This window comes from Lepidochelys kempii, chromosome 1 (assembly GCF_965140265.1).
Source record: "Lepidochelys kempii isolate rLepKem1 chromosome 1, rLepKem1.hap2, whole genome shotgun sequence".
NCBI classification, from domain to species: domain Eukaryota; kingdom Metazoa; phylum Chordata; order Testudines; family Cheloniidae; genus Lepidochelys; species Lepidochelys kempii.
Genome location: NC_133256.1, coordinates 91,803,269 through 91,875,357, shown reverse-complemented (window position 1 = coordinate 91,875,357; position 72,089 = coordinate 91,803,269).

The window sequence follows — 72,089 nt, the reverse complement described above, 5'->3', positions numbered from 1 at the left end:
CTAATGTGAACAGCAAGTGGGCAACTCTTCATAACATGGTATATCAAGTTGCTCTTGACACCTTGGATACAGCAAAATGATGTCATTAAGACGGGTTTAGTAAGAATGATCTAGAAATTCAACAGCTACTCACTAAAAAACATGAGATGCGTTGTCAAATACTTGTATCCCATGCCCCTGTTGGCACAGTTATAACATACAGGAATCTGTAACGATATCCTGTCTATGGTTGGAGACATGCAGGATCAATGGTGGAAAGCAAAAGCAGGTGAAGTCCAGGGCTATGCTGACCATCATGAAACCAAACATTTCTGTGCTGCTTTGAAAAACATATATTGTCCTACACATACCACTACAGTGCCTTTGAAGGATACTGGCAGCCTAAAGCTGATAACAGACAAGCAAGCAATGCTTCAGAGGTGGCGACATTTCAATGATCTTTTGAACACACTACCCAGCATCACAGAAAAGGCAGTAATAAAAGTAGTGAATCAGCCAATATGTTATGACAACATGGATGCAGCCCCTTTCCTTGACAAAGGTCAGAACTGCAATAAGTGCCAGGAAGAACTTCAGGGCACGCAGGTTTAATGGTTTTCCTGCAGAACAATTCAAGTATAGACCTGTTTATGTTTCTGATCCTCTGGAAAATTATTTAACTTGAATAGGCTGTGATCTTCCAAGAAGGATTTTTGAAGCAATTGTGCATGAACTGTTTTATGCTGATGACTGTTCTGTAGAGTCACATACTCTAGAAGTCATACAATTGATTATAGACAGATTTGCAGAGTCTACAGAAAAATATGGGCTGGCAATCAATCTGAAAAAGACAGATTTCCCTGTGTCAGGGAAACCCTACACAAAACCAAAAGTCACCATCAGCAACACATAGCTGAATGCTGTTACAGACTTCTGCTGCCTTGGCAGTATATTATCAAATGATGTTACCATAAATAAGGAGCTGACAAGTTGTATCAACCAAGCCAGTTTATCATTTGGCAGACTATCAGGCAGAGTCTGGCAGCAACATGATATTAAACGTCAAACCAAGTCTTGCCTATAAAAGTCTATAAAGCAGTTGTTCTGTCCAACCTGTATGTGTGTGAGAGCAGGACCTGCTACAAGCATCACATTAAGCTTCTAGAAAAGGTCCATTTATGACATATGCATGACATACTCTCTATCAAATGGCAGGATAAATGCCAGAATGCCAAAGCAGTTGCTCTATGGTGAACTGAAAGTGGGCAACTGCATATGAGGCAGCCAGAAGAAATGCTTCAAAGACACACTGAAGCAGAAGTAGAAACAATGTAACATTGACATTGACTGCTGGGAGTTGTCAGCTACAGGTAGACCATGCTGGCAAGCAGTAGACAATATTGGGGTTACCCAGTTCAAGATTAACTGTTATGTGGATCTTGAGGCACAAAGGCTGAGCCATCAAACAGTGGCACAGTCAGCAGGCACAGACTGTAATCCCTTCCATGGCTTCAAGCCACCTATGCACTTCATGAAGGAAGGACTGCCACTCATGCCAGGGTCTTTTTGGTCACAACTGTACTCACAAGATGAAAAACCATCATCAGTCTCATCTTCAGTCACAGGGGACAACAACCACCATTAGCACAAAGGGGTCTTCCTAGTAGCATGGGCCCTAGAATGACTTTATACCATTACCAAGCCCCTGTGAATCTAGCAAAAGTGCTACAGTATGCTATAGGGAGGAAGTGATATATCTGGTGAGTGAGGGGCAGGAGGGTACAGAGTGCTATAGTGCAGGTTGCCAAACAGTCCCCTTAGGACTGTTGTAGCCATGATGTACATTAGCACAGCTCTTTTGGCTGTTCTTATTTATGTAATGGGGCAATTCAACCTTGAAATCCCCAGCATCAAGAAGGTCAGTGAAACTCAATAAGGTTGCAGTCCAGAATCAAGGCCAAACAGTAGAAATAGCTGACCTGGAATAACTCAGTTGTCTCTCTGAAGCAAACAATTGCTTTTGCTTAACTAGCTAATTAGAATTGTATTTCTCCCAGTCACGTTCCTTGGGACAGATGCAGGTAGTTAATTTTAAGCAGATTGGACATTCTCCCTTATTTAATGTTGATTAATTGGCACTAATTCCTTAATTCTTGTAAGGAGATTGAAAAGGGTAAGGGAATTCAACAAACAGGTAAGGGTAATTTTGGATAATGGTTAAAGTAAAAGGGCTGAATATTTCAATCTGTAATTTTCAATTTCGTAAGTCTAAGTGGAAGTATACAACATTTCCATTCCGAAATAGTGTATTGATAAAATATTTTGATGTATTGCTATTCATATGATCAGGTACTAATTACCCTGAGGTTTTTCTCGTGGCCCAATAAAAATGGGCAAGTGCAAACACCTTGGTGGCATAGCTATAAAATTATTTGAATGAATGAATTTATTATTGTTGTTTATTATGAATCTTGCTATGTAGGGTGCTGCAGAAACACATTTACTTTCACTAAAACATTAGCCCATTAGGAAAATGCTCTCTTTAAGATTGTTATATCTTATTTTTAAAACAAAAAATCAAGCCTTGAAATGTATAGTGTTATGGACTTACTACATGAAGGAACAGATTGTGTCTGTTCAGCACAACCCTTGTTTTGGGGGAGGGGGGGACTGCAGCACGCACACACACACACACGGAGACCCCCAGGGAGAGCACTGGCGCCTTCTACCTGAGAGATACAGAATGCATATTGGAATATACTGTGGGCAGCCCAGGCTTTAAGTGGTACAGACATGTCCCCTTTCTGCCCTTGATGGAATACACCTCTGTATTCACACCCAACACACTATTGTAATAACCTTTGTACAAGGTATGCCTTGTGAGGTATCATTTGAAAACTCATAATTTGCTGGTCATTGTTGTCCTGATAAAATATGTGTGGCAACATTGTTGGTGAAGTTACAAGATTTCCCTGTAGGATGTTATTAACACGTGCCAAACCCCACAGCCCTGTCCAAACAGAAGTTGGCAACCATGTCTGACCTAAATACAGGAATGTGTGCTTGACTTAATTTGCATTTAAGCAGTAAACAGAGACATCAAGTAGGAAAGGAAACAAAGAAAGCTCAAAGAGATATAGGACATACATTTCTGGGAGAAAATCTGGGACTGGGGTGTATTGGGACATCCTGCAGTATAAACAAAGCTGTTGAGAGCTAGGGTGTAACTGGCAGGCTGCAGTTTCACTCAGAGTGTGCCTTCATGCTGGAAGGCTGTTTTTGAGTGGCCCAGGTGGGAGCTACTTCAGCAAGGCATTGTAAGGCACCCACGTGTGCAGGGCAAGGGTGACACAGCCCCCTCCTCCTCCCCCCCCACACACACAGGTCTGAATTGTACCCCAGTATGTCACACCCATGCTGCTTCATCTGGCCATCTCTGCTAGCCTATACATAAAGGAGGAAAATCCATGCTTCTTCTTATGCCCCACTCACTTCAGGACACCATATGACCTCAGAAAAAAGTCCCAGTAGAAACACTGCTCTCCTGGAAGTACAAGGGCTAGAGTTCTGCCAAGCCCTTATGTGGGCTGTGTAAGTGGGGAAGAGCTCCTTCCTTGCTCCTTCCCACATTCCTATGGCCCCAGTGGCCTAATGGACAAGCCAGAGATTGTGGGTTCAAGTCTCACCTGGAGTGAAGAACTATACCCACTATTTGCACATCTATGTAAAGGGCAGTAGAATTCATTCCATGATGAACAACGACACTAACCATCAAACCACACCTTTTGTGGCATAAGGGAGTCATCATCATAGGGCTGGCCACAACTACACGCAATTTAGAGGCAGAAATTGATTAAAAGTATTTTCTTGAATAAAAGCTACTGAGACTGAAAGCAATCCATATTAGAATTTAAGGCGGACACTGGAGTAACTGCTATTACTTTTGTGAAAAGTGACAGTTTGATTGCTAATGATAAAGAGATTTAAATGTGACTACCAAAGTGTGCTCCTTTAATGTGCCTACTGTGGCCCTGAGACTTCTCACTGTGCATCACTTTAATTTTACAGTATAATAGTCAAGCACACCGTCACCTGCTTCCATTTACTCCTATTGTGGCAAGGGGTTAAAAATTGGATCAGAGGCAGGATCGGACCTGGCAAATAAGGAACAACATAAGGACAGATTTTAATGGTGTTTTAGATGCAGATAGTATCCTGTATGGATTTGTGGAAAAAAAAATCTGTTCCATTTTGTATAAACTGTTTTTGGAACAGGAGCTTGAACTTTGGCCTCCTAACTCCCAGGTGAGTTCCCTAACTGCTAGGGTTGAGAGTCATTCCTCTCACTTTTGCGCACTCTCTCTTGCTTACTCTCTTGCTCTCTCGCTCTCTCAGCAAATATTTTAAAATTTCATACAGCGTGGAACAACTTCAACAGGAGCAACTGAAAAAGACCCACTCCAGAATATCCCACAGCCCAGTAGTTAAAGCACTCACATAAGACATTGGAGACCTGGTTTACATCCATCCTCCACATCAGGCAGAGAGGGGGATTTGAATGTGGTTGTGATGGGTTGTAATCACAGAAACCCCCTGGGAGCTGCCACCTGATGTGCCAAGACTACTTCTGTCCCTGCTTTTGTGCCCAGTCAGCTTAGGACTTCAGTGCTCTGCCTGGTTTGAGCCAGACCCACTAGCCTGCTGCAAACCCAGACCCAGGTCTGAACCATGTCCCCTAACAGCGATAGGCTTACCTGAAAGAAGCTGACAGAAGTGTGCCTGTCTTTATCACTCAGATTCCCAACTCCCAATGGGGTTCAAACCTCAAATACATTCATTTTATCCTGTATAAAGCTTACATAGGGTTACAAAGCTTACAAAAGCTTACAAGCTTACAAAATTCTTTGCCCTCTATAACACTGATAGAGAGATATGCACAGCTGTCACCCACTCCCACAAGTATTAATACATACTCTGGGTTAATTAATAAGTAAAAAGTGATTTTATTAAATACATAAAGTAGGATTTAAGTAGTTCCAAGTAATGACAGACAGAACAAAGTGAATTACCAAGCAAAATAAAATAAAACATGCAAGTCTATGTCTAATCAAACTGAATACAGACAAAAACCTTACCAGTTCCAGTAAGCTCTCTTTTACAGACTAGCCTCCTTCTAGTCTGGTCCAGCAAGCACTCACTCCCTGTAGTTACTGTCCTTTGTTCCAGTTTCTTTCAGGTATCCTTGGGGGTAGAGAGGCTATCTTCTTAGCCAGCTGAAGACAAAATGGAGGGGTCCTCCATGGCCTTAAATAGACTTTCTCTTGTGGGTGAAGACCCCCTCCTCACTCCTATGCAAAGTCCAGCTCCAAGATGGAGTTCTGGAGTCACCTGAGCAAGTCACATGTCCATGCATGTCTCACAGTTTTTACAGGCAGAAGCCATTGCCCACATGGTATCTTGAATGTCTCCAGGAAGACTTCTTATGTGGACTGGAGCCTTCCAACATCCATTGTTCCTTAAGTGCTTCTTGATTGGGCACTTAACTTTGTGAATTCCTTTCTCCAGGAACTGACCAAATGCTCTACTAAGGTTATTTAGAAATCAAGCCAGTACATGGACAATATTCATAACTTTGAATACAAAAATGATACATGCATACAAATAGGATTAATAAGTTCAGTAGATCATAACCTTTACATAGCTATGTTACATGGCATATGTAGCATAGAACATATTCCAGTTATGTCATACATATTCATAAGCATATTTCTATAAAGCCTTATGGGGGGCACCATCACAGTAGTCTCCTCTAACTTCTGGGCTAATGGTTGTAAGGGCTATGCCTCGTGTCCCCCTGCCCCCAAAATGGCTTATGTGCTATAATGGGGTGTATTTGGCCTTTGCAGCTCTTTGTGAGTTGGGCCCGTGGCCCTACTGAATCCTTCACAAAGAAGCAGCAAGCTGAAAGGAAAAGAAGCAGCAAAGTTTGGTCCTCCAAGCTTCCCTAGAGAGGACTCTCAAGAGCAGCTATTTTGGAAACCATGGACATGCTTCTCCAGTGGCAATAGGGGTCAGTGACAGACAATCAGGGTCCAACAGACTCAGATAAAAGGAGCTGGAGAGGATGACCAAGTCTAGAACTGGAGAAGGGTGTTCTTCTCTGGCCAAAGGAGCCTGACAAGTAGCTACAGTTTAAGGCTGGCTGAACTTATATAGCTGGGATTGCAGAGGGTGAAGGACCTGAGGATGTTGGACTTGAGATAGGGCTGGTGATAAAAGGCACTGGTAGAAAGAGTCCTGGGGAAATAGCAGCAGAGGACTGGAGTTGAGCAGTATGTGGCTGCTGTTTATAAGGTCCTGGGGTTAGAACTTGGAGTAGGGGGCAGGCCCAAGTTCCCTACTGGCCACAGGTAAAATGGTGTAAATCGCAAAATGGAGCCTGAACAAAGGGCTGAATTTAAAGGGCCCAGAGCTGGACTGAAGACCCTAAGAAGGGTAAAGAGACAGTTTTATTTGCTGGACTCCATAATACCTTGGAAATGGTTCATTTGGATTTTGTGACTTGGCAGGATGGCCAAACTGCTGAAGATCCATGGAGGATGGCTGGCCTTCAGGGGGAGCTGGGGACAAGAAAAGGACTGCAGTACCATACCCAGCCACTAGGAGGTGCTTTATGGGTGCCTAGAAGAGTATTCACAGTTGTGAATACTGAGTGGAGGGAGGTGCTTCTTTCTGTCACAGAGTTAGGTGCCTAATTCCCTTTGAGGGGAAGGGTTTAGGTCTCCCCTCTCCTCAGCATTTCCTGCTGGCTAGCTTGGCAGCTTCTCACTAAGCCCGGTAGTTTTTGTGGCTCCCATTCTTAGGCACCTAACTTCTCCCATGCATTGAATAAGGAACCTGGGCACCTAACTGCAGACTATGGATTCCACTAGGTGGCAGAGTGCCTAAACATTAGGTATTGCAATGTTGAAAATTAATCCCCATTGTTGACCTACCCCCTCATTAGGTCCTTTTGAAAATCCCACTAGATACATATCTCTATCTTTAGGTGCCTACGTATCTTTAAAAATCTGGCCCATAGTGCCTAGGCCCTTTAGAAACAATCCAGAGAAAACATGAGCCCATGCAATAAGTCACTACATGCTGCAGCCCTCAAACATTTGTGGTGCCAAATAATTATGTATCAAAGACTGCATCCTTCCAGGCTACCCTAGTCCAGGGGTTCTTTGTTCAGTGCAATGTATTCTAGTTATACACCCAAGCCCAGCTTCCCTGAAGGACTCCAAAAGACATAACATTTCCATTTTAGATTATAATAGCTTGTCTCTTAAGAAATATATTTCCAGTGGAGTTTGCATGGCAAAATTGCATGAAAATAATAGATCCTCTAAACTGCCCATGGAAAATGAATGAAAAATGTGAGAGTTCCAACAACTGCCTACTACTTTTCATTGGCAGCCCTGTACAGGTGGATGTATTTCCTAATAATTCCTGACATTTTGCATATACTGTGTTTCAAAAACATAAGACACCTTGTCTTCCGGAAAGGGATCATTATGCTGGGTAAAACCCACCTATTTTATTAAGTTCAGGACAGCTGGTGAACTTCAGAAAGTTCCATACTAAGTCATCATTTTTATTGTATCTAAACATGTATTTTAAGTGGCATACATTTGTTGTTTTTTCTCCTTACTTAATCTGAACAAGAAACGCTTGAATGGATATTTACCAAAGCAAAAATCAGATGTAAGTGAAATGCAGTTCTATGCATATAAGATATTACCTCAATCAATCATCTATTCTTGACTTTTTTAAAACAGTGGGGTTCTTTTTGTACATTAATGTGCTCATTGTACTGGATGAAGGAACTAGAAAATTACTATGATATGTGGTACAAAGTGTACAGAGCACTGGAAATTGAACTATGTATTAGATTACCTACTCATCATTTATTGACAGGTATAATAACATTACTTTTTCTGTCACTTTAGCCAACCTGCCAGATTATTTTTTTAATGTATTAAATGCAAATCATTTCAAGAGGGGCATCCAAAAGTTTGGCATCAAAATTCACTAATGATACTTAAATATCTTGGCAAGTTTTACATCTCAAGAGAGCCCATTCTTTTTCCCACCACCTGTCCTGTTCTCCTCTGTCTCTTTATGTTTCATATGTCTGGTGCCATACTTTCTAGCTGCCTCCCAGCACCGGTATACTCTTCAGGTTCCATAAAGACTGGCATTAAGTAAAGGTGTGACCTATGTTTAATGAAGATAATAGCAATTCCTCAACTGGCACAATGCCATTCAGCAAGTCTGCATTGCTTGAAGTAATGGAATACTAGGGCTGTGCAGAACTTCCTTAAGAAGAGTATACTGATACTACAAGTGCAACTATCATTCCACTGACAGAAGTTAGTAGTTTGGCCTCTATACATACACAGAGAGATAGTATCTAAACGTATTTTAAAAGTGCTTCTGTGATTCATGTCACTAGTGACAATCTAGCATAACTCTTCCCCAATTAATCCACTGTCACATTGTCTGCAGCAATCAGTGAATAAATTATAACATTATGGATATAAATAAACTTTACAGCAAAGTGTTAAAGCAACTCTTGTAAAACAAATCTCTGCGGCTTTTTTAGCGGAGGTGTCACAACCTCAGGGGTTCTCCTGGGGAAGGCACATCGGCACTGCATGTTGCTAACTCTCTTGCAAGCATCGCAAAGCATTTTGGGGAGGGTCAAAGGTGTGAGGGAAGAGTGAAAGATTATTTTTCAGGCTGCAAGAGGGGTTAACTCAACACTGCAGCTAGCAAGCTCAGTCCAATGATAAGATGCTGGCTCCAGTCCAAGCTCACGGTGCTAGGCGAGAAGTTTATCTCTCACCCATCCACAGCCAGCCATGAAAAAACCAGGGCTGCAGAGATGAAAAAACACAGGTGAAATGATGGGGGAGTGCGGGAAGCAGAGCTTCACGTCCCTGGAGCCATTGTGTTTTGGAAAAGCGAAGAAGACCACAGAAAGCCGCTTTGGACAGGCACAAAGAGCACCAGGAACAGAGGTCGCAGAATGGAACACCCCCAGAGGAACCCAGGACTGATAGCTGGAGTAATTCGGAGATCACAGAGGACCCCGGACAACCTGGGCCAACGACAGAACTCCCGTCCATCCTTCCCCCTCTTCTGTTTACGTTACACCCAGGCTTGGCCAGCCTCAGGCAGAGCGTGTGTGAGTATGAAAGTGGGTTAGGGCTTGAGGCACTAATGCTTTCTTCCTTCCTCTGAGTGACTTGGGGAGCACCCATCACTCTCCACTGTTATTTTATTATTTTATCAATAAAGCTTTAAAACTCAGTTTCGTGGTGTGTTCCGTCATCTCCTCCCTAAAGATCCTGCAGCCTCATCCTGATCACCTGACGCCCCAGGTAGATTGGTAACATAAATCTGTCACAGTTTTGGTGGGGTCCGCTGTGATCTCCAAATTACTCCAGCTTTCAGGAGGGTTTTAAATCCTGGGTTCCTTTGGGGGTGTTCCATTCTGCTACCTCTGTTCCTGGTGCTCTTTGTGCCAGTCAAAAGCAGCTTTCTGTGGTCTTCTTTGCTTTTCCAAAGTACAATGGCTCTGGGGTGGGGGGGTGGGGGAAGCAGAGCTTCCATCCCCCATCCTCTCACCTGTGTTTTTCATCTCTGCAGCCCTGGTTTTTTCATGGCTGGCTGTGGATGGGTGAGAGATAAACTTCTCGTCTAGCGCCGTGACCTTGGACTGGGGCCAGGTCTTATCATTGGACTGAGCTTGCTAGCTGCAGTGTTGAGTTAACCTGTTTTCTGCTCTGTTTCTCCTTCCCCCTTTGGCCTCTTGCAGCCTGCAAAAGAATCTTTCACTCTTCACTCATACCTTTGACCCTCCCCAAAATGCTTTGCAATGCTTGCAACAGCGTTAGCAACATGCAGTGCCGATCTGCCTTCCCCAGGGGAACCCCTGAGGTTGTGACACCACAGCTAAAAAAGCTGCAGAGTTTTGTTTTACAAGAGTTGCTTTAACACTTTGCTGTAAAGTTTATTTATATCCATAATGTTATAATTTATTCACTGATTGCTGCAGACTAACATAACATCCCTAAATACATAGCAAAATTCAGCATAGCTATATTTAAATCTGATTAGCTACTTCATTTACACTGTAGTATTGCATCAAAGGTTTTCTTTATTGCTCAAACTCAGCTTCATTTACACTCTCTGTGGAAGGTGACAAATCTGGTGCAACCCTAATCAGCAAGATGGAAATCAACTTTGTTTTTGATTAAAAATAATGGAAGCAATAGGAACCCATAAACCCCTCATTAATGGCCTGATCCAAATGGAAAGACTCCCCTGACTTCAGTGGGAATTGGACCAGGCCCTGTATGTTAGAAAGAGGTCCAAAACTGAGATTGTGATTCATGTGGAAAAACTGGTCTGATAATAGAGCCCAGGCACCTGTGAGAGGGCATAAGGCAGAGCTATCATAACTAGCAACAGGAAATATGAGAGTTAAAGGCATTAGAGGCTGTTTGCTTACTATGGCTTGGACTTGTATCAGACACAAACAGATGATAGTGATAGTGACATAACTATTTCGCTCCTCTTACTAAACTTTATTGCTTCCCATGGTGAGAGCCCAGGAAGCATTTAATGATCTGACACTAGTAGCAAGCCACAGGAGACTGAGCTGATTTTCAAAAGCCCCATACCCGTTCTATAAAGAATGGAAGGAAAACTAAGTAATTGAAATGAAATTGCTGCTGCAGTTGCTTTTATTTAGCTTTTCTTTGTCTGAAAGCGGCCTGGAGAATCTGGAGGGCCTGTTTAAGGATCTTTCTGCAAGTTAACATGTTTCCTGAACTGTGTAAAGGACATAAGTACTGAAAAGATAAACAGCAGCAGGTTTTCAGAGTTTAGTTTGCAAATAGCCTTGGTGATCAGCTCAAAAGGGGTGAAAGAATTTAGCACAGAGTTACCTAGAGACAAAAAAAAACTTCCCAGAATGCCTTGCCTTTTCACACTTTACTGGGGAAAGTCTTTTTGGCTCTTTTTCTCTTTGCGAAAGACATCTCAGTTGTTAATGAATCGCTATTTACTAGCATGACAGCAACCCTAGGAACAGCGATCAGTGTGGCATGATAGCTGCTAGCAAATCAACGGGGGATGGATATACAATCACAGGTAGCAAAGTGCACTCTGGGTAAGTTACTCCCACAGTACATTGTTTGGATTGTCACATAAATGTTGTGATCTTGAATATTAAGCTGTAGTTTTCTCTTATATCTTCATCTTTTCCTGCCTCTTCCTGAAATTATAAAGCTGGTTTCTCTTTCTCCTTCGGTTTGGGGATTTTTGGTGTAATATATTCAGACAGTGTCTCACCATGGGGGCTGGAAATACTAAAGAGCAAGCTGAGTTATAGTGTGAAGATAGTGTTATTACTGATGTCCATACAGCTCCAGTTAGAAGCCCATGAAGCTATTCAAGTGAGCCCAGCCAATATAGGAGCTATAGAGCCTGCAGGGGAAAGATTCCATAGGCAGCTAAGGTTAGAGTGTGGGCAAGAAAAGATAATTACTGTAGTAAGTGTGTTTCTTCTTTGATCATTGCCTGTCTGATTAATGAAAGCTAGACACATAGAACATCAACAATGGTTGTGTACTTCCCACTCAGAAAAGTCATAAGTGTGCTCATCTGTTGTAGGGATGACACCATCGCAGGAGAGACATGTGGTCTCAGCCATTGTCAAAAATTCCCATATTGGAAACAGAGCTCCAAAAATATCAAAGGTGCAATAGGGACAGAAAACTGACAAATAACTGCTCACTAGCTACACTAATGAACACACAGAATGCTGTCCATAAATTACATAAATCATTTGGAGGGGGGAGTCCTTATCGTTGTATGTTTGTTTCAGTTTTACAAGGGGGTGGGTGGGGCTTGAATAATCACAAAAATGCATTATGTAATTTATGGACAGCCCCTAAGTGTTCTCTAGACTTTGGTCACCGTTCTTCCTGGGGTCCAAATCTCCCCTTTGGAGTGCGCTCCTCTAGCTTGTGTTCATCTTCCAGCTCTGGTCGGTGAGACAGCTGCTTCAAGCAGATCTGGTCATTTTATCACCTTGAGTCTCTCTTTGCCAGTGACTCTCTGGTCATCCTCAAACCCCCTGTTGGGTGATCAGTTGACAGATTACCATGCCCTGGGAGACCAAATTGAAAAACTGGTTTGCCTGGTGCAGTTGCAAACTCATTGTCCAAGGTGCTTTCCTGTGAATCAGAGCACCATCAAGGTTTAACCACCCTCCATTGCAAGCTCTGTGTCACAACCCCTTGCAATTGCACTCCAAGATGGTGATAAAAAAGAAAGCTGGCAGGCGAAGGTTAGCCTTACATTCAACATGGAGGATTGCAGCTTGAGAAAGATACATATAGACTAAGGTTTATAATCTCAAATAGTTTGAGCATAAGCTTTCGTGAGCTACAGCTCACTTCATCGGATGCATCCGATGAAGTGAGCTGTAGCTCACTGTCATAAATATAAAGGGAAGGGTAAACCCCTTTAAAATCCCTCCTGGCCAGAGGAAATCTCCTCTCACCTGTAAAGGGTTAAGAAGCTAAAGGTAACCTCGCTGGCACCTGACCAAAATGACCAATGAGGAGACAAGATACTTTCAAAAGCTGGGAGGAGGAAGAGAAACAAAGGGTCTGTTTGTCTGTCTATATGCTGGGTTTCTGCCGGCGATAGACCAGGAATGGAGTCTTAGAACTTTTAGTAAGTAATCTAGCTAGGTATGTGTTTAGATTATGATTTCTTTAAATGGCTGAGAAAAGAATTGTGCTGAATAGAATAACTATTTCTGTCTGTGTATCTTTTTTGTAACTTAAGGTTTTGCCTAGAGGGGTTCTCTGTGTTTTTGAATCTAATTACCCTGTAAGATATCTACCATCCTGATTTTACAGGGGGGATTTCTTTATTTCTATTTACTTCTATTTTTATTAAAAGTCTTCTTGTAAGAAAACTGAATGCTTTTTCATTGTTCTCAGATCCAAGGGTTTGGGTCTGTGGTCACCTATGCAAATTGGTGAGGCTTTTTATCCAACATTTCCCAGGAAAGGGGGGGTGCAAGTGTTGGGAGGATTGTTCATTGTTCTTAAAATCCAAGGGTCTGGGTCTGTAGTCACCTAGGCAAATTGGTGAGGCTTTTTACCAAACCTTGTCCAGGAAGTGGGGTGCAAGGTTTTGGGAAGTATTTTTGGGGGAAAGACGCGTCCAAACAGCTCTTCCCCAGTAACCAGTATTAGTTTGGTGGTGGTAGCGGCCAATCCAAGGACAACGGGTGGAATATTTTGTACCTTGGGGAAGTTTTGACCTAAGTTGGTAAAGATAAGCTTAGGAGGTTTTTCATGCAGGTCCCCACATCTGTACCCTAGAGTTCAGAGTGGGGGAGGAACCTTGACACTCACGAAAGCTTATGCTCAAATAAATTGGTTAGTCTCTAAGGTGCCACCAGTACTCGTTTTCTTTTTGTTAATCTCAAATAGAATTAATAAATTGTATATAGACTTCCCAATATAATCGCTTGCAATGATGCTACCATTACAAAGGCCACAGTAACCTGGGGAGTTGTTCCTAAAAACTGATGGCACAATATAACCACAGTTACAGTGAAGTTATACACAGAATTTGTTTTGTTTGATGTGCAACTGAGTTAAGGAAGAGGGTTACAGAAGCTGTCAAATCATCCCTATGTCTGAGAATTACTTTAACTTTTAAAAGGTTTTCTTTTTTACATCTTTTATTTGAAATAATTTTAGATGCTAGTTTTGATATCAGATATACAAATGAATCATGCATCTTGTAAAATCTGGTATGAATTCAGTCAGGCATAACATCCAGAAACATCCTTTAAGAACCGAATCTTGAACACAGTACTGAGGTATGTGGTACACTGATGTCAATGGGCCTACTCACATCACTAACTGCTGCACGATGGGGCCCTAAATCTTAGTATTCCTCCAATACATACTTCAGCAATTGCATCCAACATGTTAAGTATGTCTTGCGTTCAAAGTGGAGGATTTTGTGCTTCAAATTGGTCTGTGACAAACCTGTGAAATGATAAAGCATTCAAAATAAGCTGAACAGTCTGAGAAAGGTCAGAACAACACTCATTTCATCTGAAGCATTTTAATACACTATAGTATTATTGTGTGTGTGTATATATATATATATATATATATATATTTACACATGACAGCAAAAAGATCATATAGAAATCAGCTAGGCACATTTCCCTCCCCCCCTTATTTTTCACATCATTCTGCACTATGATAATGCTGTCTCTCCCATCAAGCTAAAAAATCCTGAAAAATAAATGGTTTCTCAGGTTCTAAAGTTTAAAGAACAGTGAATCCAATAAATCTTGTTTGTCAGTATGTACTGCATGAATAGAACCTATTTGCCAATGCATCAGATAAGATAATCCTAGTCTTTCGTACAAATATGAGGTTGGGAAATGGTAAAGATAAAAAGAAGTAATATGGTACACAAATGTCCAGTGTCCTATTTATTTAATGAAACTTACCAATGCAACATGACAAAGATGTCTGTATCTAGCGTCTGACTTGATTTCGAATTCCCACACAGTGTGCAATGTAAATGTAAATTCTTGCAACAACTATCAGAAGAGGATAATGAAAAGAGGTGGAAAGGAGAGGCTTGCTTGCCAATTGCCTATCATATTTGTAACTGTGAGTGGTGTATGTCCAAGACAAGCCATTGTTCTTTAGGTGAGAAAAAATCAGCAGCTCTTTTGGAAAGATGGGAATTGGTAACTGATGGGTCTGTTTTTTTTCCTCTTCCTAGCTTCGTTAACCTACAAATAAAGACAAAGGTATGAACAAGTGTCCCAGATACCTAACATTTTTATAAGATCCAATAAGATATCTGAATAGAAACAAGCAATTAATGCATGATTAAGTGTTTATGTACACTAGTAAATGTTGGGATATTTTAGGGTTAAGTATAACAATAAGCTGCTAATGTGCTGACATAGTATTAGGGGACAAAGGCATATGTAGGCAATATTTTTGTTTCTAAATATATAAATTACAAATTATTCAGTATTTCTTTGTCTAAAATGTAAGTTGCCAGATTCTTCCCTTCTCTGTTGCTCATAAAGATTAATAAGGATGCAGCTGCAGGAGAAATGCCCTTTGTGTAAAAGAAGTTAAAAGGAATGTTTTCTTCCCCTCCCACCCTCTCCCAGCTACATAAACCAGCCCTGGCTTAGGGCCCCTTTCCCCCATTCCCCTGAGAGCTGTTCACGGCCCCTTCCTCCCTCCCCAGAGAGCTGCTAATGAGGGACATTTCTTTGCAACAATTTGTTGCCATAAATCTATCTTCAAGGTAACGTGTAATGCTATGAGTAATGGGTAGCGGTGGGTTTACTAACGGTGAGTGTTTCTATTACTTAATAAGGGTTTTTGGGGTGTTGTAATTTGGCCAAAGAGTGTGTGTTGGAATCACTTTGGTGCTTACTGGACAATCGGGTCCAGGGGAACAAGTATTGCAATAAAAAAGCCTGTACTCATATCCAGCTCTGGGTCAACCCACTCCTTTATCTTCCAACAGTAAAGATTCTTAATTAACTATATACTGTATACATTGTTTACTTTAGGGCAGGTGTCTTTTAACTTTAAAGCTTTAATGTAATGTTTTAAAAATCCAGGGTTTTTCCCCTCATCTTTGCATTCACTGCACCATCCAAGATATTGTCTTGTGTGACATGGGTAGATGTCATTTAAAATTGATTTTACAGCGTATGCTTCTTCCACCCTTGTGTATGTTGAGAGTGCTTACCCACAGAGTCATTGAAGTTAATGAAAGTACTTGCATGAATAAGTACTACTTATCATATGTAAGGTCTGCAGAATTAGGTTCACAGTTCACAGTTCTTCTGTGTGTGTACATGATTAATAACTCCAGTTCACTCAAAATGTATAACTACTGAGCCTTTCAGTGGATTGGAATTGCACATTTTCCATTATATGATTCATTTCAGATACCTTCTCCACTTTATACTTCAAGTGTCAGTCACCACGTCTCTTAGTTACAAAAAATGAATTATCCTCTTTTTCAGGATAGCAAGCTGTAAAATGGTGAAGTTTGGGTAGCCAAAGTTGTCTTGAAAATGATAGCACTTCTCATAGCAGGTGTGACACTAAGCCCCATATTCTTCATATAAATATTATTATAATATGATTATCGCATATCTAAGATGTATTTTATGCAAGATGGGTCATGTGATGTATCATTGGAAAGGTTATGATTTACTGAATATGATTACCCTGTTTGTATGCATGTATCATTTCTGTATCTGAAGTTAGGAGTATTGACTATGTGTCAATTACAAGTGGGTTTACACCTGGGGAATGCTCACTAGACAGAATACAATCAGTCTGGATGTGCCATTAGGAAGAATAGGTCTCTGAAGACGCTAATCTCCCACTTTCCTTGAGAAGTTTCCTGGAATCCTACAAATGGCCTTTGACTCATGGCTGCTTTGACTCTGCAGGGTCATGTGATCATGTCACCTGGTATTGTACTCCATGAAAGAATACCAGCATTTTCCCAGTGAGAGTGGAATCGCACTGAATCACACTGAAAAGCAAAGAATTCCCACCATATGTATATCCAATTTAAGGTAGGGAAGTGAGTTAATTGGGATTCTTTCTTCCTTGAATCCCCACCCAGGATGACTGCTGGAAACATCTAAGAAACAAAGACAAGGGCAGGGGAGAAGGGGGGAGGAGAGAAGGACTGAGCCTAGGCTAGAAAAGGGGTCTGGCCTGTGAAAGAAATACCTGGGGTTGTAAGCTGCAAGCAAGAGCAGCTTGTCGTCAATAACCTTTGCAATCTGCCATAAAACAACACTTAGGGTGAGCAATTACTACTTGTAATCAGTTTCTTTAGTGTATTCAGCTTAGTTTGCATATTTGATTTATTTGCTCAGTAATCTGCTTTGATCTGTTCGCTTTCCCTTATAATCTATCTTTTGTAATTAATAAACTTGTTTTTGATTTCTCTAAACCCAATTTGTGGAATTCATAACTGCCGGGGGTGGTGGTTTGTCAGGGCGGGTGGGGGGGAAGATGTGCATATCTTCCTCCACTTTGAGGGAGGAGGCAAAATTCAATAAGCTTTTACTGTACAGTTCTCTGTGCAGTGCAAGATGATACAATTTTGGGTTTGCACACCAGACGGGGACTGTACTTGAGTGCTGGGTAATTCCCTAGCTGAGTCTTCCCATACAGTGATTTCAGTGTCTCTGTCTTTCTGCAGCTGGGTGAGTCCCTACCTCAGTGTGTGCTGGAGGAGGCTTGAGGGCCTGACTCAGTAGGACAGTGTAAGGGAGCCCAGGCTGGTGGAACAAGTGGGCTCAGTGGTATCCCAGGACATCAGTGGCACCCCGGGGTTTGGGGGGTGGGGGGAACCTGTCACAGCAGGAAATTATGAAGAAGCTTTTTGAAGTAAGGCTCTCTCATCACAAATACAATTCTGCAACCCAATATACTTTGAAGTGTAGCAGTACATACTATAGATATAAATGCCACCCTTCTTTTTCCAGAACAAAAATTTACTTTTCTCTGAGATTTCACACCTGAGAAAAAAAACTTGAAAACAAAATAGTGCTTCAGCTGATCAAGATGTCAATTGACCTAAATCCCAGAAACCAGGCAGGCTGGAAAGTCCACACGCTGGTGAATTATTGTCAGATGTATTGCTTTTCTGGCACACCCAACTGTTTCACTAAGGGCTTGTGTGCAGCATATGGGATGTAAATCCAGTGCACAGCAGCATGTCATGCACTATCTGGCATTATGAACCCTGCTGGTACGCACCAAAAGTTCCCCTGTGCATTTTAATGTAGTCTGGTTTCAAACAGCTCTATTATGATTGGTGAGGATCTGAACTACGAGAGGAGAGAATGGATATTTTCTTTCAGAAGGCTAAATTACAAGAAGTATGTGGGGATATTGAGTTTTTCTTTGACCTGGTGGCTCAGCCGGATCCAAAAGAGCAGAACCTGCTCCCACTAAAGTTCCTAATGACCTATCCTTAGCCAAATCTCTGTACCAGGACTCCATCCTAATCTTCTTTGACATGTCAGTCACCTTTGGTGCAGTTGGCCATGCTCTTTTTGTAATGTTGTCATCCTTTGGCTCTGTGAGTCTGTCTTTTCCTAGTTCTCCTCCTACTTCCCTAATCTCTTCTGTAGCCTGTCCTCTTCCAGTCTCCATCTTTTGGTGGGAGTTCCACACATTTATTTTTGATCCCCTTATCTTCTCCCTCTACATCATATCCACAAACACAAATTAAATTACTATATGTTAACAACTTTGAGGTCTATCTTTCTACTCCTGTCCTGTCTCCTTCTGTCCAGACTAAAATCTCAGCCTGTCTTTCTGACCTCTCCCTGTGAATATCTTGCTGTCAACACAAGCTCAACGTGGCTAAAAACAGTTCTTAATCTTTCTCCCCAAGCCTTCCACGCAACCTCCTTTCTCATTCTTGGTAGACAACATCACCATCCTGTCTGTCACGATGGCCCATAACCTGGGTATCATCTTAGCCGGAATATGAGGTCCAAGTTGATGTCCAAGTCTTTAAGACTCTTTCTGCATGACACCTCTCCAATGCAGTCTTTCCAATTCATCCACACAGTGAAAACTCTTGTCCGGTCATCTCACATCTCAGTTACTGCAACATCCTTTTCTCTGACCTCTGCAGTCTTCTCCAGCTTGTATCTATTCAGAAGGCTGCTGCAAAGATTTGCCTACCCTGTTGTTTTGACAATATCACTCTCTCTTTCAATCCCTCTACTGGCTCCCTCTTCTGTATCATAGCAAACAAGTTGCTGGTCTTCATTTTCAATGCCCCTCATGGCCTACCTTTCATTAACCCTATCCTCTCTCATTCAGTATTAAAGGGTCAGTTCCACCTCCAATTAGCCCATGATGACAACCTCAGTCTTCCACTTGTTAAATTTTCAAGCAAGCATCTTTGTGCTTTCTCCTATACTTACACTCATGCTTGGGAGGTACTCCTCATAAACATCTATGAAACCAATTGATTTTCCTCCTTCAAGTGTCACCTTAAAAGTCTGCATCCCCATGATGCCTACAAAAAACCTTGACAATGGCTAAGCTATTGATGGGCGGTCATCTCAGCACACCATGTTGACCAATACTGCTTCCTTGTACTCCCTCAGCTATCTGTATCTGTCTGTTACCTCCTGTCTTATACTTAAGCTGTAAGCTTTATGGGAAAAGGACTCTAATTTTGCTCTGTTTTACAGTGCCTGACACAATGAGGTCCTGGTCTTTGATTGGGATACCCAAGCCTTACAATAATAGAAATAATAAATAGGGGCCCCATGCAGTCACTTTATGCTTCTGCCTGAGGTCAGCCTTGTGTTGTTCAGTGCTAAAGGCTGTAATGTTGTTCCCATGCTAACACTATCCACGGACTGCTTTGAATTGTTACACCTGTTTAGTGTTTCTATTCCTTCAACTCCTTAGGTATTAACACAAGAGTAGAATGTGGTTTGCTAATTCAGCAGACCTCGATGTTTATCATCAAGAATGACCACAGGTACAGTTCAGTAACAAAGGCACACAGCCATGTTTATTGCACTCAAGTCACAGTATAAGTGCCCTGGACCCATGGTTACAGGTGCACAAACACAGGAGTGCTCAGTGGCAAGGAGTGGCTCAGTCAGCAGCAGGAGTCTCTGCTGTCCCCTACGCCAGTGGTTCTCAAGGCTGGTCTGCTGCTTGTTCAGGGAAAGACCCTGGTGCGCCAGACTGGTTTATTTATTGGCCTCGTCCACAGGTTCAGCCAGTTGCGGCTCCTACTAGCCGCAGTTCACCACTCCAGGCCAATGGGGGTTGCAGGAGGTGGTGCAGGCCAAGGGATGTGCTGGCCCCCCTCCCCGCAGCCCCCATTGGCCTGGAGCAGCGAACTGCAGCCAGTGGGAGCCGCGATCGGCTGAACCTGTGGATGAGGCAGGTAAACAAACTGGTCCAGTGCACCAGGGGCTTTCCCTGAATTAGCAGAGGACCGGCTTTAAGAACCACTGCCCTAGGCCACACAAAGGATTAAGGTGAGTTACCCCAACATTTATAGGCTGAGACAAACAATTTACATACCACCTTATGTGTTTCATGACCTCTGGTTATTACCTCCCCTTGTACCTTGCTCCAGGTGTCTCAAGCAAAACATCCCTATTCATTACTTCTGTCAAACCCTCTTATCTTGTATTAGGTCAGGAGGTACCATGCTAATCTTTTGGAGTGTGCTCATACACATATCCTGTATCTACTGCTTCATAGGAATGCCTGTGTTCCAGCAACACTAGCAATACCTTTGCCAAGGTCATGTATCTGACAGTAAACTTGTAAGCATCTGCTTTAATACATGGCCTGACTTTGGTTCATGGCCTATATCAAGGTTCCTTTCCCACTCTGAATTCTAGGTCACAGATGTGGGGACCTGCATGAAAAACCCGCTAAGCTTATTTTTACCAGCTTAGGTTAGAACTTCCCCAAGGTACAAACTGTTTTACCTTTTGCCCCTGGACTTTATTGCTGCCACCACCAAGTGCCTAGCAAATATATAACAGGGAAAGAGCCCGCTTGGAAACATCTTTCCCCCAAAAATCCTCACAAACCCTACACCCCCTTTCCTGGGAAAGGCTTGATAAAAATCCTTGATAAAAATCACCAATTTGCATAGGTGAACACAGACCCAAACCCTTGGATCTTAAGAACAAGGAAAAAAGCAATCAGGTTCTTAAAAGAAGAATTTTAATTGAAGAAAAAGTAAAAGAATCACCTCTATAAAATCAGGATGGTAAATACCTTAGAGGGTAATCAGATTCAAAACATAGAGAATCCCTCTAGACAAAACCTTAAGTTACAAAAAGACACAAAAACAGGAATATACATTCCATTCAGCACAACTTATTTTATCAGCCATTTAAACAAAACAGAATCTAACTCATATCTAACTAGATTGCTTATTAAGCCTTTACAGGAGTTCTTACCTGCATTTCTGCTTTGGTCCCGGCAGAAGCAACACACAGACAGAGAGAACACTTTGTTCCACCCCCGCAGCTTTGAAAGTACCTTGTTCCCTCATTGGTCATTTTGGTCAGGTGCCAGGGAGGTTATCTTAGCTTCTTAACACTTTACAGGTGAAAGGGTTTTTCCTCTGGCCAGGAGGGATTTAAAGGTGGTTAGCCTTCCCCTTATATTTATGACAGCCTAACTTTACTGACTATGGTTCAGACCTCAGATCTTACAGCAGGCCCAATGGTCCAGGCTCTCTTTCTCCGCCACTTCGAAATGCCTTGTCCCATTCAGATCAATGCTTCTTAGCTACAGCTCTGCTGTTTAAGTAATTCTCTGTGTTGATGACCATCTCTTCCTGTAGAAAATAAAATCAAGTGTTCCTGTTTCCAAGCATGTATTCTTTGTTAGCTATAATACAGTATGTGATAAGAATCTTGTGTTATTATAAAACAAGATTGCTTGTATACCGATTCATACTTAGAAGTTTTGGCATCAGACAGATTTGTGTACAGTGAAACTTTCATTATGTTTAGGCCTTTTTCATCCACAGGTTCCTTACAGTGCTGTTACCTTTTGTTGTGTTCTCTTTAAAGTCCACCGAAGACATACTGGATCGAAAAAGGCCTGTTGACTTTGATATAAGATCAAAGATTTCTTTAATACATTAATTTTTGTGGGGAGTGGCACTGAAGTAAAAACTGAAAGCAAGAAATAATGAGCATCTTATGGTATTCTGAATTATATAAGAAAATAAAAGCTGCCATATTTTTCAATAGGATAAAGTATTATTCAAAGACCAACAAAAGCATTTATTGTTAAGACTCCAACTGCAAAGGAGGAGATCAAAGCATTGTTTCATACACAGTTATTGAATTCACATAATAGGCTGAATACTCAAAGGGGCCTCCACCTATTTGTAACTGTGCAAACTTTTCATCCCATAATCCTGGAAGCGCAAATTTGAGCAGCCCTAAGGCTGCTCTATCTATGCCAGCAGTAGAAAACCCTTCTACTGTTCTGACTATCCAGCCAAGTCTGCAGAACAGGCTGTACACCAAGGGTTGGCAGGAGCAGGTGGAATATAGGTGACTATGCTGGTTTTATACCCATAGGAGCTTTCCCTATAGAAGGGGAATTCACAGCTGTTTAAGACAACTATTCATCCCCTTGTTCTGCAAAAAACAAATCACATGGAGTGGAGCAGAGGGTTTAGATATTTATATACATAGCACATTCATGTTTGATTTTCACACAATTTGCATGTAAATAGAGCTTATATGTGTGAAAATTATGTGCGCAAAAATCTGTGCACACATGGTTGTATACACAAAGGTGCAAGGGAACAAACAGCAACCAGAATTTGCAGATGTGGACAATATATTTTATAATTCCCTTCTGCAAGGAAAACATGCACAAATTCATATATGTGATTTCACATACAAATTTTCATCTACAAAAATAAAGAACATGGAAACCTTGGCCCTGTTCCACCTATAAACAAATGCTACTTCAAACTCCCCTCCCCTTCTGATTATTTTTATTTATATTACAATAACACCTAATAATGGCATCAACCAGTTCACAATCCTGTACAAACATATACTAAATGACAGTCCTTGCCTAAAAGAGCTTATACTATAAAAGAGATGAATGGACATTTCTGAATTTTGTAATTAAAATGCAAAACTCTACATGGGAGGACACAAAGTTGGAAAATATGTCAATGAATATTTGTGTAAAGCAAAATTAGAAAAGGATTGGAACAAGATGTGATGAGTTTTATAACTACAGCTCCAAACTATTGTTTTGAAGTGGTTTGTAACATTCTGACACAGATTGTAGCATGCTGAAGAGGATTGTAGCATACATCTTTTTAGTGTCCTTATTGAGCTAGAATTTCAGATGCTATAAATCAGTGTAGATCCAAGAAATAATTGGATCCATACTGATTCACACCATCTAGTGTAATCTGGACCATTTTCTTCATTTATGTAGGTTTGAATTTTCAAAGGAACCTCAGGGAGATGAGTGCTCAGCTCCTGTTGAAATTGTATAGGATTTAAGTACCTAATTTTCTTAGGCTCCTTTAAAAATTCCAGCCATAATCACTCCAGCTATAAAAACGTCTCAATGTCCTTATCACAAGGAACTGTATGAGTTGTTTCTGAAGGGTACAGCATCTGAGACGTGTAATTAAAATTATTAAAACATTTCAGGAAGATCTATATATTGACTAGTCAGTGCTCGGAAAACTTGTAAATTAATTTTTCACTATGATCTATATTTATTTGAAGCTTTTCATTTTTAATTCCAGCAAAATGTCTTCAACATAATATAATCAATATTCTCTTTGCTGCTGTTTTTTTCAAATGTAACAACATGTGGGCCAGTCTTTACCAAACATTTTAGAAGTCATTGATTAACTCTTTACTTGATAAATTCAAAGAAACAAAGCACATCAAAAAGAAATGTAAACAATTCTCAATCAACCATGTTTTTTTCACACCCCAATGATAGCGATGAAATGAAATTTCTGTTACATCTTTCAGTTAAGAACTGGGTTGTATATTGAGGAAGCCCAACAGACTGAAGCAAGCACATGCTTTACATTGTATGCATGATAAGCATTATGCCTCCAGGATATGCCATTTGACTGCAAAACATACTAGACTTACATTCTGAATAAGTAATTTCAGAATCAGTTTATTTCCATATTTCATACACTAAGAAAATACTTGGTCATACATAAAAAAAAAAAACCTAAAGGAAAACAAAATCTATAGACACTTTTTCCCCTAAAAGACCTTCTTCAGTGAGTGTGTAGCAGTATCTCTCATTAGCCTTGGATCAAATGTAAAATTGAAGTTCTGACCACTGTGAAAATTAAAGTTTCTACCAAATTTTTCACAAGAAAAGTCACATTAATCCTATGTCCTAACTAAATTTCAATCTGCATAATTACATTCTGCCTGTCTGACTTCTCCTAGGCTGTTCACTTCCTTTACTTTCTACTGACCATTCACTTCCTGTTCTAATGTACTGGTTAGTGTTGAGCTCTAAACAGCATTTGCATTCTATCCCAGCAGTAACTGTGTTTCAGTGATGGACTACATGATTCCTGAATATTTGTAAGACACTTTGGAATGCTTTGATGTGCCACCTCCTTGCTAAAAAGGGAAAACATAACAGCGATACTTAAGAGCAGGAAGGAAGCAAGATACTGCAAGCTGCAGTATGGCCATTGTTCTTCTGCCAGTTTAAAAGAATTAGCTGTCATAAAAGCATGCTGGAGAAGGATCCGAGAAAAGGATTCCCTACATTAAGGAGTTTCAGTAGCCCCTGAGAAACTGTAAAGAAAGATATTTTTAGAGAAAAGTCTGAATTACCACTTCTTTTGAAAGCAAGACATTTGTTTGAAAGATAGCCTGAGATTTTCCAGATTGGAGTCAGGAATTTGAAAAAAGCTTTTAATTCCCCTCCCCCCCATAATAAGGAGGGCAATGCAATTCTGGCAGCTTGCTGCATTTAGTCCACCACCTTCAGTTTCCATTATAGGGATGAAAGGCCCTATAGAAATAAATTCCAGATTTTATTTATAATTGATAACAAAATGGTTTGGTGAGATGGTTTAGATTGCATTCCTTCAGCAATGAAATCCCTGACACATTATCCTAGTACAGATGAAAAGGTATGGCACAACAGAAAGTGGGCAATGCAAGATGACACAGTAAAGGAGAGAATGGGAATTAATTATAAAAGCATGTAAAATACTGAAAATTTCCTCAGGATCTGGAGGAACTACGTTTAGAAGTGAAGCCAACTGGAGTGGAGGGCAGTTAGCACCTTACCAGATGACCTATAACGACCAGCAATTTCACCTCTTGACCTAGGCTCCAATCTTACAATGAATTGTGCAGAGACAGACGTGTGCATGCACACAGAGCTCCTCTAACTTCAGTGAAGGCTCTGAGTGGGTGCAAGGGTCTGCCTGCCTCTACATAGTATGTGGCAGGATCAGGACTCTAGAGATGAAGGACTTTATAGTCAATTACCTATTCCATGATCCATCTAGTTCCACCTTCACTATTTAAGTGAATTTACATTAAAAAGGGTATCTTACCCCAGTAAAAATTTCACTTTCTTGTAACCGTGATTCCCACAACATCCATATGTGATATGAAATGAGTCTTCAACTATTGCAAAATACTGAAGGTCAACCTCAGGCTCCAATATGAGCCTAAAACTAATATATTTTGTTATTGTAGGGGATTCATTCTTAAACAATTCTTCGCAAAATGATGTCTTGCTGGCTTTCTCAGGAACCACTGAAGTGGTGAGAAAAGAAATTCATCATTCAGTAATTCTTTACAATGGATTATATATTTTATTAGCTTCATAATATTTCTTAAGGTATGTTTATCAGGGTATGTCTACACTACGAAATTAGGTCGAATTTATAGAAGTCGTTTTTTTAGAAATCAGTTTTATATATTCGAGTGTGTGTGTCCCCACAGAAAATGCTCTAAGTGCATTAAGTGCATTAACTCGGCGGAGCGCTTCCACAGTACCAAGGCAAGCGTCGACTTCCGGAGCGTTGCACTGTGGGTAGCTATCCCACAGTTCCCGCAGTCTCCGCTGCCCATTGGAATTCTGGGTTGAGATCCCAATGCCTGATGGGGCTAAAACATTGTCGCGGGTGGTTCTGGGTACGTGTCGTCAGGCACCCGTTCCCTCCCTCTCTCCGTGAAAGCAAGGGCAGACAATCATTTCGCGCCTTTTTTCATGAGTTACCTGTGCAGACGCCATACCACGGCAAGCATGGAGCCCGCTCAGGTAACCGTCACCCTATGTGTCCTGGGTGCTGGCAGACGCGGTATGGCATTGCTGCACAGTAGCAGCAACCCATTGCCTTCTGGCAGCAGACGGTGCAATACGACTGGTAGTCGTCCTCGTCATGTCCGAGGTGCTCCTGGCCACGTCGGCTGGGAGCGCCTGGGCAGACATGGGCGCAGGGACTAAATTTGGAGTGACTTGACCAGGTCATTCTCTTTAGTCCTGCAGTAATATTGAACCATCTTATGGTGAGCGGGCAGGCGATACGGACTGCTAGCAGTCGTACTGTACCATCTTCTGCCAGGCAGGCAAGAGATGAGGATTGCTAGCAGTCGTATTGTACCATCTTATGCCAGGCAGGCAAGAGATGAGGATTGCTAGCAGTCGTATTGTACCACCTTCTGCCAGGCAGGCAAGACATGAAGATGGCTAGCAGTCGTACTGTACCATCTTCTGCCGAGCAGCCATGAGATGTGGATGGCATGCAGTCCTTCTGCACCGTCTGCTGCCAGCCAAAGATGTAAAAGATAGATGGAGTGGGTCAGAACAAGAAATAGACCAGATTTGTTTTGTACTCATTTGCCTCCTCCCCTGTCTAGATCACACTGCAGTCACTCACAGAGAAGGTGCAGCGAGGTAAATCTAGCCATGTATCAATCAGAGGCCAGGCTAACCTCCTTGTTCCAATAACAACGATAACTTAGGTGCACCATTTCTTATTGGAACCCTCCGTGCAGTCCTGCCTGAAATACTCCTTGATGTACAGGCACACCCTTTGTTGATTTTAGCTCCCTGAAGCCAACCCTGTAAGCCGTGTCGTCAGTCGCCTCTCCCTCCGTCAGAGCAACGGCAGACAATCGTTCCGCGCCTTTTTTCTGTGCGGACGCCATACCAAGGCAAGCATAGAGGCCGCTGAGCTTATTTTGGCAATTAGGAGCACATTAACCACCACACGCATTATCCAGCAGTATATGCAGCACCAGAACATGGCAACGCGATACCGGGCGAGGAGGCGACGTCAGCACGGTCCCGTGAGTGATCAGGACATGGACACAGATTTCTCTGAAAGCATGGGCCCTGACAATGCATGCATCATGGTGCTAATGGGGCAGGTTCATGCTGTGGAATGCCGATTCTGGGCTCGGGAAACAAGCACAGACTGGTGGGACCGCATAGTGTTGCAGGTCTGGGACGATTCCCAGTGGCTGCGAAACTTTCGCATGCGTAGGGGCACTTTCATGGAACTTTGTGACTTGCTTTCCCCTGCCCTGAAGCGCATGAATACCAAGATGAGAGCAGCCCTCACAGTTGAGAAGCGAGTGGCGATAGCTCTGTGGAAGCTTGCAACGCCAGACAGCTACCAGTCAGTTGGGAATCAATTTGGAGTGGGCAAATCTATTGTGGGGGCTGCTGTGATGCAAGTAGCTCACGCAATCAAAGATCTGCTGATAGCAAGGGTAGTGACCCTGGGAAATGTGCAGGTCATAGTGGATGGCTTTGCTGCAATGGGATTCCCTAACTGTGGTGGGGCTATAGACGGAACCCATATCCCTATCTTGGCACCGGAGCACCAAGCCGCCGAGTACATAAACCGCAAGGGGTACTTTTCGATAGTGCTGCAAGCTCTGGTGGATCACAAGGGACATTTCACCAACATCAACGTGGGATGGCCGGGAAAGGTGCATGATGCTCGCATCTTCAGGAACTCTGGTCTGTTTCAAAAGCTGCAGGAAGGGACTTTATTCCCAGACCAGAAAAAAACTCTTGGGGATGTTGAAATGCCTATATGTATCCTTGGGGACCCAGCCTACCCCTTAATGCCATGGCTCATGAAGCCGTACACAGGCAGCCTGGACAGTAGTCAGGAGCTGATCAAGTGCAGGCTGAGCAAGTGCAGAATGGTGGTAGAATGTGCATTTGGACGTTTAAAGGCGCGCTGGCGCAGTTTACTGACTCGTTTAGACCTCAGCGAAACCAATATTCCCACTGTTATTACTGCTTGCTGTGTGCTCCACAATATCTGTGAGAGTAAGGGGGAGACGTTTATGGTGGGGTGGGAGGCTGAGGCAAATCGCCTAGCTGCTGGTTACGCGCAGCCAGACACCAGGGCGGTTAGAAGAGCACAGGAGGGCGCTGTACGCATCAGTGAAGCTTTGAAAACCAGTTTCATGACTGGCCAGGCTACGGTGTGAAAGTTCTGTTTGTTTCTCCTTGATGAAACCCCCCGCCCCTTGGTTCACTCTACTTCCCTGTAAGCTAACCACTCTCCCCTCCTCCCTTTAATCATTGCTTGCAGAGGCAATAAAGTCATTGCTGCTTCACAGTCATGCATTCGTTATTCATTCATCACACAAATAGGGAGATGACTACCAAGGTATCCCAGGAGGGGTGGTGGAGGAGGGAAGGAAAATGCCACACAGCACTTTAAGCACAGCACTTTAAAAGTTTACAACTTTAAAATTTATTGAATGACAGCCTTCTTTTTTTGGGGCAATCCTCTGTGGTGGAGTGGCTGGTTGGCCGGAGGCCCCCCCACCGCGTTCTTGGGCATCTGGGTGTGGAGGCTGTGGAACTTGGGGAGGAGGGCGGTTGGTTACAGAGGGGCAGCAGTGGCAGTCTGTGCTCCAGCTGCCATTGCTGCAGCTCAACCATACACTGGAGCATACTGGTTTGGTCCTGCAGCAGCCTCAGCATTGAATCCTGCCTCCTCTCATCACGCTGCCGCCACATTTGAGCTTCAGCCCTGTCTTCAGCCCGCCACTTACTCTCTTCAGCCCGCCACTTACTCTCTTCAGCCCTCCACCTCTCCTCCCGGTCATTTTGTGCTTTCCTGCACTCTGACATTATTTGCCTCCACGCATTCGTCTGTGCTCTGTCAGTGTGGGAGGACAGCATGAGCTCGGAGAACATTTCATCGCGAGTGCCTTTTTTTTTCTTTCTAAGCTTCACTAGCCTCTGGGAAGGAGAAGATCCTGTGATCATTGAAACACATGCAGCTGGTGGAGAAAAAAAAAGGGACAGCGGTATTTAAAAAGACACATTTTATAAAACAGTCGCTACACTCTTTCAGGGTAAACCTTGCTGTTAACATTACATACATAGCACATGTGCTTTCGTTACAAGGTCGCATTTTGCCTCCTCCCACCGCGTGACTACCCCCTCAACCTTCCCCCCTCCCTGTGACAAACAGCAGGGAACATTTCTCTTTAGCCACAGGCAAACAGCCCAGCAGGAATGGGCTCCTCTGAGTGTCCCCTGAAGAAAAGCACTCTATTTCAACCAGGTGACCATGAATTATATCTCACTCTCCTGAGGATAACACAGAGAGATAATGAACGGATTTTGGTTGAATGCCAGCAAACATACGCTGCAATGCTTTGTTCTACAGTGATTCCCGAGTACGTGTTACTGGCCTGGAGTGGTAAAGTGTCCTACCATGAAGGACGAAATAAGCCTGCCCTCCCCAGAAACCTTTTGCAAAGGCTTTAGGACTACATCTAGGAGAACCGCAAATGCCAGGGCAAAGTAATCCTTTCACATGCTTGCTTTTAAACCATGTATAGCATTTTAAAAGGTACACTCACCAGAGGTCCCTTCTCCGCCTGCTGGGTCCAGGAGGCAGCCTTGGGTGGGTTCGGGGGGTACTGGCTCCAGGTCTAGGGTGAGAAACAGTTCCTGGCTGTCGGGAAATCCGGTTTCTCCGCTTGCTTGCTGTGAGCTATCTACAACCTCCTCCTCATCATCATCTTCTTCATCCCCAAAACCTACTTCCGTATTGCCTCCATCTCCATTGAAGGAGTCAAACAACACGGCTGGGGTAGTGGTGGCTGAACCCCCTAAAATGGCATGCAGCTCATCATAGAAGCGGCATGTTTGGGGCTCTGACCCAGAGCGGCTGTTCGCCTCTTTGGTTTTCTGGTAGGCTTGCCTCAGCTCCTTCAGTTTCACGCGGCACTGCTTCGGGTCCCTGTTATGGCCTCTGTCCTTCATGCCCTGGGAGATTTTGACAAAGGTTTTGGCATTTCGAAAACTGGAACGGAGTTCTGATAGCACGGATTCCTCTCCCCAAACAGCGATCAGATCCCGTACCTCCCGTTCTGTCCATGCTGGAGCTCTTTTGCGATTCTGGGACTCCATCATGGTCACCTGTGCTGATGAGCTCTGCATGGTCACCTGCAGCTTGCCACGCTGGCCAAACAGGAAATTAGATTCAAAAGTTCGCGGTTCTTTTCCTGTCTACCTGGCCAGTGCATCTGAGTTGAGAGTGCTGTCCAGAGCGGTCAGAATGGAGCACTCTGGGATAGCTCCCGGAGGCCAATACCATCGAATTGTGTCCACAGTACCCCAAATTCGAGCCGGCAATGTTGATTTAAGCGCTAATCCACTTGTCAGGGGTGGAGTAAGGAAATCGATTTTAAGAGCCCTTTAAGTCGAAATAAAGGGCTTCATTGTGTGGATGGGTGCAGGTTTAAATCGATTTAACGCTGCTAAATTCGACCTAAAGTCCTAGTGTAGACCAGGGCTCAGTAAGCTGTAGCCCAGAAGCTGATGCATTTATCAGATCCCTTAACTGCAATCCAGTCATTTCAAAGAGGATAGAAAATCTATTGAAAACCACAGAAAGAAAGACTGATGTATTGCATTGAAGCCACGGGCATGATATTGAAAGTGTCTGTGTATTCTGCAACTACTTCTTAGCATCAACTCACTAGTTATTCAAGGTACCTGCTACTATCCCAGAAATGAAGGCAGTATAGTTTAGGTTAGAAGATACAACTCTGTAGATATAAGGAAACTGTTAGCGTTGCTGTTTTGAAATCCCTACTTTGAGGAATATAAAACTCAGCAATAAATATGAGCTCTTAAATTACACTTGGCATTGGAATTCTCCCTCTGCTCTCATTTGAAAAATATCTAAACTGTTTTGGCTCAATCTTTGGGGAAAGCATCCTAGAGACTAAGCCCATTTCAGCCATGTGGATGACAGTTTCAGAAAGTTATGAGTAACTGAAAATAGGAGGTTAAATGGTAAACACTTAGGCAACTTTAACAATAGTTTTCACTAAAATTAGAGTTGCAATAAAATGACAGCATTATTATTATTGTTATTACTTATTTGTATTACAAGTAGGACCTAGGGTACCTAAGAAAAGATCAGAGCGCTATTTGGCCAGCCCTATTCACAAGTAATGAAAAAGAAACTCCCTGCTTCAGATTGCTCATAGTCTGCAAATCTGGATTTGGATACATTTTCTGTATTTTCTTTAGATTAATATGTACAAAAACATTAACACTTTCTGATCTTAACTGATAATTACTCAGCATCTTAAACATGAGAAAGACAGCACTTGCAATTTATTCAAGTATTGAAAAATTTGCATTCCTATAATTTAGTATGTTTCAATATATTTTCAAAATGATTGTATTCATTGTTTTATTAAGTGGTAATGTTGGAAGTTATATTCGTAATCCAGATGATTTAAGACAGTGGATGTTTTCTAAACCTATTATCTATTATTCCAGTTTTGTACAGATAAACGCCATACATGGTTGGTGGGATATGATATTCTCTCAAGGTATATGTATAGCTTCTTGCATTAGGAAAATATACCCCAAAGATTCTACAATTTCCACTGAAACACTCAAAGTAGACTCTAGTTATGTCGTTCAAAATCTTCAATTAAAAGTCCACAAATTTACCTATTCCCTGTTTATGTCAGTACGAAACAAACTCATATTCCTTAAGTGCAAACGTAATTTGCACACAATAAACTTTTAACAGAACAAACTTGTTTCTCAGCAGACTTTTGAATAGAGAATTTCCACAATAGATTTTCATATCCACTAAATCCTCCAGGGACACACAGACATGGGTCTCTGTCTAGCTCCCATTAAAATCAGTGTCAGTCTTTAGTCCAGTTGTACGTGGAACAACTTTTTCATCTTTCTGGATGAAAAAGAAATAATGGATATCTCCTGTAGTGTACAGTGTTAATGTCTGCATTATGGTTCTTATAATGCATCTGGAGCTTTGCCACTGGCTTTTCTAGCCAATAGGAATTCACTGAACAGGGAAACGCTGTTGATAATAGAACTGACCAGACCACACATAAGAAAAACTACATACTGGATTGTAGTTTAAGGGCATTAAATTCTGTATTGGATCTGATCTTACAACACCTGTGTGCAGAGAACTCTCACTGACTTTAATGGCATAGTTATTGTGTTTTTGAAAGCACTTGTAGATTTTTCAGGAAGAAATTCCCTATATAAACTTCAGCTATTATCAAGAACATCTGACTTGCCACAGTGGATCAGAGCAGTGATACAGGGTATCCATCTCCAACAACAGCTAGCTCCAAATACTTCAGTGGAAGAAATCACACAATAGGCATTAGGTTTGAAGGATAGTTTCGATAAATGGGTGGGATGGATGAAAGAACATTCTGATGGTTATTCAGTCCATACAGTTTTCCCTATCACTTGACTTTAAAATAATATACACTGATTTCCCCCTCTTGGCTCTTTCTGATCCCTGATACCAGTGGAGTTATTCCTGATTTATCTCTAGCAACTGAGAGGAGAATCAGGCCCTTTATTTATATCTATATGTCTCATATACTTCATTAATATCAGTGTGTGTGGCTGAGAGAGATTCATTTTTGATCACTAAAAAACAAAATGCATATTGTGCCAGTTGCAAATGTACATAGATGGCAATGGCGAGGTCTATGAAAAGGCATAGAACACAAGGGAGCACTTAGAAACTGAAGCTGTTGTAATCTTCAAGAAACAAATGAAAAATCACAACATAATTCTAACTGAAGTGTCTTTAACTCAGAATGACCAGTTTGTGTTAACCTGTCTGACTTTGCACAGAAGAATTGGATGGCGAGGAGATACGGTAAATGAAAATGGGATTTACAGCAGATATTTAGAAGAAGAAATGTGGTATGTGAAGTATGTGAAGCAAAGTGTATTTGGAATAAGAAAAATGCAGTAAAAAGATAGGGTCAGATTCTGTCCTGTTGTACATCCAGTGCAACCCTGCTAAGGTGTGCAACCAAACTCGGCTCTCAGATGTATGAGTGTAAATCTGGAGTAACTCCCTTAAGGTAAATGAAGTTACTCTGGATTGACATTGGTGTAACAGAGCGGAATGAAACCTATAGGCCCAGATCCTCGGGTGGTGTAAATTGGCACAATTACAATTAGTGGCACAATGCCAATGTACACCAGACAAGGATCTGGGGTCTGGTGGTGGGAAGACAGGGGTGCTATTAGAGTTGGTCAGAAAGTTTTCAACAAAAATGTTTTTTCATCAGAAAATGTTAATTCATCAAAACCATTTTTTTTTGCAGTAACTTATCAGTTTCAACAAAACTTTCTAAAGTGCAAGATGGAATTTCTGTGCTAATCACACCACTCTCAAATAATCAATAGCAGATTGGGTAGGATGTGTGAAAGTAGAATGAATTATATTGAAATTATAATTCATTAAAGAAATGCTACTTGAAGGGTTTGTTGAAATATAGTTGTGAGGGAGAGAAACATTAAGGAGTGTGAGACAATGGGTCCTCAAACTAATTAACTTAGAGCTCCTATTGAGCTAGGAGTTTGGTAAATGTTAGTATGCAAATAATATATGTATGTATATTTGTCAGTTTCTGCTTTCTTTTGTCTCTTATGTTAAATTGGCTTTGGCTTAGCTGTATAAATAAGTTATCTTGAGCCTCAGAGAGGGGCTCACATCTGGGTGCATTAGCAAACCGCTTTGCTAATAAACAGAGTGGTCTGACAAATTATGAGAGTCCTGAATCTGACTTTGACAGATGCTCATGCAGGACACAAAGTAGGGACTCAGACTGAGTCTCTTATGTGATAACTCTGTGCCCTCTCCAAACAATTCTGTCATGTCTCTCTTATGTTCTTGATTTTCAAACAAAATTTTGAAAGGCCTCAGTTTCATCCCACTATGGAACAAGACCTCAAAATTTTTCAAAAAATTAAATTAATGTTTTCCAGCCAGTCCTAGGCAATACATACATTAATTTCCCAACCCACATATGTTCCTTGGAATCCAGTGGGGAAACTGTCATAAAATTTAATAGCTTTATTTTGTATTGACTTTAAATGTCTCTGACAACATTCCAGGGATAGCTTCCAGAAAGGGAACACTTGTCAGCAGAGCTCCCCCACTGCCAAGCACTAGAAGATGAAAAAAGATGTGGTAGGGGTCCTCTAGATCTAGACCTAGTCACAAAACTGGTTAATGACCCTTATTAGCTACCATACAGTCATTCATTTTTTGTTTAAATACATTTTACCGCTTGCCTCCATTTGAAAGAACATTCCATCTATTTACTAGTTTCTGTAGAAAAAAGAAAAGCTCTCATTAAGTTATTATTACATATATTATGTCTATTTTACACAAACCTATGTCCCTCTGGTTTTTCTAACAACCTCAAGGATTACCTAATTTTATTTGTCACTGAGAATTATAGAATTATTTCTGCTAAAATAAATTTAAATTCAGAAATACTTATATTGGTGCTTCTAAGTGCTAAATATACAGCCTTACATTTTACAGACTTGCGTGCATATTAGCTGGCTGACAAGGATCAGAGTCTGTCAAGGTTCCTTCCTCACTCTGAACTCTAGGGTACAGATGTGGGGACCTGCATGAAAACCTCCTAAGCTTACTTTTACCAGCTTAGGTTAACACTTCCCCAAGGTACAAACTATTTTACCCTTGGACTTCCACTGCCACCACCAAACTTTATCTGGGTTCCTGAGAAAACGTAGTTTGGACACGTCTTTCCCCCCAAAATCCTCCCAACCCTTGCGCCCCACTTCCTGGGGAAGGTTTGGTAAAAATCCTCACCAATGCATAGGTGATCACAGACCCAAACCCTTGGATCTTAGAACAATGAAAAAGCATTCAGTTTCCTGATGAGAAGACTTTTAATGGAAGTAAAAAAGAATCATCTCTGTAAAATCAGGATGGTAGATATCTTACAGGGTAATTAGATTCAAAACATAGAGAATCCCTCTAGGCAAAACCATAAGTTACAAAAAAGACACACAGACAGGAATATTAATTCTATTCAGCACAACTATTTTCTCACCCATTTAAAGAAATCATAATCTAACAGATACCTAGCTAGATTACTTACTTAAGTTCTAAGACTCCATTCCTGTTCTGTCCCCAGCAAAAGCATCACAGACAGACCCAGACCTTTTATTTTTCTCCCTCCTCCCAGCTTTCGAATGTACCTTGTCTCCTCATTGGTAATTTTGGTCAGGTGCCAGCGAGGTTACCTTTAGGTTCTTAACCCTTTACAGGTGAAAGGATTTTTCCTCTGGCCAGGAGGGATTTTAAAGGGGTTTACCCTTCCCTTTATATTTATGACAGAATCAAAATGCCTGTTACTCAAGGCTGACTTGCAAATATTTCCAGGTAAGTGAGTAGCCGAAGCTGCATTATTTTGTACTTGAGAAGGATGAGTTGGGATTTGGGGACTTCCTCTATTTATATGATATGACTACTTGGTGTGTGACCATTATGTTGTAGCAGAATCAATCCTAAAAACTGTCATGACAGAATAATCATTACAAAATTCACTTCCATATAGAATGCCCATCACTGTTTAGATTAAAGGCACAGTTCTAGGAAGGACAAGTCTTTCTTACTGTAGCCTTGACAATCACATCTAAAGCTAATACAAATCTGGTTCCTCTGGCTGTCAATACCTATTTCTTTTTTAAGTAATCACTTGATTTGCTACATATTTCTAAAGTAATTGAAGAGCTCTCTCTAAAGGATGTGGATGTTATGAGATTTTTTCATCTCTATGCCATGCTGGTAGTATGCTGTTTTCCTAATGAAGGTTATATTCCATTGGAAGAACAGATGTTTCATATATTTCAAAGAATAAGTATATAAATGAAACTGACCTTCAAAGATACATTTCAAACACAACTTTCGTGCTGTAGGTACTATATAAATAAACAAATGAAAAGAAGTGAAACTTGTCCTATTGCTGTTTGTGTTGATGTGTGTGACAGGGAACATAATTAACAAAAAAATTACAAAAACAAAAGTTGAAGCCAAAGAGTTTCCACTAAAATAAAAGTATACTCGATTTTTTCTCCTGCAACAGTTTCTTTTTTTTGAAAGCTCCCTATTTCTCTGTATACCAGTACATGTCCTATCTGTTCTCCAAATCTTTTAAGGAGTGCTGATGGGTTTGTGTTGATGGCATTTTTCCCTGCAAGTAACTCATAGATGCATGCAAGACCTGTGCAAGAAGTCACCTGTCATAATTCTTACCTCCATCAACAGAACACCTGGAGTGTGGCCAGCCAGTGATGCAGTTAATCAGATGACAGGAGACAAAGATAGGTGATCACAACTTTTGCAAGTAGGATGGATGATGTCCATGTGATTACTGAATCCTTTGTGATGAAACAGGGACTGGGGTGAATGGTGGTGATAACTGATGTGAAATTGAGACTACTGAAGTCAGTCAATGCACTTTGCAAGTATGTGAAATATTCCTGTGTGTGGAATGCAGACAGGATAGAACCCAGATCATACAGTAATTATTCAGATGGGAGAGGGACTCCCCCTCCCCCCCAAATAACTGTCCAATAGAGCTCCATATGTGCACTTAAAATCAATTGCTTTGTATGAACATGACCAGAGAAAACTGTTTATAAATCTTGTTTTCAGTGGTTTGCATCTTTCTTTTGCAGGCAGGAAGGAATCAGGTATTTTAAATTTTGGGATCCATGGAAATAACTACATGCAATCCTCTTGTGTAATGCTCTGGCCTGCTTTCTGTTTATAATGGTTAAGTCAGAATAAAGATAACATAATGTCACCCTGGAAACCAATCAAACAGCTTGAATATTGTACTGGGAATCTAAAATAATAGAAGGAATGCTCACAGTGAGCTGCATGTGAGCAGTCTGCTGACTGAAATGTATGTATTAATCTTGAGATGAATGGCCTACAACTACTAGTGAAAAGTAGGTCAGCTTCAGGTTTCTTTCACTTGCATAGAACAGGTACTATTAACTATACAAATTGTAATTCAGCCTTTCATGAACCCTAACTTTTGATGTCAATTAACAGGGAAAATTAAACACATACAATTAGTTCCAATGCATTGGAACAGATAGATTATTTTCACCCCTTTTCTCTTTCTCTCTCGTTTGCTTTTGGGTTTTCTTTTAATAGAATTTAAGAACATTTTCTAAATGTGGAGACAACTGCCATCTACTTGCTTTTTCCTCTCTTTTCTCTAATTTGCCAGTACTGTTGTAAAGCCAAATTCTCATCTCTTAGAGTTTTGTGTTTCCTCTCATCACCATTGTGTCTGAGCATCTTTCAAATAAAATTGAAAACAATCATGAAGTCTGTAGTGGACTTCATGGAGTCTTCAGTATTCCTCCCTTTTTGGGGTAAAGCTGTGGTTGTTTGTATTTCGGTGGGCGTTTATTGATTAGGAGTACTGTAAGTGTTGTGAGTGTCATGTGACTACACCAATCTACACTCTGTGAGGATCTTCCCCCAAATATGGATGTCCATGTCATGGCCATGGGAAAAATAGTTCTTACTGAAGGAGGGGAAATGTGAAGCTCTGTATCTCTAGTGCTGAATGTGGTGAATATACTTACACTAAATATTAGGGAAGTTTGTCTAAGGACAGATTATCCACATCAAAATATAATAGCCATTACCCTGTTTTGAAAATACTTATTGACAAGCAGGAGATGACTTCAATGGGAGGTTTGACTCATTGGAAAGTACATGACAGAGCCCCTAAGCTATATTTTGGAAAAAAAGAATCCTTGCAATTAATGTCCATGAGACAGTTCATTCCCATCTTCCATCCTCTCTGTTAGATCATGGTAGTTACCATTCTTTGTACATGGAAAACTTCCCCAAATATTCACCAAATTCTGGGGTTAGGGGTAAATCTATTGACACTGCAGAAGTTAAAAAAATATGGTATGCATTTTTCATTGAAATTATGGTGAAACCATATGAGAGGCATGGGGTGTAAGAATGAGGAATATGCTTCCTCCTGAGCCCTCTTGAATCCTTGTGCTTATTTGTGTGTTCATTGAATAAACTTTGGGAGATACATCTTCAGGTATAGGGAATTGTCTGCTTGTGTCCATTAACACTAATAGGGGCTATGTATCTAAATCCTCTTGGTTGAACTGCATAGAAAATGCACTTCAAAAGGTGTTTCGGCTGCATGAACACTTGCCTTGTTAAAAAAATCTGATCCTTCAATTGTACAGACACTCACACACATAGAAAATACAGTAACTGCACTGGGTTTTAATACATTTCCGAGAGAGAGAGAGAGAGAGGTGGGTGTGTGGGAGGAGGGGAGAGAGAGAGAGTATAAAAGGACAACCAGTTATCAAAGTTTACAGTAGTTACATGAAATGTTTTTTAGAAGTAGTCTTTCTATGTGGATTAAATAATTTCTGTTATAAATAAGATAGCTCTCCTCTAATGTTGTGAGAATGAGTTTTACTAATCCAGTTTATTAAATTTTAAAAGAGGGTGGTTACTACTTAGCTCCAAAGTTTGTCATTAGTTATCATGGACCAGAATGCTCAAAAGCAGAGAAATCCAATTATATTATATTTAACCTAAGCAGTGAGTAAGCTTCTTAGTGGCTCTTCTTCAGACATCCACTTTTCTTCCCAAGGAATACGTGGCTGGATCAGAATGGTTATAATTCTTTCTTCAATTATTTTTAATTGTATTTTTATGGAAATTGTCACACTCTTTTAATATTCTCTCTTCCTTAATCCTCCTTTAGTGCCAATCACATGCACATATGTACATGCTTGTGATTGTGCGATTTCTTTATCTTTATTCAATATAAATATAAATTAATTTCTAAAAGAAGAAAAAAATAGAAACCAGCTAATGCAGATTTATATTATATTATATTTATTATATTAATCAACAGCCACTTTTGAGATACTGATGGAAGCCATAAGAGAAAAAGATAAAGTACTCACGGAAAGCAAGTTCTCACGCCCTGAATACATTAATACTATTGATCAAAAGAACTCTGCTACTCCTATGTAGTTTACCCTCGTTCAACCCAGAAAAGAAACTGTGTGTTGTTAGTAGGTGTCCCTTAAAGTAGTATTTTTATTTGTTGTGTTTCAGTGAAATGTTACTGAGATTTCAAGTCCTAAACTAGTATTTAAAATGGACTAGAAATAAATTAGTCAGATAAACATCAAAGGTGAATGGTCATCTGAACAATGTTCAAACTACATTTGAAAGAAATAATTCACCATGCTTAATTATGTCAATATCAGTGTCAAATTTCTCCCTCACTTCTCTGATTCCTAAATCTTGATTCCTGAATCTCTCTCTTCCCATTCTAGCACTCCGTGATTTCCATACTCTAGATTATAGCATTTGTCAAAATACAGTGCTGTCTTATACCATCAGGATTGTATGTTTTCTGCTGTATCAGTGCATACTGCATAAAACTGTCTGGTGGCTGAAAAGTGCCTTCTTCATGTACATTTTCATATTTAGTTATTTTACATTAGGCTAACACGCACAGGTGATAACATTCTATATTACAACAGAATACAGATGAAAAAAATATCTGATCAACCAAGAAAAAATAAAACAGTATGGATATTGCGGGATTCAAAAGCACTCACTTTTCTCCCATTGAAATCAATGGTAAAACTTCCATTGATTTCAATAGGAGAAGAAATTGACCAACACTGAGTGCTTCTAAACATCCTATCTGTGACAAAGTTCCTCCTCTACCTTGGTGGGTCTTGCACTTATTCGGGGATTTGCTCGCCTTGGAGCTTCACGGCAGCCCTCAGCTTGGCCATTTTTCTGAATTCACAGTCCAGGTCGACTCCTCCTGTGTCTGACCAGGAGTTGGGAGGATTTGGGGGAACCCGGGCCTGCCCTCTACTCTGGGTTCCAGCCCAGGGCCCTGTGGAATGCAATTGTCTAGAGTGCCTCGTGGAACAGCTTGTCCCTTTCTACCTGACCCCAACTCCTGTTAATCACCTGCCACCGCCCCCGCTGAGGCATCGGCAATGGAGGGCTCCGGGGTGCCTCTGCTGCTGCCATGCCCATCACCTCCCCAGATTCTAGGGAAGCCCCCTCAGCCGGCGGGAAAGGCCAGGGCAAGAAGAAGGGGAAGGGCCCCGCTAAAACCACCGGGCCCTCCATGGCAGGGGCCACCCCCACTGCTGCAGCCCCGCCACCGACCACGGCGTCCTCCCCCGCTGCCCCATCCACCAGCTCTGCGGATGTCCCTCCCTCAGACCCCAGAAAGTATGCCCAGGCGGCGGCAGACCCCCGCCTGCCGCCTCATCATCTTTCCAGCCCACCGCCTCCACCACCATCAATAGTGGCCGGGGCCCCCTTTCCCACCATGACAAGGAAGCACGGTGTCCGATGTCTCCTGGTGCCCACCTCGTCCCATGTGGAGACCTACATGCGGGCGTTGGCGAGGGTGGTGGGGTCCTCGGCCATTGTGGCGGCCTCCAAAATGTACGGGAAGGTCGTTTTCTTCTTAGCATCGGAGGCTGCCGCCCAGGAAGCGGTGGAGAGGGGCTTGGCGGTGGGGGGGGGTGTTTGTCCCCCTAGAGCCGCTAGAGGACCTGGGCGTCCGCCTGGGCCTGACCTCTATCCCTCCTTTTCTCCCCAGTGCTGCCCTGCTACCCGCCCTTTCCACCCTGGGGAAACCTGTTTCTGTTATCAGCCCTCTCCCGTTGGGCTGCAACGACCCCACCCTCCGTCACATTTTTTCCTTCCGACGGCAAGTGCAACCTTTACTGCCATTGGCGGCGTGTGATGGAGTGGCACTCAAAGGGTCCTTCCTAGTCCCCCACCAGGGGACCCATTACCGGGTGTACTTTTCCACGGGGGAAGCCTAGTGCTACCTCTGCCGGGCGTCGGGGCATGTCCGGAGGGACTGCCCCTTAACCCGGCAAGGAGGGGCATCTGGGATCCCCGAGACCCAGCAGGACATCGGCCCCATCATTGCTGATGCCTCTGGCCGCCCAGTACCTGAACCTGCCCCCCTCCTCTTCGGACCACCTCTCCCTCCCTTATGCTGCCCCACCGTTCCCCCCACAAGTCCCTGAGCCATCGCCTTTACCCCCTGACACAACCCCTGCTAACCAGCCCCCAGATGAAGCCATGGAGGGCTGGGCCCTAGTCCAGGGGAAGCAAGGCAAGTGGAAGGCTCGAGATCCACCTCATCTACCCGAGGCGGAGACTCCCCGGAAGACCAGGAAGGAGGGCCCCGATGCCAAACCTTCTGCTTTGCCCACGAGTGCGTCCCATCCACCGGTGTCAGCCGGGAAAGCCGTGGCAGCACTGGAGGGTACTATCTCCCCTTCATGGGAGACCCTCCCCTCTGAGATCCTCGAGGAAGCCCCTTCTGTCCAGACACTACTTGAAGCCCCCGTGAACCCCGAGGCAACCGTCATGGCAGGTGCTGGTGGGGAGAACCCCTGGGTGGCAGAAAGTGTCCGCTCCTCCATGTCCGAGGAGATCGAGGCCTTAGATCTGATACCGGTCACCCAGGGGGAGCACAACCTTTTTTCCAGCAAATCTCGATCTGGGCGACCTCACTCCACCCCTCTTTTGCCCCTGCTCCCTTCCCTTAACTGCTGCTTCCGCTCCCACCTCCGAGGAGCCCCTGGACTCTTGCACCGACCCAGCCACTGATGGCACCACGCTGATGACCACCAATCCTGCTCAGGTGACAGCCAGCACCATGCGGCCAGGACACGAGTTGCCAGGGGCACCCCCCGTTGGTGCGGAGCAATCGACTTCTTTCCTGGGCGGGGGCCCTACAGAAGATTATCCACCTCCTTATGCTGTGTCTTCCGTGAACAATTACTCACCTACGGGATGGGTCATGGACTAATGCACAGCCCACTGGGAGATGCAAGCGTCCCTGCCAGTGAGGATCCCCCCGACCCTCCCCATGACACCTCTCACCATCGCAACGTTGAACACCCAGGGTTGTAGGATGGCTCTCCGCAGGTCCCAGGTGCTCTCCTTCCTTCGGGAAGGAGGGTATCTGTGGTTTTCCTGCAGGAGACCCATACGGACCCGACCGCCAAAGACAGTTGATGGCTGGAGTGAGGGGAGAGGGTCTACTTTAGCCATGCTATGGTTCGACAGCTGGAGTGGCGACCCTGTTCTCCCCCGACCTACGGCCTGAGGTGCTAGGGGTCGCCGAGGCCATGCCGGGTCACCTGCTGCATCTCCAGGTCCGTATGGAGGGGCTCGTGGTTAACCTCATTAACGTCTATGCCCCGACATCGGGCCCGGAGCGGCTGCAATTCTACCAGCGGGCGTCCGCCTTCCTCAGCACCTTAGATTCTCACGAGTGCCTGGTCCTGGGAAGGGACTTTAATACCATCCTCGAGGAACAGGACTGCTCCGGGACCGAGCAGAGCCCGGCCGCTGCGGACACCCTCCAGGAGATAGTCAAACATCACTCCCTAGCGGACATCTGGCGCGACCACCACCTGGATGACACTTCCACGTTCACCTTTGTCCGGGTGGAAGCCCATCGGTCGAGCCACTCCTGGTTGGACCGCATTTATTTATAACGCTTCCATCTCTCACGAGCCCAACTCCTCCAGCATTCAGCTGGCCCCATTTTCTGACCATCATCTAGCCACCATGACAGCCTCCTTCTGTGCGGAGAGGCTGGGGCCAGCCTACTGGCATTTTAACAACAGCCTGTTGGAGGATGTGGGCTTCGTGATGTCCTTCCGGGAATTCTGGCTGGCCTGGCGAGGGCAGCGGCATGCCTTTCCCTCGGTGCGGCAATGGTGGGACCTGGGGAAGGTGCGCGCCAGGCTTTTCTGCTGCGACTACACCCGGGGCAGCAGCTGACAGAGAAATGCGGTGATAGAGCAGTTGGAACGGGAGGTCTTAGAGCTGGAGAGGCGTCTGGTCACCAGCCCAAGGACCCTCTCCTCTGCAGAAAATGCCGGGAGAAGCGGGAGGAGCTCCGGGCCTTCGAGGACAATTGGGCCTGGGGCGCCTTTGTTCGATCCTGCATCCGCCTCCTTTGGGAGATGGATTGCGGCTCCCACTTCTTCTACGCCCTGGAGAAAACGAGGGGGGGCAAGAAACACGTCACCTGCCTCCTGGCAGAAGACGGCACCACCCTCACAGAACCGGTGGAGATGTGCGGGAGGGCCCAAGCCTTCTGTGCAAGCCTTTTCTCCCCGGATCTGACTGACCCTGGTGCTTGCAGAGTGCTCTGGGAGGAGCTCCCTATGGTCAGCGTGAGCGACCGAGACCGGCTAGAGTTTCCTCTCACTCTGGTTGAGTTCTCGGAAGCCCTCTGTCGTATGCCCACTTATAAGTCTCCAGGCATGACCGTGAGTTCTACCGTGTGTTTTGGGACGTCCTCGGCCCAGACCTAGTCACCGTCTGGGCTGAGTCTTTGCAGAGCGGGGTTCTCCCTCTTTCGCGCAGGCGAGCTGTGCTTGCCTTACTGCTGAAGAAGGGGAACCTCCGTGATTTACGAAATTGGTGTCCCGTCTCGCTCCTCAGCATGGACTACAAAATCGTACTGAAAGCAATCTTGCTGCGGCTAGGGTCTGTGCTGGTGGACGTGATCCACCCAGACCAGACCTACACCATCCCAGACCGCAGTATCTTTGATAACCTATTTCTGGTTTGGGACCTTTTGGAACTCGGGCGTAGAGATGGTCTGTCGTTCGCCCTCCTGTCCCTAGATCAGGAGAAGGCGTTCGATAGGATGGACCACGGGTACCTCCTGAACACTCTGCGAGCATTTGGCTTCGGACCCCAGTTTGTGGGTTTTCTCTGGGTGCTGTACAACTCCTCAGAGTGTCTGGTTAAGCTCAACTGGACCCTGACCGAACCGGTCAGCTTCGGGCGAGGAGTATGGCAGGGGTGCCCCCTCTCGGGCCAGCTGTACATTCTAGCGATCGAGCCCTTCCTCTGCCTCCTCCGCAGGAGGTTGACAGGGTTGGTGCTGCGGGAGCTGGAGCTGTGGCTGGTCCTGTCGGCGTACGCCGATGACGTGCTCCTCGTGGTCCAGGACTCAGGCGACTTGGCGCGGGTGGAGACTTGCCAGGCCATCTATTCGGCAGATTCCTCTGCCCGTGTCAACTGGGCCAAGAGCTCTGGCTTGGTGGTAGGAGACTGGTGGCAGGCGAACTCCCTCCCACCCGCGCTTTAGACCATCCTGTGGAGTGTGCTGTGGGTCCGCTGCTCTACCTTGGCACGCATCCCTCTCCGCCAGAGAACTGGGAAAATTTAGAGGGTGGGGTGATAGAGCAGCTTCGGAAATGGACGGGACTACTCCGATGTCTCTCCCTTTGTGGGAGAGCGCTGGTGCTTAATCAGCTAGTCCTGTTCAAGCTCTGGTAGTGGCTCAACACCCTCGTCCCAGCCCCGGGTTTCCTGACCAACCTCCGGACATCGATTCTGGGGTTCTTTTGGTCAGGAACTCACTGGGCCCCTGTAGGGGTTCTTCATCTAACCCTGAAGGAAGGAGGACAGGGCCTGAAGTGTCTGCACACTCAGGTCTGCGTCTTCCGCCTCCAGGACCTACAGATGCTCCTTTATAGTGCAGGCACATCGGCGTGGAGCATACTGGCGCACGCCATCCTGCGCCACATCTGAGGGCTCCGATATGACCGGCAGCTTTTTTATCTCTGTCCGGGAGGTCTTCCACGAGACCTCTCCGGGCTGCCAGTCTTCTACCAGGACCTCATCCGGACCTGGAAATGGTTTTTAACTACCAGGTCCGTGGCGGCCACCGAGGGGACAGATCTCCTCATGGAGCCCCTGCTACACAACCCCCAGCTCCGTGTGCAGATGGCGGAGTCCCGCTCAGTGCGCCAGAGCTTGATCCTGGCAGAAGTCACGAGAGTCGGAGACCTCCTGGACTACGACTGGGGAGACTGGCTGGATCCCCGGATGCTCGCTCAGCTCATGGGGCTCTCAAGACCTCGTACCCCCCGGTGCATACTTCAGGAGGTGAAGGCCGCTTTGCCGCCTGCTGCTAGAGCTTACCTCGATCGGGTCCTGCTCGAGGGCACGCCCTGCTCACCCTCTACCCCAGGCCCGCTGGACCTTTTAATTGGACTGCTGCCCCATAGACCCAATCGACCCTCTCACCCCTTTACAGTGAGCCAGCTGCATGAACTGCAGCCGGTATGCTTCCAAACCACACCAAGGAAACATCTATACACGCTCGTGCTCCGCACCCTTCATGCCCTCACCCTAGTGTCCCGCCGCGAAACAAAGTAGCGAGACCTTCTGCCACCTTTGGAGGGTGAGCAGCCCCGGTGGGCCAGCCTATATTCCACCTTGGTTCTGAGGCCCGTCGGGGACATCAGTTTGCGGCTCCTTCATGGAGCTGTGAGCACGGGCATGTACTTGGTGCAGTTCAACCCCATCCCAGATACTTGTCCCTTTTGCGGTGTGAGGGAAACCCTGGCGCATGTATATTTGGAGTGTGCCAGTCTGCAGCCCCTGTTCCGGCTCCTCACAAATCTTTTATTATGATTTTGGTTGCATTTTCCCCCTCACCTTTTTATTTATGCACTACCCATCTGTGGCCTCACAAAGGTGCGGGATCTCCTAGTTAACCTCCTCCTGGCCATGGCTAAAACAGCCATCTATAAAACCAGAGAGAGCAGGTTGGCCCATGGAGTTTCCTGTGACTGTGGGGCCATTTTCTGATCCTCGGTCCGTTCACGTATCCGGGCCGAGTTCCTCTGGGCAGCGTCCACTGACTCCCTTGATGCTTTTGAGGAGCGATAGGTGCTGTCCGAGGCTCTCTGCTCGGTGTCCCCATCTGGCTCCCTTTGTTTTAACCCTTTGATTGGGGGAGAGAGTAAGGGACCCCAGCCCCAGCCATTCCTGCTGCGGACACCACCACCTTAGAGGGGTCCTTTCACATGTGGGTACACGTGCCCCCCCACCCCCCAGTGTGTCCACCCCACAGCCGGTCCCTTTTGTTGGGTGCTTTCAGAGGAGGGAATTGTTGGTGACACTCGGGTGTGGCGCCAGGTAACTCGAGGGGGTGGCAGACCTTGAGAGTCAATGAAGCCCCCTCACTCTGGACCACCAGATAACTCGGAAGGATGGAAGACCGCGAGAGTCGAGGAAGCCCCCTGCTCTGGGCCCAGGCAAGCTTGAACACTTCCCTCCCCTGAAGCTAATGAGAAAACAATTATGATTGGTTGCTGTGTTACACATTGCATATGCTGTTGTTTTGTTTTGTAAGTGTGTTATGCAAATAAAAAAACACCTTTTTTGCTTCAAAAAAAATTACTCTCCTATAGCCATCTGGCCCGACACTGTCACATATCCTATAAAATATAAAATTATTGGATATCGTTTTAAGGCAGTCTAATGGTCCTTCAGGGACATCCAATACATCCATAGTCTTAGTTACATACATTTTGTAATGATGAGTAGTTTGTAAAAATTAGTAGTCCTTTTACTGAGTAATATTTTATATTCTTAAATTCATAGATTCAGATCAGATTATCATCTAGTATGACCTCCTACATATCAGAGGCCAAAGAAACTCACCCAATAATTTCTGCATCAATCCAATAAAGTCTATTTGAGCTATAGCATGTCTTTTAAAAAGAAATCCAGTGTTGATTTAAAGACTTCAAGTAATGGAGAACCTCTCTAGGTTCTATGGGTTAATTTCCCTCTTAAAAGTTTGCATCTTATTTCTAATCTGAATGTGTCTAACTTCAACTTTCAAACATTGGATCTCGTTCTTTTTTTCTTACGCTATATTGAAATGCTGTCTACCATCAGAAATCTATTTCCTGTGTCGACCATGATCAAGTCATCACTTAACTTTCTCTTGCATAAACTAAATAGATTGAGCTTCTTTAGACTCTCACTATAAGGCATGTTTTCTAGACCTTGTATCATACTTGTAGCATTTTTTCTGAACTCTTTCCAATTTGTCAAATCTCTTTTGAAGTATGGACATCAGAAGTGGACAAAGGATTACAGTTATGGTTTCACTGTACACTGTACTGAAATATCCTAGCTCCCTACTCCTGCTTGATATTCTCTTGCTTATTCATCCACATTGTCCCGATTAACTACTGCATTGCACTGGGAGCTGATGTTCAACTGATTGTCTATCATGATTCCAAACGCCTTTTCAGAATTACAGCTTTCCAGGATTCGGTCCCCATCTTACAAATGTGGTCGACATTCCTTGTTCCCAGATATACAAACTTTATATTTGCCAGTGTTAAATTGCATGCTGTTCAAATGAACTACATTGGTCTGTATAACTGACCTGTCCCCATCGTTATTTAAATATGATTTTTTTTTAATATTTCTTCCAGATCATAGATGAAGATATTGCATATAATGGGGCCAGAGCCCTGTGCAACCCCTCTAGAAACATGACAATTCCACATTTACAATTACTTTTTCCATGTATCAGTTACCCAATTGTTAATCAATTTAATAAGAGCTACATTTATTATATATAGTGCCATTAAAAAAAAAACAAAAAACGATATGAGACTAAGTGAAATGCCCCACAGAAGTCTAAGTATCTGAAGCCAGCAGCTACATTTATCAACCAGAATTGTGATCCCGTCAATGAAAAAATATCAGAAATATTTAACAAAACCTAAATTCCATAAAACCATACTTATTGCCATTAACCATTCTACCATCTTTAAATTCATGTGTGATTTTGTCCCATATCAGCCTTTCCATGATTTTGCCCAGGGTATATATCAGACTAACCTGCTATAATTATATATGCCCAGGGTATGTATCAGACTAACTTGCTATTGTGAGGTGGTGTGGTTCCCTGCCGCCTCGGAGAGAGACGAACTCCTCTGGACACCAGAGTGGGCGGAGTCAGGGAGCTCTGTGCCACCCCCCAGAGGGGCAGGCGTTGCCCCGTAAGTATAAAGGCCCGAACTCAGGGCTCACTGGGGAAGCAGCTGCCGGGGAGGACAGACGCCACTGGCCTAGCTCACAAATGGGAAAGCCCAGCGGCCTGCGTAAGACCTGAGGACTGGCCCAACCTGCCCTTTGCCAACTACCTGGAGGAGTTGCCAAGCCTGCCCCACGCCAGCTACCTGGAGAAGGTGCCGAGCCTGTCCCATGCCAGCTACCCGGAGGAGTTGCCACCCTGACCCAGGTACCTCAAGAAGAGGAGTCTGGAAGTAGCCTGGCTGCAGCACTGCCAGAACCCATGTCAGTATGTTGGGGCCAGGATCCCCACTGACTCAGCAGCGGGTCTTTCTGCTGCTGCTAGGGCCCCTGGCTGGGACGCAGTCGAGTGAGAGGGCCTGTGTCCCCCCGCCACCCAACTCGTGGGTGGCAGTCTCCCCCTCTCCCAGGCCCTTTGGAACCAAGGGCCTGGGCCTGTTATTATATACTGTTTCTGCCCAGCCCCTGCCTCAGGGCCTGACTCACCACTGCCCCGCCCTAACCTAGGGCCTGGGCTTCTTATCATATCCTGTTATTGCTTAGCCACTGCCTGAGGGCCTGAGCACCTGACTCACCAGTGCCCTGCCCTGATCCAGGGCCTGGGCTCACTCTGTTTGTTTGTACATTCGCTAAGGCCCAAGAGGAAGACTCCCACGTCTGAACTAATTCCCCGCAAGAGCTATCCCCAAGGTAATGAGGCAGCGGGCTTCCCTGCTGCCCCGGAGAGAGACGAGTCCTGACTAGCCTCTCTACGCCAGCCTATAGTTTCCTGGGTAATCTTGTTTACCCTTTTTAAATAACACCAAAGCATTAGCTATTTTCCAGTCCTCTAGAACTTCCCTAATGTTCCAAAATTTGTTTAAAATCAACATTAATGGTTCAGAGAGTACCTAGGTCAATTATTTTAATACTCTACACTGCAAGATATCCATTTTTGATGATAAAAAATATTTAACTTCAATAGTTACTATTTAACATCCTCCCTTAATTACTGATAGAATAGAAAGTATTTCATTATCAATGTAAGATATGACTAAAGTAATCTTCTGTTTTCTGAATACAGAACAGAAATATTTATTGAATACTTTTGCCTTTTCTACACCATTATTGATAATAATGTTACCATCCTTGTCTATTATTGGACCTATACCAGTATTAGGATTTTATTTGATCCTGGTATATTTAAATAATTCATTATTATTCCCTTAATCCTACTGGCAGTAGATTTTTTTGATACCTTTAGAGTCACTTTTCAATTGTCTTCATTTTCTAACTGCTGAGTTGTGCTCTCTTAACAGCTTCACTATTTTTCCATTTATTTGCTTGTTTCTTTGTTCTTGCCTTAAGATCTCTTTTAGCCAGGATGCTATTTTAAACAACAAACCCTTCTTCCATGACTGCAGAATTGTGTTTCTGAGATATCTCAGAAACACATTCTTTATCACATTTTTATATTTAAATATTTCCTCCTATTCAGTTTTGCTTATGGTTATTTTCAGCTTTGGGAATTAGGCCTATTTAAAGCAACAAACATATATATTGTTGACTGGGATGGTATGAAATTAGATCAAATGAAATTAGATCATGATCACTTGCACCTAGGCAATCATTACTTTTTAGTTCATTGATCAATTTATCTTTATCCAGCAGATTGATGTTTAATATAACATTACACCAAGTTGATTTCAATATTTTGTATTAGAAAGTTATCATACATAACTTTTAGAAACTCCAAAGATATTTGACTAGTCACAGCATGAGACCTCCAGCATATGTCCAATAGAATGAAATCTCCCATGAATACACAATTTTTCTCTCTACACATTATAGATAGATGTTTAAGGAGCTACATATCCAATTCCCTTGTCTGATTTGGTGGTCAGTAGCAGACCTACACCACTACCTCATCTTGTGATTTACCAGATAGCACTTTGTTTTACATAGTTTTTATATCAGTTTCAGTCACAGCAAGCCTTGCCCGCTGATAAGTTCTTTACAATACTAGTGCTTTTTTCTTATTCCTTTACATCATAGTTAACTGTGGGGATACAGCATTATGGAATAAAGAATAACTAAAACTCCATTGCATTATAGAAACTTAAGGCGCCTTTGCCTTTGTTTCTTTCTCTTTAGAATATAAACTCTTTGGGTTAGGGATTGTCATTTAGAATATATTTGTACGAAACCTCGCGCAATGGAGCCCCGGCTAGTTGAGGCATTACCTCTGTCACAATGTTCAGTAATAATAATAAAATACAACCAAGTTAACTCCAGTTAAAATGTAAGTATATTTTAAATGTGAAGGTACCTTTTTATCATATATGTAAACTGTTTTAATAGATAATATCAAATACATAAAAAGCAGAATCCCAATTATACTGATTGCTTTCAGGTTTCAATATATATGACATCAGACTCCTTGCAAGTACTGCACATGGCTTTACAGCAACTTATCCAACCTCTAGGAAAAGACTGAAGTGTTCAGAAATTTAAGCTTCATTAGTCTCCATTTTGAGGCCCAGAAATATTTAGCAAAACTGTAATACATTGTCAAATGAGATGTTGGAAACAGAACAGAAAATGGTTACATTTAGGCAGTCTGTATGGGCTATATTAAAAGTGAAACTTCACTTGTATGAATAAATGTTACTTCTTTGCAATTCAAATGTTTTCTTTTCTAAGCTTTCCAACTATAATGAGTGCATTTTTGTTTTCTTATTTAATCCTGCCAACAACAATGTTCCAAAAGAATGCTAATGATATGATACTGTCATAAACAGGACAGAGCAATTACTCCTCAACATTTCTTTCAATCTCCTATCACTTCAGGATTTAAGGCATGAATATGGTGATGAAAATGTCTTTGTTGAACGCAGCAACATGCTGTGACAGACAGCTAACAGGAGAAAACATTGCAGCCTGAAAAAGTTTAAAAATGTGAAACATTAGGGATAGAAAGAAAATGTGATCAGTGACACCAGAGCAGTATAAACAGATAAGTCCTGATTCTCTTCTCATTTGCAAAGGTGCAAAGTAGGAGCAATATCATTGAAGCCAATGGAGTTAACATTGGTTCACATGAGAGGAGAGTCAGGCCCTTAACTTTTAGACACATTGTTTATACTTGTATATAGGAAATAGACAAGTTCTTGGAAAAGGCACAAGAGAAGCCAATAAGCCCAAGCATCATGTTGAACTATATTATAAAATTTTGCCTATATTGGTAAAGACTTGAGTGAGTTATTTGTAAGTGAAACTGTATGAAGTCAGAGTTCACGAACTGTGTTGGAGTATTTGTGAAGTATTGGATGTGTGCATTGTGGTTGGCCATCTATCAGAATGAAAAGAGAGTCTACAAGTGTGTTTTAGTACTGTGATGATGGCTGGTTGAGGTATGTGAATTGAAGTTGCTGAGCATGTGGATGTTGTCTCAACTGGTCTTTTCCTGGATTTTTAATGACTGTGTTGATAGGAAAGGCATTTAAGTAATCTTAACTGAAAATTAGTGGGGGGGTTGTGTGGAAATGGATTGTCTGGCAGCCCACTGAACTCCTGAAACTAATAAATCAAACTTCATAAAATAATGAAGAAAACTATGTGAAACCTGATAAAGATCAGAGTGGCTGTTTTTTTCCGGTCATAACTGGCAGTGTATTTTTATGGAGGAAATGTAGTGGAGATAGTCTAGCAGGGACTGAGTTATTATAGCCCTTAAGACAGGTGATTATGACTTGTAATTGACATCTTGAGCAGGTTTCACTGTACATCTTATGAGCTTATAGAGCACAGAGGGGACACTGTAAATTTACAACAAAATCAATTAACAAGAAAAAATAGCAGAAATGGTGAGGATTATTAGAGGAATGAAAAGTGGGGAAAACCTCCATTGGGATCAAGTATATTTGATATTAAATAGAAAATACAAATACCCAATTGTCATTTTTTTTTATATTTGTACAGCCAGATGCTTCCAATAAAAGCTGCATTTCTTTATTCCAAGTCCCTCTCTCTCTCCTGTAAGCATCAGCATTTGGTAAAAAGCTTGCTGGTCTGTCTGAAGCTCTCCATTATGGAGCTTAAGTTGCTCATCTGTTTTCTTGACACTTCAATATGAAGTAGATAGGAAAAGTTAAGTCATATCACGTTATTGCCTGTCCATTTTGTACTCATTTTTACCAGGCTTGCATTTGAATTGAAACAGCTTTTTCATCTGTAAATAACAAGCTATGAGTTGACTGAAGCAGCAAAGATAAATAAACCTTGAAAGACTTTTCCCTGCCCCAGTACTGCTGAGGGCAGTTAACAAGAGGGTACAAAATTCCTTGCAGATCTATTGAAAAATTCTCTCATTTCAACATTTTGGCAAAAATAATTGTTTTCCCAGGTAGAAAGTCACTGGTTTTTCATATTAGCATACAGCCATATAAAAGAGAGGAATGCTGATGGCAGGGCATTTTTGGTGACTCTGGAACTTGCTCCCTCATTTATAGCTCAATTATTCATGATGATGAGCCCTCTCTCACCAAACCAGCAAATCACTTATGCATGCACTTAATTTTAAGTATGTGATTAAGCCCACTGAATCCACATTCTTAAAGTGATGCAAGTGCTTAAGTACTTTGCTTGATAGGAGTCAAAGTCCAGAGTCCAGTCATTGGTCCATAATAGCCTGAACTTAATACCTTTCTGGGACATACAGCAAAAACCTTTCTGGGACATACAGCAAAACCCACTTATTGGACAGTTTGAGAAGGTTGTAGATATGTATGGGGTGGGCTGAAAGGGAACTATTCTGTTGCTGTGATTTATTGACTGGTTGTGGTTATCAGTTTCTGAGTTTTTAGTGCAGCTGTAGTTAGTTTAGTGCAGTTAGTTGGCTACCTGTAATGCTGCTGGGAAGTCATAATTATGTTTAATTAATTGTTAAGGTGCTGTGACAAAGTTCCTCCTCTGCCTTGGTGTGTCCTGTGCTTATTGGCAGATTTGTTCGCCTCAGAGATTCATGGCAGCCCTCAGTTTAGCCTCTTTTGCAAGTAGCTCAAACCTGCCGTTCACTCAGCTTAGCTCATCACTGGACAGCATGGGGAAAGGGAGGAGAACAATCCCTACAGTCTCTGCTGATCCAAGTAGGTAGGGCCTAAAAGTTACCTTTTCCCAAGGATCTGTAATAATGTGGTGATAGGCTTCGGTGGTCCGGCCTCGTTTGGTTGAAAACACGTCCTGGCATCGGTTGATCATCTCAGTTACCTCCTTCTTCGGGTTTGGTGTCAGATCAGTGGATATCCTGATCTGCTCCTGCAGGTTACTTCCCTGGATCGGGGTCTCTTGGGCCACTACCCATGCCTCTCGCTGGTGCCAAGGCTTTAAGAGGTTAATATGATAAATCTGTTCTTGTTTCTGGCGTTCTGGCTGCTGCATCTGGTAGGTTACTTCCCCCACGGGTTCAACCACCTCATAGGGCCCCTGCCATTGGGCCAAAAGTTTACTCTCTGCCATGGATACCAACACTATCACCAGATCCCCGGTTGGATTTGTTGGACTTTTACCTGGTGATTGTAATGGGTTTGCTAGGCCTCCGGCGCATTTTCCAAATGTTCCCGTACAATAGGGGTGACCCGGGCAATCCGGTCTTGCATCTGCAGTACATGTTCAATTATACTTCTCCCCTCATTGGGTTCCTCTTCCCAGATATCTTTGGCAATATCTAATATGCCATGGGGGTGGTTCCCATATAATTATTCAAAGGGGGAAAACCCAGTTGAGGCCTGAGGTATCTCCTGGATGGCGAACATAAGGTAAGGAGTACGGTGTCCCGTTCCGTCCCGACTTACTACCTTCCTTATTATAGCCTTGAGGGTTCGGTTAAACCTTTCTACCAGCCTATCAGTCAGCAGATGAGAGACTGAAGTTCTCAGGGTATGTATATGGAGCAGGGTGCAGAGGTCCTTCATTAGCTTCGACATAAATGGGGTACCTTGGTCTGTTAATACCTCTTTTGGTAGCCCCACTCAGGCAAAGATCCCCACCAGCTCTTTGGCTATCATTTTAGAGGCCGTGTTCCACAGGGGGATGGCTTCTGGGTAGCAAGTAGCATAATCCAGAATGACAAGTATATATTGGTGCCACTGGGCTGTCTTCTTCAGGGGTCCCACTAAGTCCATGGCTATTCACTCAAAGGGGACCTCTGTGATGGAAGGGGTACTAAAGGTGCCCTCAAGTGAGGACGGGGACTGTGCAGCTGACACTCCGGGCAGCACCACCACACTTCTTCACGTACTCCAGGCCAGAAGAACTGTCGTAGGACCCATGCAAGTGTCTTTTCTACTGACAAATGCCCCCCCAAAAGATAACTATGGGCAAGGCTTAATACAGCGTTCTGGTGTTTTTGAGATACTAGAAGCTGCTGTGCCTTCTGCTCCTGTACTGGTGGAATCCAGTACAAGATATTCTTTTTCATTATGAAGTAGGGTCCTGGTCCCTGGGTTTTCCCTTCCACGGGGACCCCATCTATTTCTGTCACCTCCTTCCCAAAGTTGTCATACCTTGGATCTTCAGCTTGGTCCCATCCAAAATTTTCTGTCCCGGGGCTAATCTGCCCGAGCTCTAGTGGGGCAGTCACTGTTGCCTCTCCTGGTTCAGGGTGGGGGTCAGGCTTGGGCGCTTCCTCCTCTGGGGAAGCCTCCTTTCCAGCTACCCTGGTCCACCTGCCCAAAAGGGCGACCCTCTGTGCCTGGGCCAGGATCTGGGTTCCCAAGGCCTTAGGTGCCCTTCTTTCCCTTTTCGTCTTTCTACCCTGCCTGGGAGTAGAGAACAAATCTGGGGATATTTCAGAGAAGATTGGGGCTTGACAGTGTACTGTGGATGCCTCACTAATTTCAAGGTTTCCCCCTTTCTCCAATCCCCCTACTGAGAGTAAGTCTCGAAATCCTGGGTAGTCCCTCCCTATGAGCACTGGGTATGGGAGTTTAGGGACTACACCTGCTGCTACCTCAGTAGTAGATTCCCCTGAATCTCGATTTTTACTGGGATTTTTACAGTTGGGGGAGGGAGCATGGGGAGACAGTAACCCCACCCAAGGGCCCCATCAGGGGATGACCAGGAGACAGTAACCCCACCCTCGCATGTGCTGCGAGAGGAGTTGTGGGCATTTTTAGAAGAAGTCCATGGCTCCCACAACAAGATACAGCTTGCTCTTCAGCTATGTGGGGACTTCCATCAGATCCTCCAGGCCGCAAGGGCCCTTATGGGGGAGGGTAAATGGACCGGGAAGCAGGCTGCCGCAGCCTACCAGCAGGTCTGCAGCTTCCATGACTCATTGCTCACCTTCGGGGTAGTCACGGTTTGCTGCATGGCCCAATGGGGGCTGAGAGTCCCTGCCAGGAAGGATGCCCCCCGGCCCTTCTCATGGCACTGCTCATCTTCCCAACATTGAACACCAGCAGCTGTCAGATGGGTCTCTGCAGGTCCCAGGTGCTTTCCTTCCTTCGGGAGCGGGGGTACTCTGTGGTCTTCCTGCAGGAGATCCATACAGATCCGGCTGCTGAAGACAGCTGGTGGCTGGATTGTGGGGACAGGGTCTACTTTAGCCATCTCACAGTTCGCACAGATGGAGTGGTGACTCTGTTCTCCCCTGACCTATGGCTCGAGGTTCTGGGGGTCGCCGAGGCTGTGCTGGGGCGCCTGCTGCACCTCCGGGTCCATATGGAGGGGCTCATGGTCAATCTCGTTCATGTCCATGCCCCAACATAGGGCCCGGAGTGGCTGCGATTTTATCAGCAGGCGACCGCCTTCCTCGGTACCTTGGATCCTCACGAGTGCCTGGTCCTGGGTGGGAACTTTAACACCACCCTTGAGGGGTGGGACCGCTCGGGGACCGAGCAGTGCCCGGCTGCCACGGATGTCCTCCGGGAGATAGGACATCCCTCCGACATAGGATAGGACATGCCCTCCGGGAGATAGGACATCTGACGCGACGACCACCCAGATGACATTTCCACGTTCACCTTTGTCCGGGTGGAGGCCCATTGGTTGCTCCACTCCCGGTTGGTCCACATTTATTTATCACGCTTCCACCTTTCATGAGCCCTCTCCTCCAGCATCCGGCCGGCCCCATTTTCTGACCATCATTTAGCCACTGTGATGGCCTCCCTCTGCGCAGAGAAGCCGGGGCCAGCCTATTGACATTTCAACAACAGCTTGTTAGAGGATGTGAGCTTTGTGAGGTCCTTCCGGGAGTTCTGGCTGGCTTGGCAAGGGCAGCGGCGTGCCTTTCCCTTGGCGTGGCGGTGGTGGGACCCGGGGAAGGTGCGTGCCTGGCTCTTCTACTGTGACTACACCCGGGGCACCAGCCGACGGAGGGATGCAGCAATGGAGCAGTTGGAATGGGAGGTTTTGGAGCTGGAGAGGTGTCTGGCCGCCAGCCCCAAGGATTTGCCCCTCTGTGGAGTGTGCCAGGAGAAGCAGGAGGAGCTCCAGGCCCTCAAGGACCATCGGGCCCGGGGCGCCTTTGTTCGATCCCGCATCCGCCTCCTTCGGGAGATGGATCGCAGCTCCCGCTTCTTCTACGCCCTGGAGAAAAAGATGGGGGACAAGAAACATGTCACCTGCCTTCTGGCAGAAGACGGCACCCCCCTCACGGATCCAGTGGAGATGTGCAGGAGGATGAGAGCCTTCTACACAAGCCTTTTCTCTCCGGATCCGACCGATCCTAATGCTTGCAGAGTGCTCTGGGAGGAGCTCCCTACGGTCAGCGCGAGTGACCGTCCACTGCTCTATCTCGTTTACCTTTCTGCCACGCATCCCTCTCCACCAGAGAACTGGCACAATTTAGAGGGCAGGGTGATAGAGTGGCTCCGGAAATGGGCAGGACTACTCCGGTGCCTCTCCGTTCAAGGGAGAGTGCTGGTGCTTAATCAACTAGTCCTGTCCATGCTCTGGTACCGGCTCAACACCCTGGTTCCGGACCCGGGTTTCCTTGCCAACCTCTGGACATCGATTCTGGAGTTCTTCTGCTCAGGACTGCACTGGGTCTCTGCAGGGGTTCTCCATCTACTCCTGGAGGAGGAAGGGCAGGGCCTGAAGTGTCTACACAGTCAGGTCCATGTCTTCCGCCTCCAGGGCCTGCAGAGGCTCCTTTATGGTGCAGGTAGTCCAGCGTGGCGCATACTGGTGCACACCTTCCTGCGCCACTTCTGAGACCTCCGATACAACCGGCAGCTCCTTTATCTCCATCCGAGAGGTCTTCCGCAAGACCTCTCTGGCTGCCAGTCTTCTACCAGGACCTCCTCCGGACATGGAAACTGCTTTCAATGCCTAGGTCCATAGCGACCACCGAGGAGGCAGATCTTGCAGACCCCTGCTACACAACCCCCAGCTTCGCATGCAGGTGGCAGAGTTCCCCTCAGTGAGCCAAAGGTTGGTCCTGGCAGAAGTCACAAGAGTCGGAGACCTCCTGGACTATGACTGGGAAGACTAGCTAGATCCCCTGATGCTTGCTCAGCGCATGGAGCTCTCCAGACCTCGTACTCCCCAGCACGTACTTCAGTAGGTGAGGGCCGCTTTGCCACCCGCTGCTCGGGTTTACCTCGACCGGGTCCTGCACAATGGCGTGCCCCGCCCACCCTACACCCCAGGCCCACAGGACCTTTTCATTGGGACCCTGCCCCGTGGACCCAACCGACCCCCCCCTCCCCACACCTTCACCATGAGCCAGCTGCACAATCTGCTTCCAGACCATGCCAAGGAAACATCTATATACGCTCGTTCTCCACACCCTTCATGTCCTCACCCTCGCGTCCCACCTCGATACAAAATGGCGGGACCTCCTGCCACCTCTGGAGGGTGAGGATCCCTGGTGGACCAGCCTATACTCCACCCTGGTCCCGAGGCCTGCTGGGGATATCAGTTGGCAGCTCCTTTATGGAGCTGTGAGCACGGGCATGTACTTGGCACAGTTTACTCCTATCCCAGACACCTGCCCCTTTTGTGGCATGAGGGAAACCCTGGAACACATATATTTGGAGTGAGCCAGGCTGCAGTCCCTATTGTGGTTCCTCATGGATATTTTGTCATGCTTTTGGTTACACTTTCCCCCCCACCTTCTTATTTATGCACTTCCTATCCATGGCCCCACAAAGTCACCGGACCTCCTGGTCAACCTCCTCCTAGCCCTGGCCAAAGTGGCCATCTATAAAACCAGGGTGAGGAGGTTGGCTGATGGAGTCTCCTGTGTCTGTGGGGCCTATTTCCGATCCTCCGTCCATTCACGTATCCGAGCAGAGTTCCTCTGGGCGGCATCCACTGACTCCCTTGACTCCTTTGAGAAGCAGTGGGCTCTGTCCGAGGTTCTCTGCTCGGTGTCCCCGTCTGATTCCCTTCATTTGACCCTTTGCCCACACTCCTGTCCCTGTTATTTCATTCGTTGTCCCCCATACCCAATTGGTTTCCAGGTCCTGTGGATCCCCCTCTTATGCTGGGGGGGGATCCTTTTGCACTTCCTGGATCCCAGCAGGATCACTCTCCTGTAGGCATCTGGACTGACCCTGTCATAGGTGCCTAGAGCTTTTTGTAGGAATTTATCATAATGTTTTTGAGATCTAAAATAATACATGTTGCACAGAGAAGAAGCTAGTCACTTCACACAACTGTAGTTGAGACTCTAGCGGGGTGAACTCACATCCGTTTAGAATGCATTTTTAAGCTTAGTTTTTAAGCTTAGAAGTGTTCCCAGCCCTACTCTAATTAAGGATACCCCAGCAGTTCCATTATAATACAATCTTTAAGGGGTTTATAACTTGGCTGTAAATCTCTGCTCTTAGCTGAAATTTGGCACAAAGAGTATCTGTTTTAATTTTATGCCAAATTTAGCTTAAATTGTTCGTTATTAAGAAAGAATAAACAATCAATGTTTTCTAGTTTCAAAGCTTTGTTGCATTTCTATAAGTTTCAAAGAATTTTTTTTTTTTTTAAATTTAGTGGGCATTATCAAAATGATTTGAGTGGACACAATAGTATTTTGAAATAAAATATTTTTGGAATATTGTCTGTCATCCTTTTATTTCTCCATCCTTCATTTGTTTTCCTCTTGTAATATGTTTTCCAACTTGTTACTTTTCTTCTTCTGTGTTAGCTGGTTCCAGAGCTAAAGGTTTTTGTGTCTTCACTGCAGAGTTAGCCCAGACTAGGCTAACATGGTTGGAGCATCCCCATGGAAAAGCCTTACCTATTCCAGACCTGTGTGGCTGTTTTCACAATCCAATCTGTGTGCTTGGCTGTGTGACAGATGTGAGCCAAGGAAGTGTAAGAGTTGAAATGGCATTGAAATGTGTCAGACAGGAATGGACTTCTGGCACAATAAGTGGGTTTCCTGGGGAATCCATGGGGGAGTGGTTAATGCACATTCCACAATCCCGTTTTGCAAATCCCAGACCCTTTGAACCTAACTCCTGAGGAGTGGGCCATTACCTCTTCCAGGATACTGCAGATCAAAGGACCAAGATGAATAAAGAAAAAGATGAACTGTCCAGTTAGGTTTTGTTCCTAATTAAAAAACTGATATGAGCTTATAACTAAAGTGGCAAATCCATTTGTGAGGCTTGAAAGACTGACAGCTACCAAAGGCCTATGCTGGAGTTGGGTTTGACTGTTGGTAAGCTTTAAGCATGCATCAAGGTTCTTGTATTTTTATATGTTTTCTCTGTAAACTTTTGCCCTAAGAAAAAATGCAGTTTGCTTTTTGAAGATTGGTATGTAACTGCCATGATTTTTATAGCCCTGGAGAGATAGTTAACCACAGGTGCTGGATCTCAGTCAAACCTGGTGGGAAATCACATTGAAATGCAGAGGGACTGCAAAGAGAGAGATGTGGGTCTCTGCTTCAAGAAAGGTGATGGCTTGGAGCTGGTTACCTTGCCCTCAAAGGAGACCACATCCTTTGTAATCTGACCTAGTTTCCACTTTTTGTAGGACTCTTTTTTGAGTTTTAGATCATTGAAGAGCTCCTGGTTAAGCCATGGTGGTCTCTTGCCATGCTTCCTATATTTTCTATGCAGTGGAATTGTTTGCTCTTGTGCCCTTAATAATGTCTCTTTGAAAAAACTGTCAACTCTCTTGAACTGTTTTCACCCTTAGACTTGCTTCCCATGGGATCTTTACTTACCAACTCCTTGAGTTTGCTAAAGTCTGCCTTCTTGAAATTCATTAACATTATTTTGCTGTTTTCCCTCTCACCATTCCTTAGAATCATGAACTCTATCATTTCATGATCACTTTCACCTAAGCTGCCTTCCATTTTCAAATTCTCAACCATTCCTCCCTATTTGTCAAAATCAAATCTAGAACAGCCTCTCCCCTAGTAGCTTTCTCCACCTTCTGAAATAAATAAATAAAAAATATATCTGCAATACATTGCAAGAACTCGTTGGATAATCTGTGCCATGATGTGTTATTTTCCCAACAGGTATGTGGGGAGTTGAAGTCCCCCATCTCCACCAAGTCCTGTGCTTTGGATGATTTTGGTAATTGTTTAAAAAAAAGCATCATCCACCTCTTCTTCCTGATTAGCTGGTCTGTAGTAAACCACTACCATAGCATTGCCCTTGTTTCTTTACCCATTTTATCCTTACCAAGGGACTTTCAACAAGTCTGTCCCCTGTTTCCATCTAAATCTCTGTCCAAGTGTACACATTTTTTTATGTATAAGACAACGTCTCCTCCCTTTTCCCCCTTCCTGTCCTTCCTTAGCAAGCTATAACCAATATTCCAGCCATGTGTATTATCCTACCAAGTCTCCGTGATGCCAACTATGTCATAATTCTGTTTGTTAACTAGCATTTCTAGTTCTTCCTGATTATTCACGAAACTTCTCACATTAGTGTACAGACATCTGAGTTACTGATTTGATTTCCCCTCTACATTTTCTCTTGTTTCTCCCTTACCCCAGCTATAATGGCCTATGCTCCTCCCAGATTCCAACTCTTCTCCCAGGTCTCCATGTTTTTGACTTACCTGTGGGCTTTTGTCTCCTGCCCCCATCACACCTAGTTTAAAGCCCTTCTCTCTAGTGCAGCCAGTCTGTATCTAAATATTATCTTCCCCTTCCTTGATAGGTGGATCCCATCTTTGCTTAGCAATCCTTCTTCCCAGAGCAACATCCTGTCCTCAAGGAAGTCAAATCCCATGGTCAAGGAAGTCCAAGGATCTACACTAGTGGATAGTAACAAGACCAAAATCCCCTTTCTAACAACTGCACTTTGATTTTACCAGATAGGGGGCTTGTTAGATTTTCAGTGCACATAGATGCATTTTCATACTGGCCTGAAGGTACTTAGAGGTCATTCAATACTCTATTAGGTGCCTCAGGAAGTTGTCCTGGACAATAAATAAACCTTGATTAAAATTGACCACTAAGTGAAAGGTATGTTTCCTGATGTGATTGTAGTAAGAATAAAAACAATACATGTATGAGCATATCTCTAGGATGCTATAATAATTATAAAATTATAAATAAATAATTCATTTTATAGCCTAGTATTTCAGCATTCTAATCTAATAATGGACAGTCTAAAGCCTATTCTGAGGATTTGAATGATATAAGTGTTTATTATTTTAAAATTTGAACACATACTAAGAGAATTAACTTACATCAAAAGAAAGCTGTCTGTTAAATTAAGTATCATTTAGCATATTACAATGAAAAACAGGGAGAGGAAAAATACACAAAGGCATTTTATATTCCTTGAGCTCTGCACATAAAAGGATTATATCTTGTTTGGTTTCACAACATACATTACATGCAAGAGAAGACCTCAGAAGCAAAAAAAATGTAGGTCCTCCCTTTACGAGGGGCTCTGAACCTTGCCAATGTACTCCACTTAGGCCATATGCACTGTTTATTGGCTCCACAGGCCTACAAATACCTACAATTGAATTGTGTGGGCTAGACACTGCAAAGACTACAGCCCCATGATGCAGTGTTTGTTGTCTTCAGAGGGATACACTTAGAACTTTGTTCTGTGATCCTGTATCTGGGCAGAAGTAGTAAGTCAGGAGATCCTACAGGGATTGTATTCATCAGGAAAGGAGCCAGTGGCAGTTGCCTGTGTTTGGATCTGGAAATTTGGGAGGTTCCATTGTCAAGCCATCTTTGCTGAGAGCACATGACTGGTATTAAGGCCACACTGCAAGCTTCAGCCCACTGACTCCTTCTCAGCAAATGGCCACTGAATGCTGCAGCCAGAAAGGACGGGTTGTACTGGCAGATCCTGAGACATACCCACAGGCCGTTGTAGAAAGTGTGAATGCCCAGAGGTTATCCTCATTTGGGAAGACCCTGTCCGTCCTCTTGGTGGTCTGCTGTGAACGACTTTGAGCTAGCAAGAGTGTGTCATTGCAGGCCAGCCAATGTGAATACCAGACAGCTTGTAAAAAACTGATTGCCTGTGTAGGGTTGGTGGATGTTGTTTTATATCCAAGATTATTACCAACTATTGCTGTGTCAATTTTAACCTACCATACACAAAAGTGTCTAAGTTGTATTATGTTGACGGTCTCTGAGTCAGAGATACCCAGTGCTGCCCTTAACTCCCATCACAAGAAAGTGCCTGGAATTTTAAAACTACAGGGGAGAGCACACTCCAAGAGGGGTTGAATTTGAATAATGTTGAACTTACACAAGAACATTAACCATTTACAATTTTTAACATGCACCTCCATCGCAGTGAGTAGTGGTTAAATTGCCTTTAATGTTTATAAGTCACCACTTAGCTGAACTGTTGCAAAGCCACCTATTGACTAGACCCAGTCATTACAGAAAGTACTCTATTTTATGCTATTGCATTCTCTCTGTATTTTTCTGTATTACAGGGGCGGCCAAACTTACGATCCTCCCAGCCGCATATGATAATTTTCAGAAGTTAAAGAGCCAGGTGCACCTGCTTGTGGTTTCTGCCCTGTGGCAGGATGATGTGGCTCAAGGCTTCAGCCCCATGGGGGACCCTTGTCGCTGTTTGGGGCTTTATCAAGAGTGCTGAAGCTCCTAGCCCGACCACCCCACCCCAGGGCAGAAGCCCCTAGATCCCCCCCCCCCCAGTCTGATAGGTGGAGAACTGGAGGATATAAGGGGTTCTGCAAGCTGCATTTTAACTGTAGAACAGCTACATGTTACTTGAGAGCCACAATTTGGCCACCCCTGCTATATTACTTCTAAGTAAAGCTTTCCTTGCTCCCACTTGGGTGTTCAATGTTTTCCTTAGAGCAATAAGTATCATTTGCCCTTATTTGCTAGGTCTATTGCATGATTTAGGCTGGAGTTTTTCCTGGAAGCTACCTTAAGAGCAGTATACACTACATATGCAGGTGGAAGCACTGCCAACTGTTATTCTTCCTATGAACAGAGAGGTGTTGCAGATATGTGGATAAAAGATTCCCACCTCTCCAACACCACTTCTGTGACCTCCCCAAGTTCTCTATTATCCTCAAGAACATCAGGCACCCAGGCAAGAGGTGAGCATATACCTGCTCTGGGGTGATCCAGAAGGGAAAAGAAGATTGAAAATGTGACTGCACTCTTTTGAAAAATATATAAACCAGTGATTATTTTAATAGATCCAACAGTTACCATAGCATTTTGCAACCAGGAGTGGAACATCACCCCTTCATACAGTGATGTACTCTTTGTAGGCACAAGAATCACTGATATGTGAGAACTGAGCTCCAGTGAGCTGCCTCTGATTGCTTTTTCAAACACATACATGCACAAATTGAGTTCAGTGCAATTGCTTTTAGAATTAGCCAGTTCTCTGCAGGCCTAATCCATTGAAGTCAATGGAAGGATTATTGTTGATCTCAGTGGATCAGATCCTTGAGAGATATAAACTGGATGCTTCCTAGGAGTTTTGCAGGGATGAAAGTATGTTTATAGCCTGTGGGAGAAAATGAATGTGAGCCCTATCAGCTTGAGTCCCAGTTCTTCAGCAAGTTGTCTGACAGTCCCATTCTTCCTCTCCTTTTCCAGGTGCATGGTTTGTAGCCTTGCTGGGTTCTATATTTACAGTAGATTCTAACTCTTCAAGGGGCTTTGGTATGGATTTTTTTCTCTTATGTTGGTTGTTTATTATGCAGCAGTATAACTATTTAGTGATTGGCAAACCTGCCAGTGATGAGGTTTCATTTCATATAAGATCACCAGAGGTTCCTGCTTCTCCAACTCTTTTTAGGCTTTCTATTACTATTTTCTAAGTTTCATCCTTACAGCATAACTAAACAGTGGCTCTTACACTTTTCAGGCAACCATGGAGTAATTACCAGAGTAGGAACCAGATTTCAGAGAAGCAGCTGTACAGAGTAGGAACGTATCTGTACCAGTCAGTGCCGATTGCTTCCCATTCACTTATGTGCATCCTAAGTCACAGTGGAGCATGTGTACTTGTGGCACCTTAGAGACTAACAAATTTATCAGAGCATAAACCTTCGTGGGCTATAGCCCACTACATCGGATGCATAGAATGGAACATATAGTAAGAAGAAATATATATACATACAGATAAGATGGAAGTTGCCATACAAACTGTGAGAGGCTAATTAGTTAAGATGAGCTATTATCAGCAGGAGAAAAAAAACTTTTGTAGTGATAATCAAGATTGCCCATTTAGACAGTTGACAAGAAGGTGTGAGGATACTTAACTTTAGGGAAATAGATTGAATATGTGTAATGACCCAGCCACTCCCAGTCTCTATTCAAACCCAATTTAATGGTATCTAGTTTGCATATTAATTCAAGCTCAACAGTTTCTCATTGGAGTCTGTTTTTGAAGCTTTTCTGTTGCAAAATTGCCACCCTTAAATCTTTTACTGAGTGATAAGAGAGGTTAAAGTGTTCTCCTACCTGTTTTTGAATGTTATGATTCCTGATGTCAGATTTGTGTCCATTTATTCTTTTGTGTAGAGACTGTCCGGTTTGGCCAATGTACATGGCAGAGGGGCATTGCTGGCACATGATAGCATATATCACATTGGTAGATGTGCAGGTGAACGAGCCCCTGATGGCGTGGCTAATGTGATTAGGTCTTATGATGGTGTCACTTGAATAAATATGTGGACAGAGTTGGCATCGGGCTTTGTTGCAAGGATAGGTTCCTGGGTTAGTATATATATTTCTTCTTACTATATGTTCCACTCTATGCATCCAATGAAGTGGGCTTGTCATAAATATAAAGGGAAGGGTAAACCCCTTTGAAATCCCTCCTGGCCAGGGGAAAGCTCCTCTCACCTGTAAAGGGTTAAGAAGCTAAAGGTAACCTCGCTGGCACCTGACCAAAATGACCAATGAGGAGACAAGATACTTTCAAAAGCTGGGAGGAGGGAGAGAAACAAAGGGTCTGTCTCTGTCTGTAGTCATCTTGGCCAGGGACAGAACAGGAATGGAGTCTTAGAACTTTTAGTAAGTAATCTAGCTAGGTATGTGTTAGATTATGATTTCTTTAAATGGCTGAGAAAATAATTGTGCTGAATAGAATAACTATTTCTGTCTGTGTATCTTTTTTGTAACTTAAGGTTTTGCCTAGAGGGGTTCTCTATGTTTTTGAATCTAATTACCCTGTAAGATATCTACCATCCTGATTTTACAGGGGGGATTTCTTTATTTCTATTTACTTCTATTTTTATTAAAAGTCTTCTTGTAAGAAAACTGAATGCTTTTTCATTGTTCTCAGATCCAAGGGTTTGGGTCTGTGGTCACCTATGCAAATTGGTGAGGCTTTTTATCCAACATTTCCCAGGAAAGGGGGGGGTGCAAGTGTTGGGAGGATTGTTCATTGTTCTTAAGATCCAAGGGTCTGGGTCTGTAGTCACCTAGGCAAATTGGTGAGGCTTTTTACCAAACCTTGTCCAGGAAGTGGGGTGCAAGGTTTTGGGAAGTATTTTGGGGGGAAGGATGCGTCCAAACAGCTCTTCCCCAGTAACCAGTATTAGTTTGGTGGTGGTAGCGGCCAGTCCAAGGATAACGGATGTAAAATTTTGTACCTTGGGGAAGTTTTGACCTAAGCTGGTAAAGATAAGCTTAGGAGGTTTTTCATGCAGGTCCCCACATCTGTACCCTAGAGTTCAGAGTGGGGGAGGAACCTTGACATGGTGGCACAGTGGTGGGATTAACCTGAAATCATTTTGAGATCCAGTTGAGATTTTTTGAACTAGAAATACAGATTTTAAAAAGGAATTTTTAGGAAGTCCAGGAAGCAGCTTTGAAACTGAAAGCAGCTTGGTTTCTCTCTGCTTTGTGGCCAAGCGAGACAAAAGGGGATTATCTTGTGAATTGCAGGTTTTCTTTGCCTGGAGACAGGGTACTTAACTCCTGCAGGGAAATTCACAGTCTTCCAACTCAGAGTTTTTTTTTTTCTTTTCTTCCTAAAAGTAAATAGGGGGTGTGTGCTCTACCCATTTGCCTGGAGACAAAAGTGGCAGGGTTTTTTTTAGGATTTTGATTTTTTTTTTGTTTTACAAGGAGCACAGGTTTGAAAAGAAATTTTTTTTTTCTTTGGGCTGGGTAAGCAGGTTTCCGAGTAGTTGGAGGTTTTTTGCTTTAATTTGGGCCCAGAGCAGAGACAAGGGAATTGTCTTTTTCTGTAGGCTGACAATCACTATCAGAGAATAGGTATTCTATTCCAGCACAGCAAAATTTTACAGCCAAGTTTTGTTTGTTTATTTCTAAACCTCGGGTGTAAAGTTAGTTAAAAACAGAGAGGTTAGAATGGCCAAATCCTTGGCTCGACTACAGCTGGAATTAGCCAAATTTCAGGCTGAGGAAAAACAAAGGGAACATGAAAGACAGATAGAACTCATGCGGCTGGAGAAGGAGGTACAGGAGGCTGCCCACAAGAGGGAAATGGAGGCAAGGAAGCATGTGGAGGAGATGGAGAGGATAAAGGCCCAGCAGAATATACCAACAAACCCTAGCAATCCTTCTCCAGGTACCACTTCCCATCCCAGAAAGTTCCCCACCTACAAGGCAGGTGATGATACTGAGGCCTTCTTAGAAAACTTCGAAAGGGCCTGCCTTGGGTACAACATCTCTACTGACCAATACATGGTAGAGCTGAGGCCGCAGCTCAGTGGACCCTTAGCTGAGGTGGCAGCTGAAATGCCTAAAGAACATATGAACAAGTATGAACTGTTTAAATCCAAGGCGAGAGTCAGAATGGGGATAACACCCGAGCAGTCTCGTCGGAGGTTCCGAGCCCTATGGTGGAAACCAGACATGTCATTTACCCGACATGCCTACCACATTGTGAAACATTGGGATGCCTGGATATCAGGAGCAAGTGGTGAATCTACAGAAAATTTGCCCTTCCTAATGCAAATGGAACAATTCTTAGAGGGTGTTCCTGAGGAAATAGAAAGATACATCCTAGATGGGAAACCCAAAACTGTAATCGAGGCAGGAGAGATTGGAGCCAGATGGGTGGAGGTGGCAGAGAAGAAGAAAACTGGTCGCAGTTGGAGCGGAGACCAGAAGGGACCACCCCAGACCACACCCTATTACCGGGGGCCGCCCAAAGCCCCACCTACCTCCCAAAGAACCCTCCAGACCCCTTATCGTCCCACCACCCCGTTCTCCAGCAACCCTCCTCGCCCCAGTGACCCGTCAGCTGGACGATGTTTTAAGTGTAACGAGCTGGGGCATGTAAAGGCCAACTGCCCCAAGAACCCCAACAGATTACAGTTCATTGCACCGGAATCACACCAGAGGTCCACAGGCCCAGATACCTCCCAGATACCCTTGGAGCGGAGGGAAACTGTGAGTGTGGGCGGGAAGAAGGTCACCGCGTGGAGGGACACCGGAGCACAAGTGTCAGCTATCCATGCTTCCTTAGTGGACCCCAATTTAATCAACCCAGAGATCCAAGTGACGATTCAACCCTTCAAGTCCAACTCTTTCAATTTGCCTACAGCCAAGTTGCCTGTCCAGTACAAGGGCTGGTCAGGAATGTGGACTTTTGCAGTCTATGATGATTATCCCATCCCCATGCTGTTGGGGGAAGACTTGGCCAATCACGTGAAGCAGGCCAAGAGGGTGGGAACGGTCACCCGCAGCCAGGCTAAACAAGCCGTGGGGCCTAGCTCTGTTCCGGAAACTTCTATCAGGGCCCGGTCAGAGGTGATGGACCCGGACCCCAGGCCAATGTCTGCAACAGCAGTAGTGGATCCAGTCCCAGAGACCCAGACGGAACCAGTCCCAGAACCGGAACCAGCCAAACAACCAACACCAGACCCCGTGCCAGCACTGAATCCAGTACTTGCAACCTCAACACCAGAGGGCCCCACCGAACCTGAACTGGCAGCAGCCGATAACCCTACACCAGAGGCTCAGCCGGAGCCTGAATCCCAACATAGTGCACCAGCAGAGAGCGGTTCACAGTCAACAGAAACAGCTCCATCCCCTATATCGCTTCCAGAGGGACCAAGCCTATGTCCCCAATCCAATGAGGAACTGATGTCTCCAGCATCAAGGGAACAGTTCCAGACCGAACAGGAAGCAGATGAAAGCCTCCAGAGAGCGTGGACGGCGGCACGGAGCAACCCACCACCTCTCAGCTCTTCTAATCGATCCAGGTTTGTTATAGAAAGAGGACTTTTATACAAGGAAACTCTTTCTGGGGGACACCAGGAAGACTGGCATCCTCAGAGACAGTTGGTAGTTCCAACTAAATACCGGGCCAAGCTCTTGAGCTTAGCCCATGATCACCCTAGTGGCCATGCTGGGGTGAACAGGACCAAAGACCGTTTGGGGGGGTCATTCCACTGGGAGGGAATGGGCAAGGATGTTTCTACCTATGTCCAGTCTTGTGAGGTGTGCCAAAGAGTGGGAAAACCCCAAGACCAGGTCAAAGCCCCTCTCCAGCCACTCCCCATCATTGAAGTTCCATTTCAGCGAGTAGCTGTGGATATTCTGGGTCCTTTTCCGAAAAAGACACCCAGAGGAAAGCAGTACATACTGACTTTCATGGATTTTGCCACCCGATGGCCGGAAGCAGTAGCTCTAAGCAACACCAGGGCTAAAAGTGTGTGTCAGGCACTAGCAGACATTTTTGCCAGGGTAGGTTGGCCCTCCGACATCCTCACAGATGCAGGGACTAATTTCCTGGCAGGAACTATGAAAAACCTTTGGGAAGCTCATGGGGTAAATCACTTGGTTGCCACTCCTTACCACCATCAAACAAATGGCATGGTGGAGAAGTTTAATGGAACTTTGGGGGCCATGATACGTAAATTCGTAAATGAGCACTCCAATGATTGGGACCTAGTGTTGCAGCAGTTGTCTTTGCCTACGGAGCTGTACCACATCCCAGTTTAGGGTTTTCCCCATTTGAACTTGTATATGGCCGTGAGGTTAAGGGGCCATTGCAGTTGGTGAAGCAGCAATGGGAGGGATTTACACCTTCTCCAGGAACTAACATTCTGGACTTTGTAACCAACCTACAAAACACCCTCCGAACCTCTTTAGCCCTTGCTAGAGAAAACTTACAGGATGCTCAAAAAGAGCAAAAAGCCTGGTATGATAAACATGCCAGAGAGTGTTCCTTCAAAGTAGGAGACCAGGTCATGGTCTTAAAGGCGCTCCAGGCCCATAAAATGGAAGCATCGTGGGAAGGGCCATTCACGGTCCAGGAGCGCCTGGGAGCTGTTAATTATCTCACAGCATTCCCCACCTCCAACCGAAAGCCTAAGGTGTACCATATTAATTCTCTAAAGCCCTTTTATTCCAGAGAATTAAAGGTTTGTCAGTTTACAGCCCAGGGAGGAGACGACGCTGAGTGGCCTGAAGGTGTTTACTACGAAGGGAAATGTGCTGGTGGTGTGGAAGAGGTGAACCTCTCCATGACCCTTGGGCGTATGCAGCGACAGCAGATCCAGGAGCTGTGCACTAGCTACGCGCCAACGTTCTCAGCCACCCCAGGACTGACTGAACGGGCATACCACTCCATTGACACAGGTAATGCTCACCCAATTAGGGTCCAACCTTACCGGGTGTCTCCTCAAGCTAAAACTGCTATAGAACGGGAGATCCAGGATATGTTACAGATGGGGGTAATCCGCCCCTCTGAAAGTGCATGGGCATCTCCAGTGGTTCTAGTTCCCAAACCAGATGGGGAAATACGTTTTTGCGTGGACTACCGTAAGCTAAATGCTGTAACTCGCCCAGACAACTATCCAATGCCACGCACAGATGAACTATTAGAGAAACTGGGACGGGCCCAGTTCATCTCTACCGTGGACTTAACCAAGGGGTACTGGCAGGTACCGCTAGATGAATCTGCCAAGGAAAGGTCAGCCTTCATCACACATCTCGGGCTGTATGAATTTAATGTACTCCCTTTCGGGCTGCGAAATGCACCCGCCACTTTCCAAAGACTTGTAGATGGTCTCCTAGCGGGATTAGGAGAATATGCAGTCGCCTACCTTGACGATGTGGCCATATTTTCGGATTCCTGGGCAGACCACCTGGAACATCTACAAAAAGTCCTTGAGCGCATAAGGGAGGCAGGACTAACTGTTAAGGCTAAGAAGTGTCAAATAGGCCTAAACAGAGTGACTTACCTTGGACACCAGGTGGGTCAAGGAACTATCAGCCCCCTACAGGCCAAAGTGGATGCTATCCAAAAGTGGCCTGTCCCAAAGTCAAAGAAACAGGTTCAATCCTTCTTAGGCTTGGCCGGTTATTACAGACGATTTGTACCGCACTACAGCCAAATCGCTGCCCCACTGACAGACCTAACCAAAAAGAACCAGCCAAATGCTGTTCAGTGGACCGGAAAGTGTCAGAAGGCCTTTAACCAGCTTAAAGCGACACTCATGTCTGACCCTGTACTAAGGGCCCCAGACTTTGACAAACCGTTCCTAGTAACCACAGATGCATCCGAGCGTGGTGTGGGAGCAGTTTTAATGCAGAAAGGACCTGATCAAGAATTCCACCCTGTAGTGTTTCTCAGCAAAAAACTGTCTGAGAGGGAAAGCAACTGGTCAGTCACTGAAAAAGAATGTTATGCCATTGTCTACGCTCTGGAAAAGCTACGCCCATATGTTTGGGGACGGCGTTTCCACCTGCAAACCGACCATGCTGCACTAAAGTGGCTTCACACCGTCAAAGAAACTAACAAAAAACTTATTCGGTGGAGTTTAGCTCTCCAAGATTTTGATTTCGACATCCAACACATCTCAGGAGCTTCTAACAAAGTGGCTGATGCACTCTCCCATGAAAGTTTCCCAGAATCAACTGGTTAAAATCGTCCTTGAGATGTGGAAAATATTGTTAGTCTTTATGTACTTGGTAGTATATTTAGAGATGCATGTGTCTTATTAACTCTGTTTTCCTAGAGCTCCAGGAAGAAATCCCAGCCAGTGTTTCACCCTAGCTGAGATTTGGGGGGCGTGTCATAAATATAAAGGGAAGGGTAAACCCCTTTGAAATCCCTCCTGGCCAGGGGAAAGCTCCTCTCACCTGTAAAGGGTTAAGAAGCTAAAGGTAACCTCGCTGGCACCTGACCAAAATGACCAATGAGGAGACAAGATACTTTCAAAAGCTGGGAGGAGGGAGAGAAACAAAGGGTCTGTCTCTGTCTGTAGTCGTCTTGGCCAGGGACAGAACAGGAATGGAGTCTTAGAACTTTTAGTAAGTAATCTAGCTAGGTATGTGTTAGATTATGATTTCTTTAAATGGCTGAGAAAATAATTGTGCTGAATAGAATAACTATTTCTGTCTGTGTATCTTTTTTGTAACTTAAGGTTTTGCCTAGAGGGGTTCTCTATGTTTTTGAATCTAATTACCCTGTAAGATATCTACCATCCTGATTTTACAGGGGGGATTTCTTTATTTCTATTTACTTCTATTTTTTATTAAAAGTCTTCTTGTAAAACACTGAATGCTTTTTCATTGTTCTCAGATCCAAGGGTTTGGGTCTGTGGTCACCTATGCAAATTGGTGAGGCTTTTTATCCAACATTTCCCAGGAAAGGGGGGGTGCAAGTGTTGGGAGGATTGTTCATTGTTCTTAAGATCCAAGGGTCTGGGTCTGTAGTCACCTAGGC